Source organism: Mytilus californianus, unplaced genomic scaffold (genome assembly GCF_021869535.1).
Source record: "Mytilus californianus isolate M0D057914Y unplaced genomic scaffold, xbMytCali1.0.p SCAF_7, whole genome shotgun sequence".
Taxonomy (NCBI): Eukaryota; Metazoa; Mollusca; class Bivalvia; order Mytilida; family Mytilidae; genus Mytilus; species Mytilus californianus.
This window is the reverse complement of record NW_026262723.1, coordinates 9,390,353-9,462,441: the sequence shown is the minus strand read 5'-3', so window position 1 is coordinate 9,462,441 and position 72,089 is coordinate 9,390,353. Positions and strand designations below refer to the sequence as shown.

Sequence of the window (72,089 nt, the reverse complement as noted above, 5' to 3'; positions counted from 1 at the left end):
AAAAGGCAGGATCTTCAAAAAAGACATGGCCAATTCGACACATAGACCAAAACAATACATACATACTATCAATTCCTAGTTTACTATCCACAGCGGTCAATGATTATATATTTTTATATATATAATCAGTGACACCTGGTGGGGTTTGCGTTGCTCGAGATTTTATTTTTTTATGTATTGTTTTATAGAGTAATGTTTGCCTTTTTATCGTGTTTTAGGTTTGTGCCATGGTCGGTTTTTCTCCGAATTGTGATTTCTGATTGTCCCTTTGGTATTTTCTGTCTTACGTTTTCCCATTTGCTTCTTCTTTATGAAAGATTGAGAGATGTGGTATGATTGCCAATGCAACACTTATTAGGCCGTTAGTTTTCTCGTTTGGATTGTTTTACATTTGTCATTTCGGGGCCTTTTATAGCTGACTATGCGGTATGGGTTTTGCTCATTGTTGAAGGCCGTACGGTGAGCTATAGTTGTAAACCTCAAGACGTTCAATGTCATTTGGTCTCTGGTGGAGAGTTGTCTCATTGGCAATCATCTTTTTATTTGTATATATACCCTACAGAATATTTTCTGGTGACAGGGGAATTTCAGGTGGAATATGAAAAAAAATAGCTAACTTTACAACCAGCAGATATAAATAATCTTTCCAAAGGTAATTTGAAGATAGATATCCTCATACAAAATGTTGAAAAAAATTGTGCATGAATAATGAAAATGAATTTTTATACAGTGTTGTTTCAAAAATAAATAATCGTTCCTCGCAAGATTGAAATTAATTATTCCTCCCCCCTTTCCACTGCAGCAATATTAATCATAAATACCCCCCCCCCCCCCCTTGTAAGATTGAATAACATATTCCTCCTCCTCTATATGGTATTTTGCTATATTTCTTGTCACGGCCTCCCATATGTAATCTGTTTTCATAGTTACTTTTATAGCGAGCCTTATTTCTAATATTTACTAAATATTGTGTGTTTTTAAGTCTAGTTGCTTGAGATTGCAATGAGTCAAAACTCGTTTTCTCTCTCAATATAAGGTGGTATGGAAATATAATGAAACAAATATAGATTTTTTTTTTTATAATTTGCGTAAATATGGTATATTTAATGATATGTTCCAAACTATGTTGTGAATAAATGACACATTTTGTAAGGATTATACAGATAAAAAACACGTCACAATGTGAATAGAAGGTAAACTAAATGATAGAATGTTGGAATTTCAAAATATCAAAAGAAAAAATAGGACCACTGTGTGGTTTTTTTCTGCTATAACATAAAATTGAAGGATTTCATGAAGATTCCATTATAAATTGTACTATTTCTGAGTTACCTCCCCTTAATATGTTAAGTTGAACACAATTGAAATCAAGCACAAATGTTCTACCTTTGTCAAGCTTTAAGTTATTTTAACATAAAATAACATAAATTTGTTTATTTAAATGAAAATTCTTATTAGTAAATTGCATTACTGCATCATCAACATTTGCTGCTTTGAGTAAAAATCTAGACCTATTGTATTCTGCTATTTTACAATCCAAGATGGCGGAAGATTCCATACCACCTTAAACCCCGTGTCCATAACAATTAAGGTGCACAGGAACATACTGAAAGCCCTAAAAGCATCCATTATTATGCGTGTCAAAGAAGTGAAAATCATTACAAAATCGTTGCTATTAAAATCAATAATAATTAGCATGAAATACTCGAAAGTGTCTTCAATACGATTTTGGATTGCACAAACGATTTAGTGTTCAATTCATGTTTCCGTTATAGAAAAACCCAGTGACCTCGGTTTTTATCTTATCAACCTTAAGGTAGTTATCTGGTTTATGCATTGTCTTGAATATGTATAGTGTCTTTATTTTGCTTTTAGGAATATTGGCTGTGTTTGGAAGTCAGGACGCTGATAAAGATCAGTATCGCCGACTTCTTCTTAACGATCCTGATGTGATTGATCGCCGATTGGCGCATCTCGAGTCAACGTTACAAACTATAAGCCAGAATTTACAATCTGTTACAAGTTCACTGACCGAGTTGCAAACCAAATACACACACCAAGAGGGAGTGATTGCCACTGTACAAAACGAATTGGCTGCGGAAAAGGCACAACACATACGTGATATTCAAAATCTACAAAGTAAGTTTTTAATTAATTCATGGAAGGAAAATGTATGATGATATATTCAAGAAATAGCCCGGTAAACTCAAAAGATGCAAGAGCAATAAAAAAAAAATAAAAGAAATATACTGTATGCAGTCGACGTTGTATTGTTATTTTTTGAGGGAGGTAGGAGGTAAAAATGGTAATAAACATGAAGAACAGTTAGTCCTTTGTTAAATGTATTAAAGATTATTAAACTATAAAAAAAAAACAGAAATCTTGACAGTGGTCTTCACTCTGATCACTAGCTGTGGTACCGAAGCTCTTTGAAAATGTGCGGACCATAGAACTATGAATAATTCCTATGTTAAAACGTTCGGAATTGCAACCCAGATTCAGGTCGCATTAATTTCCATAAATGTTATCTAACGCTCGGTATAAAGATATTGACAAATATATATGATGCCAACACATGTTAAAATGATCATGGAGCATAGCATGAAATAATTATTTCTTAAATATTGACGACATCATTTACAGCGTGTAAGTTTTCCATATATATTAAAGCTTTACACAATAAGAAGATGGTTCATAAAAACATTGACACAATTACTCTACCAAGAATTATATCATACTTTTATTGTACTTTTCTACCCGCTTGTAAATCAGTACTGAACGGCTACATGATAAAATTGTAATGTTGTACTTTTGTTTAATTCAGTACTGCTGAATTTTATACTTAAAATTTGTACAGTGACTTATTTGTTATATTCAGTACACATTTGTTCAGTACTGTTACAGTACTGTTTTTTTTTTACAGTAATGTGACAGTATGTTTTTTCCAGTACTGTAACAGTACGGATTTTTACAGTACTGTAACAGTACTGTTTTTTTCTGTACTGTAACAGTACGGAGTTTTTCAGTACTGTTACAGTACGGATTTTTGCAGTACTATAACAGTACTATTTTTTTTCAATAATGTTTCACTACTGATTTTGTCAGTATTATTTCAGTACGATTTATAGTTATAGTTCAATGAGCTAAAGCTGTATGCAAATTTTTACCAAAATATGTGACAAAGCTCATTTACTGTACCTTGACCTTAAGAAAATGATGCAGTCCGTTATTTTAGTATCTTTTTTAAAGATGTTAGTTCACATTCAATCACTGTTTCCACAATAATGAACATTTGTATTTAAAAATACGCGTTGGTTAAATTTTTTTACTATTTTCATAGATTGGGTGTGGCTTGTATTCTAATTTTAATGCATTAAATATATGTATAATTCCTTAATACCACAAGATAAGGCCAGATATCATGCACGTGTAGCTTTTAAAATCATTCCATTTATGTGATCTTTATGGTCAGGTTCGTGAACCTTTCGCACCCCTCCTTCCCAAAGAACAACAACAACAACGACGAAGGGACATTTAAATATACTCGATGATTACTACAATGTATATATACAAAAGTACACGCATAGTATAATCGATCGAAGTGGAACTTCAATTTAATTGGTAATTGAAAAAATATGTATACATACATGTATAAATAAGAAGATGTGATATGAGTGCCAATGAGACAACTCTCCATCCAAGTCACAATGTATAAAAAGTTAACAATTATAGGTCAAAGTACGGCCTTCAACACGGCTCTCACCGAACAGCAAGCTAGAAAGGGCCCCAAAATGACTAGTGTAAAACAATTCGAACAGGAAAACCAACGGTCTAATCTATATAAAAAACGAGAAACGAGAAACACTTATGAACCACACCAACAAACGACAACCACTGAACAACAGGCTCCTGACTTAGACATCACTACACACACGGGCATAACGAACACGTTGGGATACATAAACACCGTATGATGGAGCCTAAAGAATATCGCCGTCTAAAAAAGGAAAATTAACAATAGGGAATGAAAAATCGTCTCTTTTGTCGTAAATTTTAGTATGGAGATTCCCTTTAGAAATTGAAATGTCTAAATCTAGAAAAGGACAACTACTGCTGTTAGATATATAAATTTAAAGTCAGTTCCTTTTGGGTAAATTATGTAGTATATTTAGGGAACTCGGGATTATTTAACGAAAATATATCATCAAGCTACCGGTAGGTATTGTTGAATGTGTCAACCAAATGAAACAATGACGTGTCTTTACTGAGTTTGGCCATAAACTGTGATTCATAGCAATACAGGAATAAATCTGCTATTAAAGGGGCACAATTAGTGTTCATAGGAATACCTACTACATTGTACCTGTCGATACACTTATCGGCGAAACGTACATATATGTTGTCCAGGAGAAAATTTACAGCTTCAATCATATCTTCACATTTCCAGTAAGTGTATCTAGCATACTTTCCTTTTTTGTTACAGAAAAAGGCTTTAAACGAGTTACAGCAAATGAATTTGCAATGAGATTTTTCAAAAGACCATTTAATTAAATATGAAAACTTTTTCTTGATAAGATTGTGTGGAAGTGTAGTGTAGAGAGTAGAAAAATCATAACTGTCAACAGAATTAAAAGGACCATCAAAAGCACGTATTTTATCTAAAACCTCTAAAGAATTTTTTAAAACACTCCAAAAATAATTAATACCATTATTTTCGTAAACTTTATTACAATAGTTAATAATAAGTTATTTGATAGTAGTAAGAGAGGTAGTTAGAAGCATTGACATATTAGTGGTAGAACACTTACTAGATGCGGAGATGAAACGAAATTTAAATGCTTGTTTGTGTAATTTAGGTAACCAGTACATGTATATTTAATATCAATCTTCCCGGAATAATTGGTGTTTGGTGTCATTCAATCTATGTGATCTTTATTGTCAGGTTCCATTCGTGAACATGCTCCCCCAGCCCCATGTAATGTATAAGAAAATAAAAATAAGAAGATATGGTATGATTGCCAATGAGACAACTCTCCACCAGAGACCAAATGACATAGAAGTTAACTATTATAGGCCCATGTACCTCCTTCAACAAAGGGCAAAACCCAAACCGTATAATAAGCTATAAAAAAAAACAGAAATAACAAATGTAAAACATACCAAAGAGAAAATTAACGGCCTGATTTATGAACAAAACAATTATGATATACGGCAACATATGACAACAACTTATATACAGGCCGCAGTCCTGACTTGGGACAGGCACATCAGTACAGAATGAGGCGGGGTTAAACATACTTGCAAGCGCCAAGCCCTCCCCCTAACCTGCGACAGTGGTAGACTAATGTCAAAGTTGGAGTATGACAGTTGTTTTCTCGTTGTTCTGTAGGTTTTATATATATAGTCGAGCATTTATTTTTATCAGGTTTTATGGACGATATCCCCTTTTTTATTTATCTTGGATGACATGCTTTTGGGGAGTGGGTTATAGGAGGCAAAACAGTGGGGATGTTGGATATAGGAGATACAAAAAATGGGGATATGGGATGTAGGGGATAAACAAAATTGATCGCAGAAGCAGGGAAAAAAGTGGGAAGCGGGGAAAAAAAATACTATGCGACAAAATAAGGATTTGGGAAAAGAGCACCCGTGTACCCACCCCCTTTTTTCCCAGTGATAAGTTCATACATATTCAAGTTGATCATTCCACAAAAGTATTAAAAGGATTTCATAAAGTTTGGTGGTCAAGTAGTATGTATGGAAAACGGATATTTGCGACATAAAATCAAGTTTTACAAAGGATTAGCTTTAAATACAATACAGTTATCTCAATTCTAATGTCACAAATCTAACCATTGAAAATATTTGTCAACGTCCAATTAGGAGATATCTGTGTTGTACTTTAAACTTGGCCTTCGTAAAACGTAAATTGAGTTTACCTAGCCCGCGTAACCAAATTTTTCCCACAAAAGGGTGGGGGGATGCTATAAATGAAAAAGTCTGCAAAAATGTTGCATCGTCTTTAGCATCTAAACAATGTGACGTCATATGTATACTCCGGATGTCTAGTGGTCACAAAAAAATCAAGAAGAAAATAAAAGAAAGTCGATTAACAACTATGTTATTATAATATTGAGAAGAGATGCTTCCCTACTCAGTTGGAAAGCAAGTCCTTGGAAACGTCCGTTGTCGTCAAGCTCTATCAGCAACAATAGCAGGGGGAATTAATTAGGTGGCGCTACAGTCGTCCGTGACGTCAAAAAGTCCGCCAAATCAATCGGCTAAAAGATTGACGTTTAAAGTATTTATTTCAACTTGTCATGCTTTTATTATAATTGAATTTTAAAATTTGTAGGTTTTGCGACCAATATAGATTAAATAAGTCATACAAACATTATCAAAAATAGCTTGTTATTGCTATTTCTTTATCCTGTCCGTTCTAAAAAATTTCAGCCATCTTTTTTGTTCGCCAAAAACATCGATTTTTCATAACTTGACGTTTGCGTATCCAAATATGGAAGAGAATGGTAATAATCTTAAATGAAACCGGATAAACTATTTCAAATTTCTACATAATTTTGAAGCCATCATTTTTTACTATTATACATCAATTTTGGTGACCACCAGTCATGTCAATTTGTACCTGGTTCTGGCTGCGTTTCTACTTCAAAACAGTAAAGTTCAACTTCTTTTCATTGTACCTGTTTTCAAAGTACTCTAAAATACTGATTTTATTATAGATATGAATGAAATTGTGATTAAAATTGTTGTTTTTCACAATTCCATACGATACCTCCATTTTAAAGTAATTAAAACCCTTTTTGATCCCCTACACAAATTGACGGTGACATTGTTTTCTTTTTCAACATACGTCATATAACGTTTACAAAATATGTGTCAGGGTCATGTGCATAGTAAAAATTTACACATTGGACAAGTGAAAAAACAAACAAAGTTCTTCTTTATGGCGTTTGAAACTATAGTATAGGTCTAAGAAAATTTCATTTATACTGGAAGCAAATATGACAAATTAATGATATCCTATGGATAAAAAAAAGCACAAAAATAGCAATAGAAAATGCATTGCAAAGAAAATTTCTGGAGGAAAAAACATATGAAAAAAGGAAATGAAGGTCAGTTAATTATATTTATATTTTATAAGTTAAAAACCTTGCTTATTAATTATCTCTTTACTAAGTAAGCTACATTAATAAGAGCAAACACTAGCTTTTCAAGTCAAACAAGAAATTAATTCATAGAGATGTGTTCTTACAAAATTGAATATATTCAAATGGCAAATTCTTGTCAAATTTAATCATCATTGATCATTATTAAAGTAAAATGCACAAGATTTGTCATACCAACTTTCATTTCTGAGATTAATATCCAATTATTCAGATAAAATATACAACACTTTGTTAATAAATATGTAAAGCAGCAGATACAGCAACCTGAAGAGAAGAAGCCCCATTTTTTTTCAAAGAGTTTACTTTCATAATCTATAAAATACCCTGAGAAATTGGACAAAGGCTACTGTGCTAGCTAATCTAATAGTTGAATTTTACAATAATATAATGTCACTTTCACTTATAATTTTAAGCATTTTTTTTTACAGAATTTTTGTCATTTTTTTGGTAAACTTTTCCTTTTTCTGTAGGATATTTTTTAGTTCTGTACTGTACTGTTCAACTAAGAAACATAGGCTTGAGTTAAAAGGCTTTTTTACTTTGAAGAAACTAAATTTTGACTCTTGGTCCCATTATATTAAAATATAAAATATATAAAATGGTCAGTACTATTTTTTTTCAGAAAGATTATTTAAATTGTATACAGTATGTTTTATTGCATTAAACATTGTCAGAAGTAGTTAAAAAAAATCCATTAGGGGTGATCCCATATCCCATTATAAAAATTGCAAACTGAAAGTAAATGTCATCAGCTAGAGCTAATTTATATCAGTTCAACTTCAGCTAGGTTTCTAGATCTTATTTTTACCATTTTTTTGTCTTTTAATTTTTACCTGTTATCCTTCTCTGAAAAGAAGGGAAGTATCTCTTCTTAATATTATAATAACATAGTTGTTAATCGACTTTCTTTTATTTTTTTCTTGATTTTTGTAAAATAAACTCCTTTTTATTCATTTTGGTGTTTTTTTTATTTTTGACTGGTGGTATCAAGGAGAGATAACCACTTGCACAAATCGGCAAAAAACCACCGCTTCGTGTTGAACATAACTTGACGTTTGCGTATCCAAAACTGTATTGCCTAGATATTCATATCGAGTGTTTGTCTTAATGAGATGCTTTATTAAATTTAAATTCAGCCCATCATTTTTAGTTTCCTCGAAAATATTTAGATTTTTCGATCAGGAACCTTGACAATTTTCACACAAACTTCAAGTTTGAAGATAAAATAAAGAATAAAGGACTTTGAGTTGATGTGTAAGTTTTGACGAGTTAAAACTATGTATATTCAAGATTATTTTGATCAATAAGTTTTTACCATGACAGTGGTATTTTAGTGAGTAAAAGTGAGGTTTGTCTCATCCGTAGTTTTACTGAATTTTCACGGTCACGTGACTCTATTGTTGCTGATAGACTTGGGGTCAAACCGTGACCTGCTTTCCAACTGTACTTTTCAGAGAAAGATTACAGATAAAAATTAAAAAGACAAAAAATTGGTAAAAATTAGATCTAGAAACCTAGCTGAATTGATATTAATTAGCTCTGGCTGATGAAATTTACTTTCAGTTTGTAATTTTTTATAATGGGATATGGGATCACTCCTAATGGATTTTTTTAACTACTTCTAACAATGTTTAATGCAATAAAACATACTGTATACAATTTAAATAATCTTTCTGAAAAAAAAATAGTACTGACCATTTATATTTTATATTTTTATAAAGTGGGACGAAGAGTCACAATTTAGTTTCTTCAAAGTAAAAAAGCCTTTAAACTCAAGCCTATGTTTCTTAGTTGAACAGTACAGTACTGCATAGAAATTATCATACAGAAAAAGGATAAGTTTACTAAAAAAACTCTGTAAAAAAATAATGCTTAAAATTATAAGTGAAAGTGACATAATTTTGAATTTTAAAATCATTATTATTGTAATATTCAACTATAAGATTATAGTAGCCCTTGTCCAATTTCTCAGGGTATTTTATAGATTATGAAAGTCAACATTTTGAAAAAAAAATGGGGCTTCTTCTCTTTAGGTTGCTGTATCTGCTGCTTTACATATTTATAAACAAAGTATTGTTTATTTTACCTGAATAATTGGATATTAAAATCAGAAATGAAAGTTGGTATGACAATTCTTGTGCATTTTACTTTAATAATGATCAATGATGATCAAATTTGACAAGAATCTGCCATTTGAATAAATTCAATTTTGTAAGAATCATGTAACATCTCTATGAATTAATTTCTTCTTTGATTTCAAAAGCTAGTGTTTGCTCATAATAATGTAGCTTACTTAGTAAAGAGATAATTAATAAGCAAGGTTTTTAACTTATAAAATATAAATATAATTAACTGACCTTCATTTACTTTTTCATATGTTTTTTCCTTCAGAAATTTTCTTTGCAATGCATTTTCTATTGCTATTTTTGTGCTTTTGTTTATCCATAGGCCATCATTAATTTGTCATATTTGCTTCCAGTATAAATGAAATTCTCTTAGACCTATAGTTTCAAAAGCCATAAAGAAAAACTTTGTTTGTTGTTTCACTTGTCCAATGTGTAAATTTTCACTATGCACATGACCCTGACACATATTTTGTAAACGTTATATATGACGTATGTTGAAAAAGAAAACAATGTCACCGTCAATTTGTGAAGGGGATAAAAAAGGGGTTTAATTACTTTAAAATGGAGATATCGTATGGAATTGTGAAAAACAACAATTTTTAATCACAATTTCATTCATATCTATAATAAAATCAGTATTTTAGAGTACTTTGGAAACAGGTACAATGAAAAGAAGTTGAACTTTACTGTTTTGAAGTAGAAACGCAGCCAGAACCAGTTACGAATTGACATGACTGGTGGTCACCAAAATTGATGTATAATAGTAAAAAATGAAATTAATTCCCCCAGCAACAATAGCAGGGGGAATTAATTAGGTGGATCTACAGTCGTCCGTGACGTCAAAAAGTCCGCCAAATCAATCGGCTAAAAGATTAATGTTTAAAGTATTTATTTCAACTTGTCATGCTAATATTATAATTGCATTTTAAAATTTGTAGGTTTTGCGACCAATATAGTTTCAATACGTCATACAAACATTATCAAAAATAGCTTGTTATTGCTATTTCTTTATCCTGTCCGTTCTTAAAAATTTCAGCCATCTTTTTTGTTCGCCAAAAACATCGATTTTTCATAACTTGACGTTTGCGTATCCAAATACGGAAAAGAACGGTAATAATCTTAAATGGAACCGGGTAAACTATTTCATATTTCTACACAATTTTGAAGCCATCATTTTTTACTTTTATACATCAATTTTGGTGACCACCAGTCATGTCAATTTGTAACTGGTTTTGGCTGCGTTTCTACTTCAAAACAGTAAAGTTCAACTTCTTTTCATTGTACCTGTTTCCAAATTACTCTAAAATACTTATTTTATTTTAGATATGAATGAAATCGTGATTAAAAATTGTGTTTTTTTTTCACAATTCCATACGATACCTCCATTTTAAAGTATTTAAAACCCTTTTTGATCCCCTACACAAATTGACGGTAACATTGTTTTCTTTTTCAACATATATGTCATATAACGTAAAATATGTGTCAGAGTCATGTGCATAATGAAAATTTACAAATTGGACAAGTGAAACAACATACAAAGTTCTTCTTTATGGCGTTTGAAACTATAGGTCTAAGAAAATTTCATTTATACGGGAAGCAAATATGTCAAATTAATGATGGCCTATGGATAAACAAAAGCATACAAATAACAAATTGAATAGAAAATGCATTGCAAGGAAAATTTCTGGAGGAAAAAACATATGAAAAAAGGAAATGAAGGTCAGTTAATTATATTGATATTTTATAAGTTAAAAACCTTGCTTATTAATTATCTCTTTACTAAGTAAGCTACATTAATAAGAGCAAACACTAGCTTTTCAAGTCAAACAAGACATTAATTCATAGAGATGTGTTCTTACAAAATTGAATTTATTCAAATGGCAAATTCTTGTCAAATTTAATCATCTTTGATCATTATTAAAGTAAAATGCACAAGATTTGTCATACCAACTTTCATTTCTGAGATTAATATCCAATTATTCAGGTAAAATATACAATACTTTGTTTATAAATATGTAAAGCAGCAGATATAGCAACCTGAAGAGAAGAAGCCCCATTTTTTTTTCAAAATGTTGACTTTCATAATCTATAAAATACCCTGAGAAATTGGACAAGGGCTACTGTGCTAGCTAATCTACTAACAGTTGAATTTTACATAATAATGATTTTAAAATACAAAATTATGTCACTTTCACTTATAATTTTAAGCATTATTTTTTTACAGATTTTTTTGTCATTTTTTGGGTAAACTTATCCTTTTTCTGTATGATTTTTTCTAGGCAGTACTGTAGTGTTCAACTAAAAAACATAGGCTTGAGTTAAAAGGCTTTTTTACTTTGAAGAAACTAAATTGTGACTCTTGGTCCCACTTTATTAAAATATAATTCTTATATGATTTGCATATTAGAGAATATATTGATATGATTGGTTGAGAGGACTTCCGGTAGTTGTTCTTGACGTTGTTTATTTTTCGATAGACGACGTTGACCGAACTTTTTTTAGTAACCAATGTTAACAAGATGGCGGCGATAATGACACAATCCGGATCGACGTAACGTTAACAAAATTTATTTTCAATTCGCGTTAATAGGTCTTAATAGTTAAATTAAATAATAAACACAAAACATTCGTTTGAATGATAATAAGAGTTTTTGTAGTTTATTTTTTATCAGATTGCAGATTTCATGGAGTACATATTTTTGCGCTAACCAACAAATATATCCATGCGCCAGGCCTATTCAATGACACAAATATACAATTTACGTGTGATAGAGGTTACGAGTGTGGAAAAATAAATTCCTTATCTCGAATTTTAAAAAAATTATAAGGATTAAACGCCTTTTTAAAGGCATTTATTGGTGTATAAACTGTACCAAGTCACTCACAAACATATCATTAAAGTCCTTCGGACTTTTATTTGTTTGTGAGTGACTTGGTAGAGTTTATACACCAATAAATTCCTTTGAAAAGGCGTTTAATCCTATAATAAAATATAAATGGTCAGTACTATTTTTTTTTTTCAGAAAGATTATTTTATTGTATACAGTATGTTTTATTGAATTAAACATTGTAAGAAGTAGTTACATTAGGAGTGATCCCATATCCCATTATAAAAATTACAAACTGAAAGTAAATTTCATCAGCAAGGGCTAATTTATTTCAATTCAGCTAGGTTTCTAGATCGAACTTTTACCAATTTTTTGTCTTTTAATTTTTACCTGTAATCCTTCTCTGAAAATTAGAGAAGTATCTCTTCTTAATATTATAATAACATAGTTGTTAGTCGACTTTCTTTTATTTTTTTCTTGATTTTTGTAAAATAAATTCCTTTTTATTCATTTTGGTGGGTTTTTAATTTTAACTGGTGATATCAAGGGGGATAACCACTTGCACAAATCGGCCAAAAAAAACACCGCTTCGTGTTGAACATAACTTGACGTTTTCGTATCCAAAACTGTATTGCCTAGATATTCATATCGAGTGTTTGTCTTAATGAGATGCTTTATTAAATTTAAATTCAGCCCATCATTTTTAGTTTCCGCGAAAATATTTAGATTTTTCGATCAGGAACCTTGACAATTTTCACACAAACTTCAAGTTTGAAGATAAAATAAAGAATAAAGGACTTTGAGTTGATGTGTAAGTTTTGACGAGTTAAAACTATGTATATTCAAGATTATTTTGATCAATAAGTTTTTACTATGACAGTGGTATTTTAGTGAGTAAAAGTGAGGTTTGTCTCATCCGTAGTTTTACTGAATTTTCACGGTCACGTGACTCTATTGTTGCTGATAGACTTGGGGTCAAACCGTGACCTGCTTTCCAACTGGTGTATCCAGATGAAGGGTTTTTACTAGATAAGAAAAGAAAAAAGAGAGAAACAAATAATTCCAATCCAGAACATTTTTGGTCGGTGCTGGAAGAGGTTTACTTGATTTGTAAAAAGAAATTTTAACAAAACACCTGGGTGCCGAAAAAATAAAGGAGGAACTAAATTTACAAATGGGAGAAACAAGTGTTTGAAAGTATTTAGTCAACTTCATGTATGATGACGATATTTGTTCATTGTACCACAGTAGGGAAAGGTGTATACCGTAAAAGAGATTGAAAACGGCAAGATACACCAAGTGTCAAAGTATTTGATTCGTCCAAATTTAATTTAGAAACTCCTTCTATGTTTGTAATGCCATGTCAAATACTTGCGTGAAATAAATTCTACTTTTTTACTTTCTTAGTGAATTATTCTATAAAACAATTGTTCAAATCTGTTAAAGAGATTGATATACTTCTACTAGACAGTAACCTAACGACCAGATGTGTAATATCATGATATGATTGCCAATGAGACAACTCTCCATCCAAGACCAAATATAATTAATGTAAGCAACTATAGGTTACATCCTTTAGCGTGGAGCCTTGGCTCACTGCTCATAGCAAGCTATATAGGGCCACACATTGGTCAGTGTAAAAAAATTAAAAAGAGAAAGACAACGGCCTGAGTTATAAACCAAAAATTAATCGAAAAACTAATAGGAACACGGCAACAAACGAAAACCATTGCCAGAACCACATTCCGGTTACACCATCGCACTTTAGCGTGTTATACATTCGCACTTTAGCGTGTTATGTACCATCGCACTTTAGCGTGTCATACCATCGCACTTTAGCGTGTCAGCTGATAGCAATTAAAAAACAAACAACCATCGCACTTTAGCGTCTGACACAATCGCACTTTAGCGTAGACAATCGCACTTTAGCGTGACCACCGCACTTTAGAGTAACATCGCACTTTAGAGTCCTACAAACATAAACAAAAATGTTTTCTTGTTTCTTGAACGCATGAGAAAACATTGACAAAAAGAACATTTTAGGTAAAAAATGCAAGTTTCTAGTTTAATATTGAAAAAAAAATATACATCTAGACTGTCAGAAATTTAAACTGTTCTCTTTCTTTTGTTACAGACACATCACACATCAGGTATCCCAATCTGCAATCCGTGGAGGGATCTGAATCCCCTCCACCTATTTTGAATCGGCTTACCAGGTGTGAGACAATCCAAGGTAGATTGAACCAATCAGAACCTTGCAAACAAACTAATTGCATTAGAATATTAACAAAAATTAATTTCTGCATTTTTTGCTTAATAAAATTTGGAAAAATTCCTTAAAATTAATAGTAAAAAAGTGTGGCCTAGATTTTTTGCCACATGCATATAAAGTGTAACAAATACATGTATCGTAATTCTAAATTTCAGAATGGTTAACCGATAGAGAGAAAGATGCAACCTTTGAAAATTATACAGTTGAAAGATTGGATTGTGCCTTAACTGAATTCTATGCAGATGTCCGTACGTAATACCGACGGAGAATATTATGCCAAGAGTACTTTAGTTGGTATACGTGCATCTATTAATAGACACCCTAGGGCACAACCTTTTAATAAGACATATTCCATCCTGTCTAATGATTCTGCCTTCCTAAAATCAAGCAAAATGTTCCTAGCCATGATAAAGAAGGTTCAGAGGGAAGGAACGGACAGGACCAAGCTTCACCCATCCATTTCTGAAGGCGACTTGCGACCAAAACATAATAAAACTAGGATGTATGAAACAAAAAAGCCCGACTGTCCTGTTGATGCCTTGGAAAAATATCTATCCAAAAGGAATCCTACAACAAATAATTTCTTTCAACAACCTCGAGTAAAAGTAAATGACGAAGACGAGATGTGGTATACATCAAGGCCTGTTGTGGAAAGACTTTTGAACAACATGATGGTCGACATATCAAAAAGTGCTGGACTAAGTCAGGTCTACATCAACCATTGTGTCAGAGCAACAACTGTGACTGTTTTGGCACAATCGGGTGTACCAAAGACAAATATAATGAAAATCACAGGACACAAGGCAGAGGCTAGTTTGGAATCATATTATCAGGACTCCTCCGAGAAACAGAAGAGGCAGTATTCAGCCATTCTTCTCGGCATTTCAGAAAATGGCAGAGATAAATCAGGCTCAACCGCACCTGTGCCAATTTGTACGCAGCCTAATGCAATGCCCTTACCGCCAAACCCAGCCCCTTCCTTCAACGCGCACTGTTTGAATTTGACCAACACAAATATTAACAATCAAATGTCGTTACCTGTTCTGTATAACAAACAGTTCGAGGTCCAAAGTTCAACGGTCCAAGTCTTCAATTACAACATTACAGGGAACGTTGCACAGCCAGAGACTTTGTCTCAACCTTTGCCTAAATTCGTGATTGGCCATGACACATGATAATTCTAAAAATATCCGAGGGGACTTGGAATTTACCTAGAAAACTTTTAACATTTCTTGTCTAATAAATTGTTAATATTCTTGAAAGTATAGTTTTTCATTCTTTGAAATAAAGATTATTTCACACAAGCTTAACTTTGACCAGCCTTGAAATGAACATTGTAAATAAAGGTAACAGTAGTATACCGCTGTTCGAAATTCATAAATCGATTGAGAAAAAAACAAATCCGGGTTACAGACTAAAACTGAGGGAAACACATCAAATATAAGAGGAGAACTACGACACAACAGAAACACAACATTAAAATGTAACACACACAGAAACGAACTATAATATAACAATGGCCATTTTTCTGACTTGGTACAGGACATTTTAAGAAAAAAATGGTGGGTTGAACCTGGTTTTGTGGCTAGCCAAACCTCGCACTTATATGGCAATGTTAAATATAACACTAAAATGACACCATTACATGACAAGAATACAGCACAACATTACGGACAGAGAATTACGCAAATAAACAATACAATATAGTACATTTGGACAACGAAACAACAGAAACACTGAAGTGAACAAACAACAATCGACAATGCAACACACACACAGAAACAAACTATACGATAACAATTGCCATTTTCCTGACTTGGTACAGGACATTTTTAAGAAACAAATGGTGGGTTGAACCTGGTTGTGTGGCTATCCAAACCTCCCGCTTTTATGGCAATGTTAAATATAACATTAAAATGACAACATTACATGACAGGACTACAATACAAATAAATGGGAGAAGATATAGGGCAGAGAAACATACGAATAATAGCTTACAAAAGGTACCAGGTTTAAAATTTAATACGCAAGACGCGCCTTTCGTCCACAAAAGACTAACCAGTGACACTCAGATCAAAAAAGTACGAAAGCCAAAACAAGTACAAAGTTGAAGAGCATTGAGGACCAAAAGTTCCGAAAAGTTGTGCCAAATACGGCTAAGGTTATATGTCTGGGATAAGAAAATCCTTAGTATTTAGAATAATTCATACTTTTGCAAACAGTAAATTTTTAAAATTACTATATAATAGATATACATAATAACACCGAAGTGATGACTAACTACAGAATAAAAACGGATACATAAAACAACATAAACCAGCACATAAAAATTCACAGCCGAGTTAGCCAAAGAGATCAACGCAAAAAAATTGACGTTACATTTGAATTTCTGAAATTTCCCCAAAATAGGATAGAATTAGGATAGAATTCAAGATTTGGTTTATAATACTCATATAACATTTATTAATAACAATGAAAATTACAATACTTATTAATATAAAATGTGGTAGTAATTAGATAATTAATAGTATTATCTAGCTATGTCGGTGTTTCTTCTGAATCAAACTGTAAACCAAATATATCGTATAAATTTAGTTGACCCAAACTAAAATCTAATTAATGAACTGGGTGATTAATTATCTTGACCATAACACACGAATACATCAGAAAAAAATAAGATTTACAAACGATAAGACATTTGACAAAATCCGATGAGAATAACAAATATAACATCAAAACTAAATACATTAATTTTGGATAGAAAAGTACCATGACACGTCTTATAGCAATGCGAATTCACACTCCGCAAAACAGTCACAATCGGGAATAAGTCACGTTCGGTAATTAAAAGATCAGACGACGTAATGCCAAACCACAATCTAACACGTGGTAAAAATGTCCTTAGTTAGTTTGGACAAAGACACATCGTATGGATCGACCAATTCGTGATGGTGTCCGTAAAATTTACGGAGTGTCATTTTTAATCTGTCCTCCTCATAACTTTGTTGGAGCAGTATCTGCGTTAGGAGCACACTCCTGTATATGAAGTCTGTATAGTGTGAACATGCACGAGCATAACGTATCAACTGAGATATGTAAACACCATACGAAGGGGCAGAGGGTATGTTAATGCTGAGAAATGGGAAATTGATAATTGGGAAGTTAAAATCGTCCCGTTTATCATAGATTTTCGTGTGAAGTCGTCCATCTATGTCAATATTGAGGAAAAGATCAAGGTATGAAGCAGTCATTCTAGTATCAGTAGTATCCTTAATTTCAAGTTCACTGGGAGTATTGGCTGAAATATGTTAACATTGAAATTGGATCAATGAAACTAGGTTAGGAGAACATGTATTGGAATAGAGATAACTGTATTGTATTTGAAGCTTTGCGGACGTCCATTGGTAGTTTTACTGTCGCAAATATCCGTTTACCTGTCTCCGCTCCGCGTCGCCAGGTAAACTCAATGTGCGACAGTAAATCTACCGATGGACGTCCGCAAAGCTTCAAATACAATACAATTATCTCTTAAATATCAACATTTTAATGGACTATCTCTTGGATAGTTGTCTCATTGGTCTCCTTATTTTCATTAATCATTACGGAAAGAGTTGTTGAATTTTAACTAACAAAAAAAAAACTTCACAGAAAGAGTGACTTCAACAGGATGAAATATCAAAACGGAGAAGCAATCAAAAGTAAGCATTGAATCACTTCTGAAATGAATCAGTCTAGAAACAGAACAGTACTGAAATAATACTGACAAAATCAGAAGTGAAACAAAAAATTAGCACTGTTACAGTACTGCAAAAATCAGTACTGTTACAGTACTGAAAAAATCAGTACTGTTACAGTACTGCAAAAATCAGTACTGTTACAGTACTGCAAAAATCAATACTGTTACAGTACTGCAAAAATCAGTACTGTAACAGTACTGGAAAAAAACCAGTACTGTCGCATTATTGAAAAAAGAGTACTGTTACAATACTGAACAAATGTTTACTGAATATAACAAATAAGTCACTGTACAAATATAAGTATAAAATTCAGCAGTACTGAATTAAACAAAAGTACAGCATTACAATTTTATCATATAGCCGTTCAGTACTGATTTACAAGAGGGTAGAAAAGTACAATAAAAGTGTGATATAATTCTTGGTAGTGTAGAAGATAGTTCATAAAAAAAACATGCGTATGCCTGCACGGTATAAAAAACTGCGTTAAAAAAGGAATTTATAGCAGTCAGTACGTTGAAACTGAAACATGAAAAAAAAAATACCCATGTTTTTCTCCATAGATCATGGATCAACATACATACGATGGGGACGAGATGATTGTTCAACACAAAATACAGAGCTAATATATAAAGGTAATGTTAACGCTGTTTGTGTATTTCCTTGTCATCAATTTTTAGTATAATATGTTGTTTCTCTTAAACGACCAATATCAAACTATTTTAAAACCGATACAATGAATTTAAAAATACCATTAAAGTTCACTATTTGATTCAATTTAATAAACTGTACTTATATTTGTATAATCTTGGTGGCGAGACGATCACTAGTTAGTAAATATACTCATATATAATAACTTTTTATTCGTATTTATATGAGCCATTGGCAGTGGATTAAAGTCATATGAAACGGGTTTCTTGTAATTATATTGTTATCGAAATTATTGAACCAATGCATGCATATATACTAAACTAAGTCCTGTATGCATGTTTTGTTTTACATTAATTACGAATCTATAAAGTATTTTCGACAAATAAAATATTATTCAGTGATTGTTGATCGCATTCGCCAAGCTAATTAACTTTCGAGTTTGTTACCGAAGTTTACCGGATCGTGACATTGATAAACAATCAACACAGAGCACGTGAAGCACATGCAAAATAAGTGATTTGATAGGGCCATGATGTGTGATTTTTAAAATTTTACATGCGTTCCCATTTGTTAATGTAAACTTTTCCTTAAATGATTTGGTGTATCTTATTTGTCTTTGAAGAATCATATATTACTATTCTTTCATCACGGTTTTCCCTCGCACTTGCGCTGTGCGGTGGCCGAAGTTCTAACGAGAGGTCTCGTAGTAAAGGTCACTGCATACGGAAAATATCGACGAATTAATGTACGGGAAGACAATATTTCAATAACTGTACATTTATGAAGATTTTGATAATATAAAGGATTTTCTTTCACAAGAAAGTTCACGTACACATGTTTTATAGTAAAACTTAGCCAATTAAGTATATAAAACATAACCAACCGGGTTTTTTTTTATTTGAAGTTTCATATGAGTTTAATTAAAACTATAAGTGAAGATTTGTAGTGTTTTTTTTTTTTTGTATTACAAAATAGTTGTTCCAAACAGATATATCATGTCTCTGTACATGTGCAGTTAAGAAAGACAACATATGACGTTATTATAGCTGCGGCACAAATATACGGAAGTACGGTTGAGGGAAAATAACCTTTCCAAATTTTAATAGTTGTGGATATCATTTTTTGATGAAGGCCATAATTGTATTATTATACTGAACTAAATATAAGTTTATTCTACTTTTGTTGTGTGTTTTGGGTTTTAAAAGCTTTTTGTTAACGAATATGTGCTTGTCTTTATAAGAACCACAACCGAATCTTGTGTCTGCCGCCATTTTCACCAAACGACAACTAGTTTATTCTTCAACGTGCAAGACCGAGCCAGTAAGGGTTATTTTTACTACGCGCACATTCTCAAACGGTTATTTTCCCTACGCGCAGTTACACACAGAATAAAATGATATGATTGGTGATTATTTTATCAGTGGTTATCATAGTAATAAAAGAACAATTATAATACTAGATATTAACCATAAAATCGATATATTTTGTTCAGTTTAATTCAATTATAAAATGCATATATTCGTATATTAAGGTTATGCTGTAGGAGAAAAGTATTACTACAGTTCAGCTTATAGAGGTGGTGCATCAAATATGCTGTGCCTCCCTGATAACCCTGAACTCAGTAATAAAACAACAGGAGGTAGTAGTCATATTTATGGAACCGAATTTGAAGAAAATTACCTGATAACTGGTGCATTTAATGAAGACGTATCATGTGCCTTATGTAGGAGTACAAACACGTCCACCTCAACGATGTTTCCAGGACGAAAAACATGTTATGATGGTTGGAAAGAAGAGTACAACGGAATTTTAATGTCAAGTGCTTATTCTCACAACCCTTCACCTTATATTTGCGTTGATACTCATCCAACCTATGTGAATGGAGGTCAGAGAAGTAACGACGAACATTACCTGTACGTCTCGACATTGAAGTGTGGATCGATACCATGCCCACCTTACACAGACAATGTTCAGGTGTACTGTGTTGTCTGTTCTAAATAAATGGTGTTTCATATCAAGGAGTTTCTTGAGTTCTTGTAAGGTATAGATCGGTAGGGTATGCGTTAAACTTTCCTGTTTTGCATGAATCAGCCGCCATGCAAATACTCACTAAGTTAAATGTCACAACTGGTAAATACAGATTAAAATACTAATCTGATAACTAAAGATCTAAAACTGTTGCTAGTGAATTCAGACACCGATTTATCGTATTGGTCAACAAATTAACGTAAAAGTTGTGTAGTTAAGATTTCAGTCGTTCATCTTTATATACTTTGTTGGAGCAGTTTTTGAGTAATAATCTTACATCTTCTTTTTTATATTTACCCCTGTTAATTAAATTCGTATAATATGCACATGCACGGGCGAAACATATCAACTGAGAGTCGCCCTTCGTATTCAATATCGAGGAAAAGACCAGATATGCAGCACTCCTTATTAAATTAGTAGTATCATCAGTGTTAATTTCACTAGGATATATGAGATGTAAGCACTCATTGAAAAATGGGTAATTGAGTTACTGGACATCATCAATATAGCTAAAAGATAAATTAAAGGGTTTTTTTTTCTTCCAAATTCAACAAATATGGTGTCGATCATTAGATACTGCATTTTGATGATTCATTTTCGGCGTATATATTGTTGGAATGTGTGTGGTTCTTCGCAAAGTCAGGTTTTTCATGACCGAAAGCAAGGAATTTTATCTACGATTCTAGCTTTTGTAGAAAAAGCTCTGTTGCATGAGACGATGTAGTCGATCTTTCAATTGTACATAGGGAATAGTAGTATAAAGCATAGAAAAATCAAAAGCTTGAAATATGTACTTGAAATAGCGAACAGTCCTCCTGTTGGTATCTGCACTGTGCAGATTTGTATTGTTTTACGGCATATGGTTTATTTTTTTACTTGATCCAGTTTGGGGTTCCAGTTTTGAAAATATCATTTTCATGCAGGAAAATCCGGTTTGCTGTCACTCTGACAGCCTCTTGTTTTAATATAAATTATGACATGAAGATTATCCTTTAGAAATCATGATATTAGGAGGAATTGTACAAAAAGGGTGTAACAAATCTACTACTTTTAAAAACTGGCAGCTTTTGAGAGCTTGACATATTGTACAAACAACTTTCTATTGTTGAAGGCATTTTAAAACATGGTACATGTAACAACACATCTACGTATCTAACATTATCTACAATAGAGTTAAAGCAATAGCCATTGACAGAGTCAAATATAAATAAATATATTCCCATTGGCGGAATAATTTGTTATGTTTTCCTATTCTCTGTGACGCCAGAAGTTGCAGATCTTTAAAACATTTATTGTATCACAACTACAGATAGATATAAGAAGATGTGGTATGAGTGCCAATGAGACAACTCTCCATCCAAGTCACAATTTGTAAAAGTAAACCATTATAGGTCAAAGTACGGCCTTCAACACGGAGTCTTGGCTCACAACGAACATCAAGCTATAAAGGGCCCCAAAAATGACTAGTGTAAAACAATTCAAACAGGAAAACCAACGTATTTATACCTGTCGTCGCTTGAAGAAATCAAAGTACTGAAGTACTGAACATCGGATGACCGCAAGCTCTGGTGGATGGTCACAAGCACTTGTCTCAGAAAAGAAATCACATCTCTTTACCTGAAAGTTAGGTTAAGGAACATAGATTAGTTTTCTGAGACAAGTTCCTGTGTGGATGATGAATAAATGACTTGGAATTTAACCTCACCGTTATAACTATTATATTGTAGTGATATAATCATTTGTTATCAGTATACTCTGGTTTGTTTTTATATATTATATTAAAATTTGTATAACAGTTATATATAATTTTCATCCATTTGTATATCATTCTATTCTGCTATTCTAATGATAGTGCAGTGCATGTCCATGGTGGACACTCTTCTGTAATAATTCGTTTTACTAATAGTTTGGATTTGAGTACCCAAACAAAAAATAATTGAGGAACAAATCATGGAAACAAATGATAACCAAATCGTATGATTTCTTTATGATTTGAAAGTGATAAAATTTCACATGCAAATAAGCTAACAAATCACAACAACAAATCACAAACAAATTGCTTCCAATTCATAAGCAAATCATAAACAAATTGTCAAGAAATTGTTTTGAAATCATTAACAAATCAGAGGTAATTGCTTTCCTACTTCAAGCAAATTACAAACAAATCTGTTTCAAATTTTTAAGAAATTATAAACAAATTGTTATCAAATCTTTAACGAATCGGAATGAAATCATATTCCTACCTCCAGCAAATCACAAACAAATTGTTTTCAAATCATGAAGAAATTATAAACAAATTGTTGTAAAATCTTTAACAAATCAGAAGTAAATCATATTCCTACCTCAAGCAAATCACAAGCAAATCGTCAATAAATTGACCTTAATCATCGATTAACAGATTTAATCATTTACATCTGGATCAAAAATCTGTTCTGCCCCTGAGACCCCCAAACTTTGAAGTGCACTTGTCTTCATTTTACCTTAGCTACTCCTCTGATCGTTAAGGGATTACTATTTCTAGTTGCCATGATGGACGAATTGTTCCCTCTGTGAAAGTTTTCTCTCACTTCTCCCGAATTTGACTCTAACTAGATTTGACAACCACATGAGCAACCACGTTTACTAGATGGATGTCGAATAGGTGATTGGTCTTAGTTTGGATCCAAATCTGCTAATGTAGCTTTGCCCCTACTGCCCTAGACCTGGACAGTGAACATCATGAAAAATTAAAACATAAAACTTGCCAGTGAATTTTGCTGACTCGGGAAGCTAGTTTTTAATTGCATGCCTCCATCTGTTTACACGTCTTTTACACATTTTTAGTTTGAAAATTTATCCTGACAGTACAGAATTACTACGAGATATTGAAATGCACAGTTTCCGCATTTAAAAGGTTAAAACCTTTGACATGTTTGAATAGTATTAATTGAATGTGTGAAATAATAATTTAATGACTAAGATATTTACCACTGTCATCATTGATAGTATATCTTACTCTTCAACTTGCAACCTTCTTTGTTCAGTTAATATAGAACAGTATTTGAAATTTGAATTTGATCTCAACCGGAAGTCAGAAATATAGACAAACCCAGAAAATCCGAATGCAACAACATTGTTTTCATTGTAGCAAATCATTAATGAATCACACCATGATAGCTAACAAAATTAACAAATCATTTTCAAATCATTTCCTATGATATTCCAATTGTTTATAATTTCTTAAATGAATCGCAAAAAATGGTACTAACAAATCGCAGAATCACGATTTGAAAGCAATTTGTTCACTTATTTTCTGTTTGGTCAGGCATTCATATTTTCCCGCGTTTGTTACAAAACGTTTTTGAGATATTCTTCCGCATGCGTTAACACAAATTTTCGGTATTCTTGATTTGTTATTGATAGATATATTTCTCACAACAAAACATTTTCATATCATATATCTATCATGTCTATGTTCTTAAAAAATTTTTTTCATGAATATTTATTGATGAAATTAATATATAATAAGCGATAAGGACTGTTATATTGCACTCGATAATATCCGCGTAATTATACGAAATACGTTCGGTTATCAGTCAAAAACGCAAGTCACGTGGGTCTGCGGCAACATAACACCGCAATGCCCTAACGGTCATCCGCAGTAAAAATCAAAGGCTTGAATCACTTTGACTGCACGAGATGTAAACGTGCTTCATGTTTGTTATAATAGGAAATTGTGATAGATCTAGATGGCTCGCCAATCAACATTTAAATGATGCAAACAAATGCAGAAATTATAACATAAAAAATCGTCAATTGATATAGACAGGATCGTCAACCAATATAATTTTATTTTTGTGATTTCAAATAATTTTTACCAGACGATACAAGCTAACTTACGCCAAGATGTCGTTAAATGAAATTTGATACCCTGCATTTATCATGCTTTTCAATAATATATGGTCATATTGCCTTCTTAATTATAGTAAACTATCATTCTGCATTGACAGTAAAATCAAGGTGTAAATAAGATACACCCAATCGGGCTAACGTCCTCATAGATGTAGCTAATACATATTACGTATGTTTTATAACAAATTGCTATGGTATTGATAACGAGGAAATTTGCAGATGACAAAAGATGTAAAATATGTATAATTGTACAGGTCATTTTTTGTATTGCTTCAAACTAAAGATAAGTGAATTGATGTCACAGCACAATCGAGTAAGTATTATATGTAAGCTTCTCATGTCTGAGGGGCGTTGGCCCCGAAGATATGAGCCGATTACATCTGATTTACATAGAAATAATAAATACATATTTAATCTTTTTTCTTGTTCTAAAAAGAGCAATTAGTTTTGATAAAACAGGAAAAGTGTCATTATCTCTAATTTTCCAGATGCAGTAACACTTTCAGAAGATGTTTTGTAGTTGGAATGAAATCTTAATTGCGTCTATTTTTCTGTCATCAAATTGATGCCTCATCACTACTTTTGTATGACAATATGAATCGCTGTACTATCTTGTCTTTTTCTGGTTTAATTGCCAAAATCTGAACTTTTTGCTGATAAATTATAACACTTCTATGTAAGTATGTATAAGTAAAAACGTTATCGATAAGCCAATTAAGGCTAAAAGAAAAAATATATAAGATAGTGAAGTGAGGTATACGCCAATGAGACAGCAACACAACGACAGTTATAAGAAAAAGACCAACATACAATCATCAACAATAGACAGACAATCCTTAAACTTGTTAGTTTTATAACTTATCTTACCGTGAACAGATGAATGCGATATTATACCACGTTTATCAATGTCCTGTCTCCAATTTATATTATACTTCCAGAATAAATCTCTAAGTTTGTGAAAAAAAAAAAAGTGTAAACCAAGGTATGATATTAATATCTTTGAAGTATTTTTTTGTATTATTAATGGAAGGTTTTCGTTCAATGAAATCTGAATCAACACTGCAATAGGCTTATATCAATTGACTGAGAAATGTAGTGTACAACACCATAACGGAAATGTAATCCGCGTCAGTGGTTGTTTTATGTAATTTCTTGAAAAAATTTCTGTACTTTTTTTTTTTTTTTATTTTTGTGAATGTGGTGTTGATGGCTGATCTTTGATAGTAATCTTTTAAAAATATTGTTACTGATCTCTAAAGATTCATTCCTTTTTTAAAATTGTATCAAAACTACAGTTGAATTAAAGATATCTTTTATCGCTTTGAAGAAAAAAGGCAGTAAGTAGTTATAAAGGGCCCCAGCATGATTATTTTATGCTAGAAACAATAAACTAAAATCAAATACGGCAGACAGAAACCAACCATGTTTAGTGACATTCGTTGTAGATTCAAATTGTGCAAAACTGAGATAAAAAAAGTCTGAAGATAAATCTTTTTTGACAAAGTTGACATATTTCTAGATAAATTCTGTGTCACCTTATATCTAATCCAATTGTTTTGATTCGAGCGCGTGTAGCAAATTATAAGCCTGGTACCTTTAATGAAATAGAGGCGAAAAATACCAAAGGGATATGTAAACTCACAAGTCGAAAACAAACTGACAATGTTATGGCAAAAAAACGAAAAACGACGAAAAGACAAACAACAATACACAAACCACAACATCTAAAGAATGAGCAACAAGAACCCGATCAAAAAATGGGGGTGATCTCAGGTGCTCCGGAAGGGTAAGCAGATCCTGGTTTTGAGTTTGAAACCGATGATATAGAAATGATTTTTTTTCCTAAACTGTTGCTTATTGTGCGCTATTCTCTGTACCTTTTGGTCAAATGCTCGAGATAAATGGGAACGGTACGAGACTAAAAAATATATTTAATAACTTCTTTCAAGTCAAAAACCCTACCAATGATTTTCCTTTTCTTTAGACTATACTGTGTCCCTTTTTCATTTTCTTTGTTTAGTGTTTTCATGTACTATATAATTTAACTTCTCGTTTTAATAAAGACGTTGTCGTATATTTATACATCCCACACAACCAATCGCACACCTTTTAGGCACGAGTTTTAATGCTGCAGGGACGACCACAGTCCAACCCAATTATATAAAAACTAGTTTGGTATACATAAATAAGATTTATGACCGTGTAGCAACCAGATAACACAATAAAATCAGAAAAGGTTAAGCTTCTATATTCAACAACAAACAAGTTTCTATTATCATAGTTATATCAAGCTTTAAGCTACTAAATCAACAATCCTTAGAGAAATAAGCAATCGGCAAACCTCGAGTGGATCTCAATGTAGTAACGAAATCAACCAAAGAGTGAAGGAACAAAGTTACTAAGATATAAACAGTCAAAATCGGTCAAATCTCAGGTGAAAGTCACCTCAAACGAGCTTAAACGTGAAACTCACGTGAACTGATTTCATGTAAATCTTATGTGAAACTCACGGGAATGTCACCTGAAAATCACATGAAATTTTTTATCTTTTGAATTTTCAAAATAAAGTTATTCAAATAGCATCCAAATTGATTAAGATCATGAAAAATACCAACTTTTTTTTGTAAAGTTCACGTGAAAAATTTCAAGTGAGATTCATGTAAATCTCACTTCACATCAAAATTACGCGAGTTTCACGAATAAGCTCGTTTGATGTGAATTTTACGTAAGATTCATGTGTAATTCACGCGAGCAAAAATTTGCCTGTGTAGTTAAACACTTTCGTAATAATATCCTTGCGCATAAGTGTTTCTTCAGGTACGCTCGAGTCCATTAGTTTCGAAAGCAAAAAAATATAAATGGCAGAAGCACAAAAACAAAATGTGCCTAAAATTAACAGCTAAAGCGACCCAAGTTATTTGTCCTGAGGATATGGTAACCTTAGCTTTACATAAATTAAATATAATTTTACTTACTCGAAATTTACAAACGCGCGATTTCATTTAATCAATGCAAATACCATAAAGTCATCTATAAACGGCAATTTGACATGATAATGTTTGCATATTTCAGATCACATATTTGGGCATTATCTATTTGTGTTTTAGGTGCATGTTGAGCTCACGATCTGATGTTCAGACCGAGGATGCAAGGTTGTAGCTATATAGGAGCGACTGGACAACATGGAGAATGAAATGACGAAAGTAACGTCATTTTCACAACGTGGTAGCATTTCACGGTCAACAAAACATGACAAGAAGGACGAAGAAACGACACCGTTTTCTAAACAGGACGTCATAATGGACAGCGGCGAAAGTAGTAAGCTAACAAACAATAAAAACCATGCTGCTTAGAATATAATGAAAAATTGTATATTCGATAAAATTGAGAATGGAAATGGGGAATATGTCAAAGAGATAACAACCCGACCAAAGAGTAGACAACAGCCGAAGGCCACCAATGGGTCTTCAACGCAGCGAGAAAATCCCGCACCCGGAGGTGGTCCTCAGCTGGCCCCTAAATAAGATTGTGTACTAGTTCAGTGAAAATGGACGTCTTACTAAACTCCAAAACATATAAATGAACTAAAATTAAAAAACATACAAGACTAACAAAGGCCAGAGGCTCCTGACTTGGGACAGGCGCAAAAATGCGGCGGGGTTAAACATGTTTTGTGAGATCTCAACCCTCCCCCTATACCTCTAGCCAATGTAGAATAAAGAAACACATAGCAATACGCACATTAAAACTCAGTTTAAAAGAAGTCCGAGTCCGATGTCAGAATAGGTAACAAAAGAAACTAAGCAAAATGACAATGATACATAAATGAACAAATGACTACTAGCAGTTACTGACATGCCAGCTCCAGACCTCAATTACACTGATTAAAAGATTATGTCTTCATCATATGAAAATCAAGTACAATCCCTCCCGTTATGGGTTTACTATCATACCATCATAAAATATATGAGAACATAACCCGTATCATCGAGAATGGAAAAATCTATATATATATATATATATATAAAAATAAGCAGATGTGGTATGATTGCCAATGAGACAACTATCCACCAAAGTTCAAATGAAGTGGATGTAAGCAATTATAGGCAACCGTACAGCCTTCAACAATATGAAGAAAAAACCCATACCGCATATAGTAAGCTATAAAAGACCCCGAAATGACAAAACAATAAACGGAAAACAAATATGATATACAGCAACAAACGACAACCACTGAATTACTGACAGGCTCCTGTAGCTTAGAACATAATGAAAAACCTAACTACATTTTAGAGAAAAGAAAAAAAAAACAATAATACCTCCTTTTTTCCCATAGAAACAAACAAAATGTTTACAAAATTTAAAGAACGCCTTTTCAGTCAATAGCAATACTAGTATATATCACATAACAATAAGGTAGAATTTAGCATGTTTTTGGTTCACTTGTGCTGTTGATTTACTGACTCATTGACGTATACCACTATAATCTATTTTATTCGTGCTTATAAAAACGAGGAAGATAATGAGAAAAAAACCAAGAAGGTCGAGGAAGGTGAAATAACATCATTGTCATTGGACAACAAGTCAAAATGAAAAACGATACTACACAGAAAATACCACAGAAAACATAAACTGAGCAAAATTAACACATAGAATCCAAGTGTTCCGGAAGGGTAGGAGTGAACTGCTATAACTGTAATGCTAGATATGATTATTGACATAGGCTTCATCTCAAGTGGGTTTAAGCATCCAAAAATCAGGAAAGAATTAGGGTGAAGGTTTGGTACCATTAAAACGTTTAAACCCGCTGCATTTGTTTGCACCTGTCCTAAGTCAGGAATCTGATGTTCAGAAGTTGTCGTTTGTTGATGTGGTTCATAAGTGTTTCTCGTTTCTCGTTTTTTATATAGATTAGACCGTTGGTTTTCCCGTTTGAATGGTTTTACACTAGTACTTTTTTGGGGCCCTTTATAGCTTACTGTTCGGTGTGAGCCAAGGCTCCGTGTTGAAGACCGTACTGTGACCTATAATGGTTTACTTTTATAAATTTTTACTTGGATGGAGAGTTGTCTCATTGGCACTTATACTACATCTTCTTATATCTATTATATGCTCCATAAGTACCTGCTCCACTATTGACACCTGTCTCGTTGCTCAAAATTAGGAAATAGTCTTGGTTAGCATGTGAAAATCCGAGAAAGAATCAACGTGCTTCATAAGAGTATGTTGTTACTGCTCCAATTTTGACACCCACCTTACTCATGACTTCGCAGTATCCAGTTTTAAACCGAATTTATTAATATCATCGATGGTTACATCTGTTGCTATATTGTGAGAGAGAATGATTGCAGAAGCCTTATGTTATTTACTTTGCAAAATTAAACACCCGGTCGTATTTGCCGGTAATGTTTAAAAGGCCTAACGACTCATTGATATATTAGAAAGAAACAACAATTTTATCAAAGTCAACAACCTTTCAGCAAATTAAAGATGAACACTAGAAATGTTAAAACTTATAAAGCTCGATTGCCGTTCTTATTACAAAAGGTTCATTGCCAACATTTCCTAGCATATCACTACCTGATGGGAGAAGAACATTGTAAGTATGGGATTTGAATAGGGTCTTCAATTCGTCTTCTTTTTAAATACACTACATTTTAAAATCCCATGTATGTAAGAGGGTTGAAAAACGATGGAATAACATGCATATTTACCTCATTTAATACATTTCAGGTTTAAGGAAAATTTAAGAAAAATATTAAGTAATGTCTACAAATCAATCATAATTGCAAGTATAAGTGTTTAAGAGGCATTTTCCCTACTTTTTGAAAGGTTTGAATATAAAACAGCAAGAAGGCAGAAATTTAATACTAAGCATACCCTACTCGTGTGTCGAAAAGTTGTAAGTTCATTCAACATATAAAAAAAGATTTTTAGAAAAGTATCCACAAAAAGGGAGTTTACGATTAAAACAGTCTTACACTATGTAAAACTTTAGACAATGAATAAGAATGTGTTTTAATATCCTGGATCCCGTTTCTCTGGCTAAAGACTAATTTCCTGTTGTACTCTTGATTTTTTTTTCAAACAACGAATTCAACATCCTTATACCGCGCGTAGAATTATTGTGTTTCGCAATTAAAATTGGATTTTTTGTAACAATATATTTATAATCTTTTATCTTCTCCTGCAGTTAATACACTGCAAAATATGAAAAATGAAAATATTTGTTCGGTGTAACGGCGTATCGACATCGCAAAGCAAAGCTTCCGAAGTTGATCGTTAAAAAGCTTATTAATAGTCACAAGGATAACCTTATGTTCAGAGACCGCTCTTACGTAGGTTGGTGACAACTAATATAGAGCTAGGTATACACATTAGGCCGTTAGTTTTCTCAATTGAATTGTTTCATGTCGGGACCTTTCATTGCCGACTTTGCGGTATGGGTTTTTTCTCATTTTTGAAGGCCGTACGGTTGCCTATGATTGCCTAAATCCACTGTATTTGAACTTTCGTGGATAGTTGTCTACTAGGCAATTGACCACATCTCCTTATTTTTATAAAAGTTGACATTATTAAAATTATGCAACATTCATCATCTTCCGTAAAGTAAAGAAGATATCATTGATACTATATGAATCTTATATAACAGTTACCTGAATGTATTGTCACTGACTATGTTAAAGCTGGTAAAAGAATTTTTGAAAAAACATGACGAAATGATTTATTCCAGAGCAGTCCATATTTTGTTTTGTTATAATTTATCATGAGTTATGAAACATTGAATGGTAATGAATATGATGATATGCTTTAAATACATTACTATACAAAATTTAAACTGTACGTATATGTAGAACAACTACATTTTCTCCCTTGGTGTAAAAGTCATCTTGACCTTGTCGATAGGTGTTGTAAATAGCTGAACTGTTGTTTTCATTTCTTGTGTGTCCGTTGGTATCGATATACTTTAAAGTGCTGAATAACCTGTCAAAATTCAAAACATGTATTTGTGTACGACTTTGATCCCAGCAGAGCTATAGAAATATAGGTTAGTCTATGAAAAGGTATATACTATTAAATTTAGAGCGAGGGGCTTGCCCCGAGCACTTAATTTCATAGTATATACCTTTTCATAGACTATCCAATTTAGCACATATTTACAACTCAAGTAATCTTTTAATTGGTCTATTCATAGTTTATTGTATCACAGGTGTTTGTAAAACGGAGTTCATTAACGAAGTTTTATGTTTTGTAAATCTACTCACTAGTATCATTGTAAAATATGTGATTTCAAGAGGCCCTTGACTCCAGAATGAAAATATGGTAGCTGCCGGTGTAAGTATTTATATTGATATAAAGCGGTGTTAATACTATACATGTACTTCTTTACGTGGTAAGAGGACAAAATAAATCGACTAAAAGCAGGCAATAATTAAATTGCAGTGGAAGCTTTACCAGTTTTGAGAAAAAAATTTAATTCAAGAAAAAACTACAGCTATAATATATTTAAAACACATAGATAGTATGGCCCCATAGATAGTCTAGTGGATTGGCATTAAATGGCAACAACCATTAAAAGATCAAAGATAATAGGTTTTGCGTTTTCTTTATTTCAAAGTGAAAACTAAAAGATTTATCAGAATATATATATATATATATTAAGGTGGCACATTCCCTTCAGACATTATCAAGGCTTTTCAATTCATGACATCGTCCTGAACATGCATAAAATATTTGCCACTGGACATTAAGCAACCAACAATCAATCAATTCATGACAAAATAGAACAATTTCCTTAGAAAATTAAATAAAAAATCATCAAGTTGGCTTAATTTCCCTTCACAAGTTTTCAAAGTACACACTTAGTTTGTGTATAAAGTAATTGCATGGATGATAAATTATCATAATTTTAAGATAGCGTTGTATTCTAGTCAAGATGTAAAAAAAAATTTCTTAGTTTGGTTTTGATTGTTTGTTCGTACGTATTATGCTTTTATTCTTGGTGTGGAGGGGTTTATATAAATGAAGGGACGTAGGAGCCGGTAAAGGGGACACATACCCGCATTATAAACTATTAGCCCCCCCCCCCCACCCCCCGCCAACCCCCCAACCCCTCCCCCCTCCTTATTTCGGCAATTTATTTTCTATCATTATATAAAATGGCTACGAAAGAGGGCATTAACTTATTTCTAGACTCTTAGACTATTATAAATTAAAAGCTTGTCACTTTAAGAAGTTCCCTCTCCCAACGTTTTAATCAACTTCTACTACACTGAAATGAATCAAAGAAATAAGAAATAACTTTACTCACCCACAGCTTATAGAATTGAAAAGCGCTAGTGTTAACGCAGAATCCCTAATTCATTTAAGACTAAATATCTGCAAACATCTTAGTATGCACATTTTTTTTGTGTTCAATCTTTTTAATTATGCAATTGTCTTTTAAAGGCAAAATGTATTACTTTTTAATCAAAAACGTCGTACAAGTCAGATACAAAACAAAAGTAACAAAAAGAAACGGGATGGTAACAACCAGTCGAAAAGTTTTTTTTTCTGCACTTGTAGTCGGATCAAGGACTGGTCTGACTACTCGTGCAGAAAAACTATACGGCAACGGTTGTTACAAGCCTGTTTTTTTTTTTGTTACCTTTGTTCTGTATCTAATACATAATACTATATTACTAAGTGTCCAAAAGGGACTTAACAGTGACTAATTAGTACGGAAATGAATGCAACAGAAATCAATATCTTTGGAAACTATTTTTGAAATATCTTTAACTATAAATGCATGAGGTCTTTCTTGCATTATATCAAACTGGTTGAGTGGTTCTTATGATGACTTTTCAAAGTAGTTCAACCGCCTGGGTGAACTCGGGTAGCGTTTTCGCCTAGAGTACAGCGGATCGTCGATTCAATCCTCGGTCGGGTCAAACCAGAGACCTGAAAATTGGAATTTACTGCTTTTTCGCTAAGCATGTGGAGCTTAGGAGTAAAAACAAAGACTGTCGGCTCGGAGCCAGAATAACGTGTACGGGTAGGGGGTCAAGTCTACATGCAACTTAAAGCTTGCGAACTATCAATCTGTACGTCTAGTACAAAGCAATGTTCATATCAAATTAACACGTTTTTGTCTGATATGAATGTAATACTTGCCACAGGACGTTAAACACATCATTATTACGATCATCAAAGTAATTATTAAAGGGTCATGTGCTCTTCAACCGGGTTTTTTTATTTCGCCTTTTTAACTGTTCGAGCGTCAGTGACAAGTCTTTTGTAGACGAAACGCGCGTCTGGCGAACAACATGTTAAGCTTGATATTTTGATGAGTTTATTATTATGAATATCAAGTACAAACAAATGTACTTAAAAACGCAAAAAGACGCACGACATTTTACTATATATAGTAGGTTTACAATTTTTGTTTTGTAACAAGTTTGTAGAAATCTTATATAGTTTAAGCCTATCAAACTTGAAATTACTGCAGAGTTTAAGAAAAAAGATCGTTATAGTGGCGTGTATAGAGATGTAAAAAAATCAAAAGTCTATTTCAATGTGGTCATTAGACAAGAATTCGTTTTAGAACTGAAAATCAGTAATTATCGTTGTGTTCATGTAAAAAAAAAAAGATACTCACTACGTAAGTTTACACCTATTTGGTTAAAAATATGTTGGGTTTTTTTTTTCAGATGCTGAAAATTTAAAATTAGAAAAAATCTCAGCTTCACAGACTTTTTTGTCAATAACTCCAGAAACGTTGTATGACAATCTTGACTCAATTCAAACCCTTTTGAACCATTTATATGCAAAAAGTAAAATACAAACTCCAAGGGAAATTCAAAAGCGCAAACACGTCAAACGAGTGGAAAACAACTGTCATATTCCTGACTTGGTACTTGGTAATGACATGCTTAATTCAAAAGCAGTACATCTGCACATTGTGTTGCTGTAGTTCGATTCTACTGTGTGTAAGCAGATTAACTATCATCATCATTTTTAACTATTTACTTAATGGTATGATATAGATTTAATCAATTCTTTGGCGTCTTGTTGATTATTAGCAAGCACCGAAAACGCAATATCAAAATGATAATAAACCTTACAATATAAGGCTTGTGGTATCACTATGACCATCAAAACAGACCACTCTTGTCAACGGGCTCAGCGCAGTTATAAGAAGTCACGTTATGGCAGAACCTCATAGTGTGCGGCATCAATAGAGTAAAAGAGCAAACTTGTAAATAGAAAAGATAAATACGATCAAAGCGTACCTTTGTTAGACAAATAAAAATTTCATTCTCGGCAAACCGTTGACCAATACACGATCTTGGACCAAAACCAAATGGTGTGTGTGCAAATGGAAATTCTTAGCTCCTTGCTAGTTCATCAGTTGTATTCCGCAGCCATCTTTCTGGAAGGAACTCGGTCGGTTGTGAGAAAAACCGATCGTCTGCTGTCATAGAACTCATATTGATGATCACCAGTGTCTGCAAAAAAAATACGAGGATATGCTTATATCTACAAAGAATGTGACGCAACAAAATAGCGTCATGTTTATGCGATCTAATATCATTTGATACCAGATTAATCGAGTGAGAATTCCTCATTTTATGATGTACATGGTAGGTAATGAATGCATAGTAGGAAACGCTTACCTCGTCTCCCTCCCTTGGTAGTTCCTGCGATTCCCTTAGATTTTACTTTTTAACCTTAATTTGTATCTTCTTAACGTATATGTGATTTGAACATAATCAAACTACTGCTGCCTTTAATTTATCATAGATAAGAATGCCTCATTTTGTTTGTGACTTCTCTTATTTGCAAGTAAAGACAATATAGTGCTTACAACTGTCTTGTTTATTAATTTATCTGTTGTACAACAAGTCAATTTTAAAAGTATCCAAAAAAGGAATTACTAGGGGTAGTGTGCAGAAATATATTCGTAAACGTAATTCGAAGTTTAATTCCAGGTCAACAATGAAAGTCCGATCGAACATGATTGCATCATTTGAAAAGCAATCAATCCAGTGTGTCACCATTCCATCAAGAGTCTTTCGTTTGGAATGAAGCAATCCAAGTACATACGTTCAACAAAAGATGATATTTACTTGTAGCCAAACAAAACAAAACATTTGACCATGAGAAATGCAACCACAAGAACTACAAATTTGATTCAAAATTTATCTGCTCAGAATTTCTAAACATTTTGATAGTGGTAAGAGTGGAGGTTAGGCAGGGTAGGTTGGCTTGTTTTTGTTAAGAAATCTATGAGACTACCCAATATTTCCTAATTAATGTGAGGATGTAAAACAATGAAAAATGCTCACCAGATCTTTTAATCTACATGTACTTCCTTGTATTCACCAATGGATTGATTTTTTAAAATACCTATCACAGTCCTCAGTCATGACCAAGTGGCATGTACGGCAATCGGTAAAATCAGATTCAACCTTGGGAATTGATCGGATTAGTGTCCGCAGCAATTAAAGAATATGACATTCAAATTCCAATGATAATCTTTTGAACGCAATTTTTCATCCCTCGCCAATATATTTTAAATATACAATGAAATATATGTTCCACATGTCGTAGCCACAGTCACGTGCTCGGCGACATATCTTCAATTTTTACTTGCCATGATCAACACAACGGATGCCACTAATGAAAAAAATTAGGAGATGTGTTATGATTGCCAATCAAAGAACTATCCAACATAGTTCAAATGAAGTTGATGTAAGCAATTCGCCGTTTCAGAATCAAATGAATTCTGGGTAATATGTTCACAAGTGTTGTAATTGCCTTTCAACGTCCCAAACAATGTGAATTTAACCAATGACGTGAAGTAATTTTCATTTTGAGGAACGAACAATGAAATTACCCACAATCCTTTGGATTCTGAAACGGCGAATTATAGGCAATCGTACCACCTTCAACAATGAGAAAAACCCATACCGTACAGTCGGCTTTAATAGACCCGACATGAAACATATGAAAAAATTCAATTGAGAAAACTAACGGCTGAATTCATTACAAAACAATTTACGAAAAACAAATATGACAGACAGGAACCAACGACAACCACTGAAATACAGGCTCCTGACTTTGGAACATACGACATAGAAATAAACCAACTAACATATAAGCAATAAAGAAAATGTACCGATACAGAACAAATTATAAAAATCTAAATATAAAAACTAGTTTAGCTGGAAATGCTCCCTACCTTTCCGAAGCAATTTAGTTCGTGCCCGGTTTTTCTTGAGAGGTTGCTGCTAAATCATTAACTTTCTGTAATGTGAATTGAGGACTTGTGTATGGTTTTTTGATTGCCCCTTTGTATTTCCCCCTTTTCATGTGCAATCTCTTTTCTGAGATCTAGCTAAAAAGAAGAGGCTATGGTATACGTCAATAAAACAGAACGGAATGACCCAAAAAGACATGTAGTGCTCAATATACATGTACCTGCAGGATTTTTAACAATAGACACAACAGGATGCTACTTACAACTGTCAAACATTTAATCGTACGTAAACTAATCTATCAAGCACTTGTTGTGATGTTAAATATTCAATTACGTCCTTAGGTAACCGATATCCTCCAATGACTAAATCAGATTCTACAACACGTGCTAATCCTGCTGAGGTTGGAAAGATTACCCTGTAGAATAATGTAACATTCATAAAAAAACAATAGGGAAAAGTTGATATAATATTTAACTGTAAAATAATCCTTCGCGATAATTTCATATTGCTGTTGTTATGGTGTGAATGCCAGAAAATTGCTTGACATCAAGAGGATATAAAATATATTTCGAAAATCAACCGTTGAAAGCGTAAATTATAATGCATTTTAAAATCTCAGAACCAAATTGCGAAAAAAACAAGAAGCAAAACTTTCCCGATCCTGGTTTGCACTCAACAGACACAATTATCTGTTGTTTTACATTCTATGCAACTGTCATAAAAGTGAGAGGTTTAGCTAGCTACAAAACAAGGTTTAATCCACCATTTTGAACATGAGGAAATGCCTGTACCAAGTCAGGAATATTACAGTTGTTTTTCATTCGTTTGATGATTTTGAGCTTTTGATTTTGCCATTTAATAAAGTACTATCCGTTATTAATTTTCCTTGGAGTTCGGTATTTTTTTTTTTTTTTTTTTTTTTGCTATTTTACTTTTTACAGATGTATTAGTAGAACTCATTTTACAATTGTTAACTTTCACCCCCAGTCATAAATGTCTTAGCCAGATTTGGTACACTTTTTTCGGTCTTCAAATGCACTTCAACCTCTTATTAATTCAGCGTTTCAACTGTTTTGATTTGAGCGTCAATGATGAGTTATATGTCTAGAAGAAAGGTGTGTATGACGTACTAACTTGTAAGCATGGTATCTTTAATGAATTTTTTTAAGCCGTTTTGAACGTTCCATTTTCTCATTACACCAATTCACACAGTAGTTTAATATTTTTCTATACTTAGACAAATACCATTCGTATACCTATGAGATTCCTTTAGACAAGCTTTCATGTACGACATGTTAGCAAGGTGTTCCTTTGTCAATTTTAGACTATTACCAACAATTTTTTTAATTTCGTCAAACAGTTTAGCTTGCTTGTCCTGGTTGACAGCTAATTGATACAATAAAAACACCAGTGTATTGGCACTCTGCAATTGAACGAAGTAGAACGATAAAAAGATCTTTCAAACAGAAAAATTTGCTAAAGGACTTATAAAAGACTTTCCGTTTTGAATTTCCCTTGGAGTTCGGTATTTTTGTTATTTTGCTTTTTGCTAAAGACTTTAGATGGCTATTCTTTTTATGTTCTTTTTTGTCATATAGCTCCTCGCGTATTCACCCCAAGTTTTTGGACATGTGGAGCAGGACCTGCTAACCCTTCCGGAGCACCTGAGACCATGACTAAAAAAGAAAGAGACAAACAGACAAACAACAGTACAAAACACAACATAATAAACTAAAGACTGAGCAACACGAACCCCCACAAAAACTGGGGATGATCTCAGGTGCTCCGAAGGGTTAGGCAGATCCTGCTCCACATGTGGCACCCGTCGTGTTGCTATGAATCTAACCATGATTTCTTATCATTTTCAAACATAATGATCTGTTCATGGCCAACATTAATTTTATTGTTTTGTGTTGTTTTTTTTTTTTTGTTTTTTTTTTAAATAATTTATGATGTCATTGAATAAAAAGTGATGAAATGTATCAAAATTTCAAATCTTGAATATGACCTTATCTTTTTTTTTTAATATGATCTTCATACTATAAATGTTTACTGTTCATTTGTGATAATGATCGCAATCAGTACTGTGATTGTAACGTCAAACTTTGTAAATACAGGTTGAACTTGCGACATCTATGATTTCGACCGCATTTGGATCATGACAACTCACTTTTTAAGTCACACGATTCATATATATTAGATCGCCGAGGGTATACGACAGTACATTCTTAAAATAATTATTTGGAGTTATCCTTGGAATATATTAAAGTTATAGTAAATCCTAAATCACTCAAATATTGACTAATCATTCTATTTAATTGGTGTGTGTCCGTAGCTATAAATTGCAGAGGAAATCCGCTTTTCACCGAAATGGTTAAATAAGTTTTGCATTCATATCCTGGCTTAACTTACCGAGTCAATACCAACACCAAACAAGTCCATAACAATACTATTTACTTGATCGTCTGTTACTCTGCTATCAGAAAGTAAAGAGTACATAAAGTTCGGTTTTTTTTCAAGATATTCATCCAGTTTACCTTCATGTTGTAATTTTGTCAGGAAGTCCTTTTGTGCTGCTAGTTCTGCATTTATTATTCTGTAAATACAATGTTTGTATTAAACATTAATGACAACTTCTCGCAAATTGATTATTGTTAATGCGTATTGTGTACTTTGCATTTATATATATATATATATATCAATATAAAGTACTTAAATACTAGTATTTGTTTTGTCCACATCGGTTGTAATATTATCCCAATGCACGATGTGAAATATTTGAGCCTCGGCATGATACAGGAGTCATTATTGAAAACGATGTTTAGTGTTAGTGCTCTTTATCTTTTTAATCGATTCGACCTTCCAATTGTTTGGTTCGAGTGACACTGACGATTATTTTGTTATCAAAACGTGCGCCTCGAGTTCGAAATTATACGCCTCGTATCTTTGATGAGTTTTTTGTTTCTATAATCTAAATATATATAATGTAATAAAACACTTACTCGCCAAATTTTAGCATATTTTCCTCGAATCGTTTATAAAATGGTGTTCTAAAATACAAGTAAGATTTAAATGGCATAAACATTGCTTCTTGGAACATATCCAGTACATTTCTGATAATTGATGCAACAACAGCAGGATTGTTCTTTTCTGTATATAAACAGCCTAGTCTTTTATTAAAGGTCAACATACCTACACCTGAAAAATATCAATTCTTTTTGTTACTAGAAGAATTGTTTCATTGTTATCTATATATAATATACTTATGTTCGGCACTGGAAAGAACATAAAGATAAGAGATTTCCTAAACTAATTTGTTTTGGCTTTTTCTTAAATGTCTCAAAGCTGTTCAACTTACTTAATACAAGATGTGTTCCGTAACAGTAAACGAAGTGCAACAGCTTATAAAATATAATTCCTTCACACTGCGTTTTGAAAGTCGATGTTGAGTATGAAAAAAGGGATGTAGGATATATGTCAGCAACCCAACGCCAATTACCAATAGACATTTAGAAGGCAACAAATAGTATCAACAGCAGAAAGGCGTCTAATCAATATTTCAAGCTTTTAATTGTCTATGATATTGGTGAATGTATTAAGCAATAACAATTAAAGATCGGTCACCAACACCATATAATTTCAAATTACAAACCAAACAACAAAAAAACACATTAATATGAAATTAAACAATGATAGACCAGGTTCCTAACTTGAGACAGGTACATGGATATGTGGAGGAGTTAAACTTTAACCTTTACCTGAAAGAGTTTCTAGTATTTGTTTCTTATTGAACAAAAATACATGACTTTGTATTTATAGTATTTTACACTAAATCACGAATAAAACAAACAATTCAATTATAATAACAACAACAACAACAACACAAAAATTTAAACAAATCACACTGTACTGTATAAAAATAAGGAGATGTGGTATGATCGCCAACGAGATAGCTATCCATCAGTGTTCAAATGACGAAGATAAAAACATTTATTTGTCACCGTACCGCCTTCAACAATGAGAAACACCAGGGGCGGATCAAGCCATTTATAAAGGGGGAGGGGGTTCCTAACCGAGGATAAAGGGGGGTTCCAACTTTATGTCCCCATTCAAATGCATTGATCGTCCAAAACAAAGGAGGGGTTCCGACCCCCCGACCCCCCCCCCCCCCCCCCCCACACACACACACACACCTGGATCCGCCACTGAACACCAATGCCGTATAGTCAGTTATAAAAAGTCTCAACATTAACAATGTGAACAGTTCAAACGAGAAAACTAACGGCCTAATTTATACACTCCTATTTACGAAAAACAAATTTGACAGACACGACCCAACGACAACCACTGAATTACAGGCTCCTAAATTGGTACAGGAATATAAAGAAAATATATTTGTGAGCCGTCAACCCTCCTCCTAACCTGGTACAGTGGTGTTACAGCACAAAATGAGAACAAACTGTAAAATCAAATTGCAAATGGCTTAACTCAATGGTCATTATTTGTATTCTTGTCTTTCATTTTTGCTTGTGAGCGTTGTCTAAATGCCATTTAGTTTTTCTTTGTTGACATATTCGTTTGTTTTTATAGTATTTAAGATTATAACACAATGTTGACTGCTGTATCCCTAATTTTGACATGTTTACCTATTATGTCTGTTTGTTTTGTTCACACATTGTTGTTATATAATTGAATTTAATGCGACTGTCATACAAGTGAAGGTTTAGCTACATTGTAGCTATTAAACCAGGTTTAATCCACCATTTTCTACATAAGGAAATGCCTGTACCAAGTTAGGAATATGACAGTTGTTTTCCATTCGTTTGATGTGTTGGAGCTTTTGGTTTTGACATTTGATAAGGGACTTTCCGTTTTGATTTTTCCTAGGAGTTCGGTATTTTTGTTATTTTACTTTTCAGTGCGAAGTACAATTAAACCAACTAACATAAAAGCAATAAAGAAAATGTTCCGAAATAAGAATACTCGCATTTACTGAAATCTAGTTCAAAACCAGTTTTAATTAATAAATAAATCATGTTTTCCCAGACTAAAGTATCAATCAGTACACATGTGTCCATATTACTTACTTTCAGTTGTGTAGTTAAGAAGTTCCCACAGAAGATCATTAACTTCTGTTTTCTTCCGTAATACATTTATGAAATCGTCTGTTACCGATTCGATCAAGGGGACATAACTAGCTACAACGGCTGGGCGTAACATTTTTTCCTGAGCTGGTTTTCTTCGTTCTGCCCATTCTTGTCCAATTCTATGAAATGATGCGGAAACATTATTCATTGCTGCTAACTGAATATCAAGTGGCAAATAATGTATGTTTATTCAGGACGCCAATCAATAACCAAGGGAAATGAATATGCTGGCCCGTAAGAACTGAAAACGAATAGTCATGCCTAAGAAAGGATAATAATGAATATATTCTGCACCTCATAATGCAGTCATATGCAGGAAATATTTGTGAACAAAACCGTGAAACAGAAAAGCCAGTCTAGTAACAGGTGAAAATAAATATACCGTCCGCGTAAAAGTATCATGGCCTGGTCAGGCCAAAGATTTGAAGTTGGTAATTGTCAGTTTCTCAGGAGCAAGACCGAAAACTGAACAGTTTGGATTCAAAACAACACTGTGTCCGGGTATATGGTGACCTTAGAGAATTGCTCTCATAACTTTCTGTTTACATTTCTATTTTCAATTTTGATCGTCACATAATATCCGATGGTACTGTATTTTGCGCATTTGTAGGTGCTGTTTTGATTTTAATTTTTAGATAATGATCCGCTGGTTCATGTTTTTAGAGTTTATGTAGGTGCCACAACAATAATACAACAGTTACTTTAGTATAAACAATTATCAAATCAATATCTTCAAGAATGACAAAAAAAATTCGGAAAACTGATTATTTTAGTGAATTTTTTAAGTCAAAGGACCATTACTCTGCACAAAATCATCAGACCGGAACAAAGTTCAAACTTGTTCTGTTACTTTTCATGATAAAACAATACACCAAATATCAAATCAATATCTTCAAGCATGAAGAAAAAAATTGTGGAAAACTGATTTGCCGGACTGACAGATGGACATACAGACAGACAGACAGACGGACGGAGTGCAAACCTAAAGTCCCCTTCGACTCCGTCGGTAGGGAACTAAAAACAACGCAGGAATTGTTACATATGAATCTCAACATTGACGGTCATACTTACAGTAAAACCATTCCTTTTGTGGTTTTAGTTCTTTCATGAAAAATAGTACTAATATCAAAATCAATCTTTTTATGCTGTTCATAGTTTGCTTGAAGAACTGTTTTAGCATAGTCTGGATGACTAACGATTACCATGTTATTTGGTCCAAATTTTATCTTATATATATCCCCGTATTTTTGTTTGAAGTTGTCCAGTACTATATTGACATCACCTGGTTGATATTTACCTATAAAAGATTACAAGTTATTTTTTTATGAAGCAAATCATATTTTTTTTTATGGTTTACTCATTTAAATACATCTTAACGGTTAGTCTACGATGATGTTGGTTTAGCAGATAAAAAGAAGAGATCATATTTTTTCTGTTCTTCATATGACACCTACTATCATACATAGATAAAGTTCTTTTGTTACCTTCTTTAGCATATGATCTTTATTAAATCGCGACTCAAAATGCCGATGACATTTAATTATCTAAACAAGATAAACTTACAGTTGACTGCTTATATTTAACCAATGTGATATCAAATCAACTTCGATACAAATTCGACAAGCAATTGTGGAAGACAAATCTTCACATGTTCCTAAGTGCTTATTGATATATAGCTGAATTTGACGTGTACAGACTTTGAGGCATCACATGGTTTCCCCACTGGCAGTAACGAGTATCATAGCAACGCCGATATGCTTTTCTTTCTGGTGCACCTAATATTACCTTCGGTTGTATTTGTAATTATCTTGTCTTTAGTTCGATGGTTTTGTTTTTTGTTTTATTGGTTGTTTGAGACCTGCCTCGTATAATTTCACTCATGTATTGTTCTTACTTGGTTTTTATGTCTTTCTTAAATTATTTGTTTAGTATCGGTTCTGTTGTTAAAAGATATAGGGTTCTTGATGTATATAATCATATTTTTATATTTCAAAATGAGTTTTCATACTTAAAAATGTTCAGTTAAAATTAATGATGAATATTTGCAATTTTGGTATTTATAGATCAGAGTTTATTTTTAAGTTACAAACGCAAAAATTAATTGTGTTTTCCGTATTGCCACGCAATGAAATTTGCTTTAATTAAAAAAAAAAATTCTGACGTAAAAATCTCTTAAAATTTAAATAAGATTACAACAATTTAAAGATATCGTTTCACGATTTTTAGCTAGAGGTATTTCCTTTTGTCGTTATTTTGGAGGTGAACGTTCACAAATTTCCAAATTGAACTAAGCATACGGACATCAAGACTTTAGAAACGAGTTGTTTTTCTGAACAATTTTAATTTGTTTTTAGCCTTGCATTATTTATCATTACGAACTAGTAAGGATCTCTTCTTAAACTTGCTTTTTACCACATATTTTAATTTGGTTAGTCAAATAAGTTCACCTCCAACATGGCGACCAAGGGTAATAACTTAAAATCAAATAATGTCGTATCAAAACCTATCTGTCTTTCAATACAATTAAAAAAAACATGTGCAAAGATACTACACTGCATAGTATACTTACTAAAAGGTTTAAAATGCAAAGCCGCGCCAATGTAAGGTATGTTGTAAAGCCCTCGAGGTCCAGGGACTTTATTGAATGGTTTTACATCCGCAGTATTATTTAGCGGTGGTTCGTTTCTGGCATCTGCAATTGTTGTGGAAGTACGACAAGAATAGTACTAGACTTTAAAATCATTGACTTTTTTTTACTTGGCTGAAGGATTCTGGTTACTTTCATCATATCTACAATTTCATTAATTTCAAATAGCCGTTCAGAGACCTGATTGACCTTTTGCATACACTGCTCTAGTATACACAACGTGATTATAAATATATTAAGTTACTGACCATTCATCTTTAGGGGGTGGGGAGGGGGCGCATGATTCTAAATTCCTTTTTTTTGTCTCGGAATGGATTTGAAAATAAAATAGTGTATTTCCGTCGAAAATGAGGGGGGTTCAACATTGAATTTAAAATAAAAAATCTTTTTCATGTATGTTATTGAAAAAAATCATTTATAAAATGTTTGTCCCAAGAATAATATTTGTGACTCCCCCCCCCTTTTCCACCCACAAAAAAGATGAATAATCGTTCATAAAATTACTTTGTTGTACATTATACATGTAATGTATACAGCATAGCTTGTTACGGCTATCCACCATATGTATTATGATTGTTTACCTCTTGCTACTGTTTTTGCTCTTGGAGAGTACATAAAATGTTGAAATATATTTGTGCATGTAAAAACAATCTTCTTGCGGTCACTTCTTTCGGCTGTTTGGTAACGTGTTATGAATTTGTACTGTTTACTAGTGTCATATACCAACTGGCGATTTGGGAATGGACACTTTTTTCTTTTGTCACATATATTTTGCAATACATTTCTGTATTTCCTATTTGCCATTACTAACACAATCCTCCTTTTATTAATATCTGTAAAATGGGTCCATGCATCAAAATACCTGTGAATATTCCGTATAGAACGTAGTGAAATTGAGCATGCGCAATCGAGAAAGTGGTGGCGTTGGTAGTAACACTTCAACCGTTTTAAAAACAAGGTGGTTCAGTGATCAAGTTTAGTTTGGTTTCCAAATGAAACATACAATATTCAAAAGAATTATGCATAAAAATGAATGGTAAGTTGGCATAGTACAACGGTGATTCCATTGACCTAATAAATACATGCTGTATAATTTTCAACCCTTCATCAGCACTAGCTCTCCTAAAGTTTTGGTTGGTAGAATAGTAACTTACAGTGTAACGTCCAAACGCTCCCTTTTTTGATCCCCTGTGCCATAGTCACTGTCAGGTAAAAAAAACAATTTTAAAACCACCACGCTATACTTTTACAGAACTAAATATTCTTTGAAAAGTTAGGGAAATCCAGTATTATTAAAAACTGGTTGCAAAGAAGTTTTAAATAAAATACAAAGTTTGTATTGATGAACGAACACAACAATAACTATATATATGAAAGTCTCCCTTTCCTAGACCGATACGGTATAACATTATAGAATATTCATATCCTAAATGTTTAACTCTAATAAAACGATAGTAAATGATATTTATAGAATATGATACATAATATCTGTGTTATACATTTAAGATCCTTATTTCGAACTTATTGACTTTATACAATAACCTAACTATTGACAAAAATTATATAAATATTGTAACTGTATAAGTATGATCAATATATATAAATGTAAATGACTGAGTAAAATACTTACTAAATAACGATGATAATATTTGTTTACATCTGAAGTTTAGTTCCGGTTAACGCACATTTTTTTTAACTTTTTCGCGGGATTTTATGAATTAATGAAATATAAACACTTTTTAACTTTTTCGCGGGATTCTATGAATTAATGAAATATATAAACACTTTATCAATTTCGTGCGTCCGATATATTGATTTTATGGAATTGCCTTCATCAGGAACGCTTAAACCTAAACATTAGAAAGCCAGAATGCATAAATACGTTGCAACGGACAAAAGGTCCTAATTATAAATAATTTCTTGATTTTTGAGCGGTGAATTTCAAATAAGTATATAAATGTTATAATTCATGCCACATATCAATGTGAAGAATAATAATTATGGAGATTGGAATGACTTTTTCGTCCAAGTAGTCTTTTTCTACTTTATTCTCTCACAAAGACGCGGGGAGAACGATCTTCGTTTGTCCATAATATGTTTGAAAAACTGTACTAGGAAGTTGGTAAACAAACTAAATATGATTACGAATTGGAAAGACATGACATCCAAATCTACAATTAACATATGTAAAAAACCTGAGAAAATGAAAATAAATTTGAAATTAATTGTTTTAACATCATTACAACGTCTAAGTTTTCAATAATTCGTTAAGTCTCATAGAAGACCAAGAATAGACATGATGTTCATGTTTACGTCTCCGATTGTATTATTTCTTATTTACATTTTTCATAGACTTACACATTTCTGATTGTATATGGCGCCAATTTCAGAAAAGATTTATATATTATGTCCTATGTCGAACACAGTGTTTACATGTATTTGAAATAGACCAAAAATCAAGCTGCCGTGAGCCGGTGTTATGATAGGATTATACACTTGGTGTTATTATAAGTTTGTAAACTTCTCCTTTTAATAATTCTGTTAGAACTCCAAGGAAGAGCCTGTGAGATGGTGATTGTCGTTTGTTGCTGTATATCATATTTGATTTTCGTTTATTGCTTTGTACATAAATCAGGCCGTTAGTCTTCTCGTTTGAATTGTTTTACATTTGTCATGTCGTGGCCTTTTACATGTATAAGTTGCTCAATGCAGCATATGTTATGCTCATTTTTTAAGTCCTAGCGGTGACCTATAGTTGATAACATCTTCGTCATTTGGTCTATAATGGATAGTTGTCTCTATGGCAATCATACCACATCTATTTATTTTATATTGACAGACCATGCTTGCTTGCTTGCTAATATGATTTCTCATATCTGTTTGTATTTTTATATTCATCCTGAAGTCAGACATTTTGCAAACAGATGCGTAAAAACTATCCGATTGGTTAGTAATTTATACTTATATGCTTTCTGTTTCTATAAAAAAAAAATTTTGTAATATTCAAACTACTGTTTACGTCATTATGCGTATTTAGATTGGTGTCCACTTCGCAGTCCGCGTTCCAGCAAACTTTATTTCTGTACGAAAATGACTGGCATTTATAAAAACTAACCCGATTCAATGAGTTTTTATAATAACAAATGACAACAGAATGTATCTCCTTAGCCGAGTCAATGATTTACTATATTTCATCATGACAGTCTTAATTTGTTTCTTGTTGAAATACGGTGGGTTTTTTGTTTCTGTTTTCTGTTTATTGTAATGTGTTAAATTAATTTGTTTGCAATAAGTCATGCGTAATCCTTTAGGGGACCACCATTTGATTTTCCGGGGGCTAGAAGGATTTCGAAAATAAATGACTTGGCCTGGTACATGTAAGAACGGAAAATAAGTTACCTTGCACAAGACAGGATGAAAACTAATATTCTGCAACGTGAAATGCAGGATAGTTGAGGATACAAATGTGTACAAAAGTGAAAATAGATTTCCGCGGAAAAAAATAAACATGTGTAGCAACAGATGAAAAAAAAGGATCAATCCGGAAAAAAATCCCCCCCCCCCCCAATAATATCAAATGGTCGTCCCCTTAGATTCTATCCCCCCCCCCCCTCAAAAAAAAGCTCGACAGTATGGTTGAGATGGGCAAACACATCTAATATAATCTTCATATTGAATAGTTTAATTTTTCATTCGTAGTAATTTAGAGCTTGACTTCTGTCTGTTGTTGCAGACAGTATGTTTGCTTGTAGATGTCTTTTTTTGTTGTTGTATGTGTCGTCAGGCTGTGTCTTATTTGCATATACTCCTCTATCTCATTTAGTTCATATGTGTCACGTGTCGGTGCATTATATAGAAGTTACATATATATCAAAGACAAACTGCGAGTATGCCTGTACAGTGGCGTAGCTAAGCCATTTTTAAGTGTACGCCCGAACTTCGGCGAGGGGTTTGAGGGTCCCCAGCGGGTACAGGGCAAGGGACCTCCCAGCAGGGGTCCGACGGAAGCAAACGATTTATTGAGAGCTACTATTTCTGTCACTAAAACTCATCAATAGCAACATAAATGTACTTTAAAGTCTAATTTCTTGATTTTTTTCATGTTTAATTTATTTAGTGTGTTGATTTGGAATCTAATGGCTAATAGTTGTTACTATGAAATATGTTTAAAAGAAGATTTGGGGTAAAACAATCAATCGACCAAATGTTCCTATGAAATATGTTTAAAAGAAGATTTGAGGTAAAACAATCAATCGACCAAAGATCCAAACCTTTCGAAATATAAAAAAAGCAAGTCTACATTTTCAATGGTGTCGTTCTTTTGATTATTATGACTTAATCTAGTTTTCTCCGCTTTTATGCGCAAATTTCGTTAATGGACAAGTACATGCAATAATAAATTTTCATAGATGGTCAGGTGTGATATAAACATACTCAAAGGGTTCCGAGGAATCCTGAGTTTCGCCTGGGATTGCTGCTGTCGGTTAAACTATAAAAAGTGAAACCATTTATCAGTCAAATACAGGATTTAAAAGAAATCAAACTTTTCTTTAAATGTTTTTCTTGATCTTGGAAGATAAGCTTCTGTCCAAGCTTCATAACAATCTATGAAAGTTTACAAATGTAGCAGGTGAAAAATATCAAATTCAAGACCATCTGTTAATTGCCCCCAAAAAATGGTAAAATACTGAAAAATGAAAAAAAATATAATTTTTAGACTGAAATAAAAGTTTTGAAATCATTTAAAAATAAAGGAATATATCTCCCCCATGCAAAGCTCTGATTCTTTGTCCGGAATTGGCTATACTTTAGGTACGTTTTATTTTGATCAGCTCTTCCAATGTTTTTATTAGGTTTTGGATTTTCAAATATTTCGGCCTCCAGCATCCCTGATGAGACATTAATTGTCGAAATGCGCATCTGGTGCAAAAAAAAAATCGTACAGTTGGTGTTAACATTTTAACATAAAATTCGATGAAGTTTTGACAAAGTAATTGATGCGTAACAAACAGTATCTACTTGTTAACTAATAAAAACAATGTTCTTTTGAGTAAAATGCGGAAAAATTAAAAGTAAATTTTCATAATTATGCTCTGGATACTCTTTTGATCATAAAAAAGTGTTTGTCTATATTCTGTAAAATTTCATAAAGGTTTTACAAATTTATTGATGTTTAAAAAAAAAATTAACCACAGACTGAACATAAATATTGACGACGCCAACGCCGATTACGGAATGTCTCGCAGGCTCGACAAAACTGCATATCGTATCTCAGCAGAAAATGAATTGCTTTAAACTATGGGAAAGGGAGGATAATTCACAGTAGATTCATATTTTGACAGAAAACGAACTTGCAAATAAATAATATGATACCATTTTTTATTAAAAAGTAAATTTCTTCCGACTGTTTTCTTCAATTACAAGTCAGTGGAGAAAGAACTACAAGGCTCATGTGCTTTTAGCCAGATTTTTTAATTTATTTAGATTAAAATATTTTTCTCCAAAATTCGTGTGTACGCCCGGGCGTTTTGACGTAAACGTAGCTACGCGTATGCTGTATGATGCATTTCAGCGAATATTCAATTATTCAGACGTGGTTACAAATACAATGAATTATTTATTCATGACATAACAGGCAGTTTTTATTTTTCATTTCTATACTCATATTATGTTTAAATTTTGATGCATTCGGTTCGGAAGATGCTATTCCGAATGACATTTTAGAACTGGATACAATCATGACAATGTCTATATTTAAACATAACATGTCTGGTAACATCATTTAGTAAGCAATTATATTCAACGAATTATGTATATATGTCAATGTCTAATTAAAAATGGATGATTTATCGCCAAATTGTGAAGATTTTAAGTCCTTGCTGAGATGTTCAAGCTGTGCTAATGGTTCGTTCAGACATTCTAAATGATAAGGCATTAGATTTGTCTATTTTGAAAATCAATCGGTTTATAATCTATTATGGCCATTTTATGCAAAGCTTTAAAAAGAATAAGACTGTACTAAAGTGCTCGTCCTTGAAATTACAAAAACAATTTGACTATAAATCACTAGAATATATGAGGGTCTTGTTGAGCCGGGGTCCTTAAATTCTTAATTCTTTAATTGTCAAGCCAATTTTCTCTATTCTATATCAATTGTTCCCATTTTTCTCTATATTATATTTTTGTTGCTTATTTTTTAAATCTATTCACTGTCAATACGATTTTAACTATGATTTATGGAACGCCGTAGCTGTCTTATGTGTTAAATTTTATGCTATGATGATACTGTATCATTATATGCTGATACTTTGTTATTATATACTGATACTTTGTCATTATATGCTGATACTTTATCATTATATGCTGATACTTTGTCATTATATGCTGATACTTAGTCATTATATCCTGATACTGTATCATTATATGCTGATACTTTGTTATTATATGCTGATACTTTGTTATTATATGCTGATACTTTGTTAATATATGCTGTATGCTGATACTTTGTCATTATATGCTTGTCATTATGTGCTGATACTTTGTTATTATATGCTGATACTTTGTCATTATATGCTGATACTTTGTCATTATGTGCTGATACTTTATCATTATATGCTGATACTTTGTCATTATATGCTTGTCATTATGTGCTGATACTTTGTTATTATATGCTGATACTTTGTTATTATATGCTGATACTTTGTTATCATATGCTGATACTTTATCTTTATATGCTGATACTTTGTCATTATATGCTGATAATTTGTCATTATGTGCTGATACTTTATCATTATATGCTGATACTTTGTCATTATATGCTTGTCATTATGTGCTGATACTTTGTTATTATATGCTGATACTTTGTTATTATATGCTGATACTTTGTTATTATATGCTGATACTTTATCTTTATATGCTGATACTTTGTCATTATATGCTGATACTCTGTCATTATGATACTTTGTTATTATATGCTGATACTTTGTCATTATATGCTGATACTTAGTCATTATATGCTGATACTGTATCATTATATGCTGATACTTTGTTATTATATGCTGATACTTTGTTATTATATGCTGATACTTTGTCATTATATGCTGATACTCTGTCATTATGATACTTTGTTATTATATGCTGATACTTTGTCATTATATGCTGATACTTTGTTATTATATGCTGATACTTTATCATTATATGCTGATACTTTGTCATTATATGCTGATACTTTGTTATTATATGCTGATACTTTGTCATTATATGCTGATACTTTGTCATAATGATACTTTATCATTATGATAATTTGTTATTATATGCTAATATATTGTTGTTATTGATGGTTTGAGTAGACTGGTAATGTTTCTAAAATGTGCCGACAACAACACATCCAAGATTTTTTTAAACTGTAACTTGTCTGGTGTTGCTTATTACGTCATTCCTCTTACTCTTAGAGTAAGATCTGAGTAAGGACTAGAAAACGTGTCTGTTGCAAACTATATGTTTTACAAAATGGACGAAGGAGGCAAAAGTACCCACAATCAAAGGATAGAAAGACTTTGGAGAGTTATTTTTGATAGCGTTCTGTGTTATTTTTGCAATCTGTTTTATCATATGGAAGATGAAGGTATTAGATACCCATTAAATTGAAATACTTAGCAGCCCTACATTACATTTATTTGGACGAAATAAACAGGAGGCTACAATTTTGGGCAGTAGCGTGGTCTAGTCACATAATCCGAACAGTAAACTCATCTCCTCTGAACTTGTGGACATCTAGGCAATTGCAAAACAATTTAGAAATTTCCCTCAATCAAACAGATTTGCAAGATCATGGTGTATAAGGATATGTTTACACCACCGCTGAAGATGGAGAAAGACCACTATATATATTGGAGCCCATTACATTAATGTTTGAGAACAATGCAGTAAAATATTATTGGAGAATTAATTAGAACTAATACTTATTTTGGAATTAATGATTATCAAAGGTGTTTAGAGATCATAATAGAACCTAGGTTTTCTTTTTATTAGTAGTATTAAAAATGGCGAAACTGCAGTTATGATTTCAGCTGCCACTTACAGTCATTTCTTAATGAAACTTGTGTAGGGGCCTCGGTGGCCGCGTGGTCTAAGTAGTCGAACTACTGTATCACTTGCCTGTCAACACTGAAGTTGTGAGTTCGAATCCCGCACTAGGCAGGTGCACTCGACTACAATCTTAATTGACTAAGATTGTCATTTTTCCTACCGAAGGTCGGTGGTCCACTCCGGCTTCTTCCACAAATATTAACTGAACGCCACGAAATGGTATAATAGTGTTGAAAGTGGCGTTAAAACATCAATCAATCAGAAACTTGTGTATAGTTTGGGCAAAATGTTATGGCAAGATTCTCTTTTTAAAATACATTTTATACCCTACACAATAACGTTAAAGGGTACAGATTTTGTGTTTGAACCAATCAGTTTTATCATTTTGGCCTTCACTATAAGGGAAACAAATGTGAATCTAACATGTCATGTGGGGGCAAGCAGACGTTTCCAATCTCCAATGACTAGTTCTAATTTTTTTTCTGAATCTTAGTAAATGTCAATGAAGTGTGTTGGTCATGCACAAGTTCAGAGGAGATGAGTTTACTGTTCGGATTATGTGACTAGACCACGCTACTGCCCAAAATTTTAGCCTCCTGTTTATTTCGTCCAAATAAATGTAATGTAGTGCTGCTAAGTATTTTCAATTTAATTGGTATCTAATACCTTCATCTTCCATATGATAAAACGGACTCCTTACTCAGATCTTACTCTAAGAGGAATACCGTAATCAGCAACACCAGACAAGTTACAGTCTAAAACTATCTTGGATGTATTGTTGTCGGCACATTTTAGAAACATTACCAGTCTACTCAAACCATCAATACCAACAATGTATCAGCATATAATAACAAAGGATCATAATGACAAAGTATCAGCATATAATAACAAAGTATCAGCATATAATGACAAAGTATCAGCATATAATAACAAAGAATCAGCATATAATGACTAAGTATCAGCATATAATGACTAAGTATCAGCATATAATGATAAAGTATCAGCATATAATAACAAAGTATCAGCATATAATGATAAAGTATCAGCATATAATGACAAAGTATCAGCATATAATAACAAAGTATCAGCATATAATGACTAAGTATCAGCATATAATGACTAAGTATCAGCATATAAAGATAAAGTATCAGCATATAATGACAAAGTATCAGCATATAAAGATAAAGTATCAGCATATAATAACAAAGTATCAGCATATAATGATAAAGTATCAGCATATAATGACAAAGTATCAGCATATAATAACAAAGTATCAGCATATAATGACAAGCATATAATGACAAAGTATCAGCATATGATAACAAAGTATCAGCATATAATGACTTAGTATCAGCATTTAATGACAAGGTATCAGCATATAATAACTAAGTATCAGCATATAATGACTAAGTATCAGCATATAATGACTTAGTATCAGTATATAATGATAAACTATCAGCATATAATAACAAAGTATCATCATAGCATAAAATTTAGTTAAATGAGAAGACCTCATTTTGTGTGTCGCTTCTCTTCCTTCCACAATAAATTAATCATCATGCCTCTGTGTCCTATAGGTACCATGCATGCATATTCGCATTTGTCATCTATTCTAATGATTATTCAGTTTGGGTTATTTTGGGAGAAAAACGAAAATAAAGGCGTCCGGATATTGTTTCCGTCATCGGACGGACTTTTAAGTCATAGACAAGACTTCCGTTTAGGACTGTTAAAAATTACACATAATTTTCATAAGTACTCGGGGACAGGACAATTATTTTCGCTTTTATCTGCATGTGTATTATAATCATACTACTATGAAATATAGAGACTCTCTTTATAATATATCAGTGATCGCTGTGGATGATAAAGTTGGAATTGATAGTAAATAGCAAATACATTTTATTTATGATAAACAATATGCATGTTCATAGTATACAGAAAACGCGAAAATAATTGAAATTAACTGAAAACAAAAAAATAACGGACTTTGGAAAAAAGGGAGCGGGCTAGAAAATATTGTCTTGTCGCAGTACCTATGACTTTTGATACCTTTCCTGAAATTCTCCAGTCATAAAATCTTTTACAAAAATTCATTCTACTACAGTTTACATATTTTTAACCACGCTCTAAATGCCCTCGATTTCGCGGGTGTTATCTAGTAAAATTTAACACATAAGACAGCTACGGCGTTCCATAATTATTTATTGCAGATAATTCACCATTCAATATATGACAGTATATAGTTTAAAAGTTCAAGTATGAAAATAAGAAGATGTGGTATGTTTGCCTATGAGACTTGTATAAAAAATGTACATTACAAACTCATCAGAGATACCATGGTAATGATGGTGTACGCCAGACGCGCGTTTCGTCTTAAAAAGACTCATCAGTGGCGCTCGAATCAAAACAGTTAAAGTCCAAATCAAATACGAAGCTGAACAGCATATTTAAACCCACAATTTCAAAAAGTTATGGAAAATACGACTAAGGCTGCCTTTGCCTAGGGATGGAAACACCTTAGTATTTCAAATAATTAAACATTTCACAAACAGTACATTTACATAACATGAATGTATCAGAGATATTTCATGTCTACACACAAAATTGCTAACTACTTTGCTGGTGATATCTTCTGGGACGAAACATCGAACAGCAGTGGCTTCGACCCAGTGGTTGTAAGCCTACACTCTTCAAAGATATCAGGCTTATAACATTGTACGTCAGACGTGTTTAAATGTACATTTGCAGCCAACACGTCTCACTTAACTGAACAGTGAGCCGTAACCACAGTTTCAACATAAATGAAAAAAAAATAAATTCTATTTGTTTCAATCCAAATATTTGTTTTAAAAAGATGGAACAAGGGGATATTTAAAATTTTAAAAATAAGTCGAAGAAAACTGACAACACTATGGCAAAAAAACAAAGAAAACGACGAAAAGACGAATGTTGAAATCCACAAAACACTATTCAGAAAACTAAATACTAAGCATCACGAACCCCACCAAAAAACAGGGGGGATCTTAGGTGCTGTTGTTGGATTGTTGTTATAGCCAAGATCTCCATAATGATTAAACAGTAATCTGTTTAATCCAGTTTCACATTTTTGTAAGACTTGACATGATTTAAAGATGTTCACTGCTTTTGTTTTTGACTTTTTGTCAGATATTCGGAATCCTCTTTTTTTATTCATGTAGTGCCATTAAAAATTTTGCCCGCTAACGCCTACTTTTCTTTTCATCATTTTATTACATATAGTTTGAAAATCCATTTTTAAAAATTTTATATAACGCTTGTTCTTTTTTCATAGTTTTTGAAAGAAAAAAGGCACCAATGTTAAATGTATGAAAACTCTAGAGAGAAACCTTTTCCTCCAAATTTTTCAATTGCTTGTATCTCAAAAACAAGGACACGGACCTCTCATTTTTTCCTGTTTTTTTAGTTCAGTTTGTATACTATCAATTTAAAACAGTCTTTTTTAAAGCTTGTTTTTTTAAAATAAAGGAGCGAACATCCTTAAAATTTATAGAATTCAAAGCCGATTCTACAATAAATGTAATCTGTGTTAACATGCAATAAAAAAATCTGTGATTCTTGGAATTTCAATAAATAGATCTAAAGACGTTTTGAAGATGACCTTGATGTACATGTGAATTATAAAGTTAAACTTGACTGACAGAAAGTTCATATAGAATTCAATTATCTCTGCATGACAAGAACTTATTTGTATTCTTAAGGTGGTACCTAACACTACAGGGAGATAACTCTGTAAAAATCAGCTAAACGTTTTAATTACGTTGTATTGTTAAGGAAATATTAAGCTTCTCAATGATCAAAATTAGTGTTTGTCAAACTGCTATATAACCAATGAAATTTTTCTGATAAAGTGGTTGGTTCAAATTTTTTGAAATTTTTATATTTTTGTCAAAGGGTCAAAGTAAACATTTGGTCAAAATTTTATGAAAATTAAACGAGCCAAATTAATATTAGTCAAGGTGTTGGGTACCACCTTAAGTACAATGTAGAAAAATGTAATTTCTTTTCTGTAAAATTAAATTTTGATATGTTTCATGACTATATTTATCTGTTAACCTGAATCACTCCAAAGGGAGACAACCCGTCTGTCATCATTTTGTTATATATGTCACGAAATAAATGCTTTGCACTTGGAATCAATACATTTATGGCTTCTTTTGTAATCACTTAAGAGTACCAATGTCATTATTAATTGAAATTACTGCTGAAACTATTACTTTTTAAATTATTTGTCAACATTATTCAATCTGAAAGTCAAGCAGATGTTTTGAAAGACCAATTCTGTCAGTTTCCAAATTAATTTTTGCCTTTTAGACTTTAACATACAATGTAACATGTATAATTACTCTACTACTATTTAAAATGTTGAAAATATTTTGTTAAACGTCCAGTGGCAAATTGAATGCGTATTTAGAAGAGAACATGTTAATACGATATGAGTATAAAACCTGCTTTGTACTAGACCGACACACTTTGTCGGATTTTTAACGTGCTAGTTCACAAGGTGATGATTGCAAGAAGACATGTAACTATGTCACCGTACTCGAACGCCTTATTCTGGCTCCAATCCAACGCCGCATGCTTAGCGGAGACGCAGCAAATACCAATTTTAAAGTCTATGGATTGACCCAGTCGAGGCTACCAAGAAACCACCGAGGTGGTTGATTGATTGGTTGATTCATAATGAAATGTAGCATAATTATATGGCTTTATCGTATGATATCATTTAAATGAAAACAAATCAGCATAAAGGTCCTCTTTTACATTTAAGTAAATATTTATAAAAAGGAGGTGAAAAGCTAAACCTCAACGAGAAAGCAAACCAACAACACAAAATAAACATCTATGATAACCAAAATAAACATATATGAGTTTGCATGGGTTATCTTGGCTTTCGTACATTTATCAATTACCGACTTTTGTTTCCGATTGAAGAATCGTTTGCAGAAGGAAATAACACTTAGGTAGGATGAACTGTATCTTTGTCTATACAATGTAAGAGGCGTGAGCATAGCGTGTTGTGTGAGATCTGGCAAAATGTTTGCCTTGAAGTTCGTAACTCCATTACACATTTACGGTACAAAGGGATGGTAAAATATATGATTACATAATGGAAATACATTAAAGTTAACGAACATCAACAGCATTGTGAAAGGCGGGGATGGTTGTTGCTTACATCCGTTTTAATTGACTCTGGTGGATAGTTGTCTCATTGGCAACGATACCCCATCTTATTTTTATATCATACGTTATCAGCGTTGTTGGTGGACTCCCATTCCCCGAAGATACCATCCATGCAAAACAGTTTTCTACAAATTATATAATATGGAAAATAGTCATATTTGCACTATACTTTTACGTCAAAGAGTATGTTTTTGTCTCAGACTGTTGTTGAAACCTCCTCAGAAAAACTTTAAGCATTGACGGCTAATGATATTCTAAAAGTATAGTTAAATGTGAAAGTAGAATAAATGCATGCCAAAGTCATATTCAAATTTTATATAGCCAGTTCTTATAAAAATTCACCGGGGGTGAAACTAATTATGGCCCTGCATTAAAGATGCGGTAGCCCTTTAGTTTCCTTATTGTTCGACCGTTTTTCCGTCTTTGCGTCAACAGTTTTTGTAAATTAACGCAAAAAATCCAAAAGTATGGACAGGACGTTACGCCGAAGAAACTTTGCACAGTTCTCCTGCATAATTTGTATACTCATTTGTACATATATTTTTTTTGGTAAAAGTAAAACCTTCAACAGTATGGATAGAACTCCAAAGATATTTTGCACAGTTGTTGTGCATGATATGTACAGAACATGTTATAATTTAAGAAAATTGGCAAATAAATTTTGTGAAAAAGTTACTTTTTGTATAAAAATAATACAATTTTAAAAGTCATCATTATGTGGTAGGATTTACCTTCATTCGGTACTCTCAAAGTCGAATATTTGAAAGCCAAGCTTAAGGATGTATAAAAACCGAAACATCCGAGGAGCTATATGATCAAACAAGACCTAAATATATAGGTCAAATCTATCTAAGGTCAACTTAGCTAGAAGGAGTTGAAATCTTAGTTTCTTAATAATTTCTAAATTCATCACAAAGATCACTTCATAAATTGCATGAGTCCGAAGCGCTTTTCTGGATTTACTTTCATCAAGTAAGACATTTTTTTATTACTCGGGTGCTCCGGAAAGGTCGTTAGATCTTTCTCCTATAATGGTATCGGTTACAAGAATACAAGAACTGTGTTGGCTTTGCTGGCGCTTTTTTGCAAATATGGACAAAACTAAGAGTATATGTCGCATTATTCTGTGTTGGTGCATACACATAACATGTAACATGTTATACGGTAGTGGTACGAGTGCCACGTGGCACTTATGTGATAATCTTGTACCTATTTACATCCTAAATTATGTTCTGAATATGCATTTTTATTTTCCTTGTCTGACATGTACCAAAACATCCCGTAAAAATCAATTTTGACACGAGGAGTTCGAAAAACTCAGATTAAGTCGAACACAACATGACCTAGAAAAAAATATTTGAGTCAAAATGTTTTTGTCTTTAAACTAAACTCTTGACAAACTATACAAAAAGTGACGTATAGGTGTTTTCGTTCAAAGAAAGACAACTCATTATTGGTTCAGAATGAAAATAAGACTGCATAAAAATGTGCAATTAGTCAGCTTAGAAGAATATATCAATTTCGAAAAGACTGCCCGGAGTATTGCAATAGTTCGCTAGATCAGACTAAAAACTTCTTACTACACAAGGAAAGATCATAATGAGCGTTAATGACAATGTGCATCAAACAGTGATTGGTGTAAAAATCTAATAAGATATTGCATTTACGGAGAAATAAACAAACGATCACAAGTTAATAAATTAAATATATCAAATATGCAAGTTCAATAATACAAATATACAAAATAACATCTTTGTACACATATCAAAATATTAAATGAAAATAAAATCGACTAAAAAAACATCACAAAAGTAAATGCAGAACCAATATATTGCTTTCAATATGCTAGTCATCGTAATGTTAATACTCATGTTACTGACATACTCTCAAAATGACTTTTTTTATGTAAGACATACATGTACTAAAAGTTCACATTGAAATCTAAATAATTTTTCCTACTTTTGGTATGTAATTGGCAAGATGGCAGATTAAAAATTAATGAGGCATTTCATTTAATAGCAATATACAAAACTTTCTTTTTCTTTTTTTTCTTTCTTTTTATTTTTGGACTTTGTTTTTTTTTTTTGGGGGGGGGGGGTGGGGGGGGAGGGTATTAAAAGGAGTGATTCCCATACAAAGTGAATGAATATCAACATCTCATGAGCATTTATTTTTTAAATTTGTAAACTCCGCGTCAGCACACATCAACATTTGGTATTGTCGGGGCGATAGCTAATTTGTATAAAAACAGTATACAAAATGTTCTGATAAATTACTCGTAACATTTAGTAAAATTGTTGTTTGAAACAAACTAATTCTATGTATACGTTTTGTAGAACTTTCACACTTATCAAATGTACTTTCAAAATTAAATGGAAACTAACTGAACTTTTCAACAAGGCCTTAACCAACCATCGAATGTAAAGATGTCTAATATCAATGCATCAATTTCAATTCCATATTTGTCAGTGTTTGACGCCACAACCTGCAGTTCATATTCCCCTTCATTAAGGAATAGCACGCTGTTTATTTTTTTACTTTCAATATCATTCCAGGCTGTTCCGTTTTTAGAATTTACAGTTGTCAATAAAGTTGCCATGGGAATGGACTGAAATTTTATAGAAATCTGATCAGCGGGTCCATCATTAGAAAATAAAACTGTTGTCATAGAAACTTTTACTCGACCAGTTACACATACCGAACGTTTTATGATGTCTCCTTGTTTCATATAAACAGTTCTGTTAGATGATGCATTTGATCTGAATCGAAGCCCCCGAGTACTTTCCAAAGGAAATTGTTCAGCTTCCATCAAAACACTTTGATGTTGTAGACATTCTATTCCTTGCAATATGTTGTTTCCAAAGTTAAAAGTAAATGACATAAAATCTAAATTGACTCCAGAAACGTCGGAATTTTCAACTACCACTGTCATAGTGTGTAGCCCTTTTGATAATTCGATGTTATTCTCTGGAAAAATGAATGTTGTCAAATTAGTCTTTTTAACTGAACCATTGCTTGTAAAACCAGGCGGTAACGTTGCAACAGTAGAAGGACCATTTATAGAAAATGTACCAGAAATGGATGTATCGGATTGTTCGTCGTGTGAATACGCAAGAGTACCAGTTGTGAAAGTAACTATTTTTGTTGCGTCTGCATAAACAGATAACTTATTAGATGTGCCACTGTCAGAATGAACAATTTTATCGATGCTTACATCAGTGTGCACGCGCAGACAAATATTCTTCTGAAGAAATTCTCCATTTTTAAGATTTATTGCATATTCTTTCGACGCTTCCCGTAGACGCATTCTTTCGCCACCTTTAAACGATTCTGCTTCGATCTGTTTGCTTGATACACACTTAAACGGGTCTTTATCAGGCAATAAGGTTTCAACACTAAAAGACATGTAATCCAACTCAACGCCGAAGCTATCGGCTGAAACAACAGAAATTTCCACGTCATGCATGCCCGAATCAAGTCTTATTCCTTTCCCTATTATACCACTGGTTCTGAAGTTGTTCCATTCGAGTCCATGACCAGAAACGGGCATAGTACTGAAAGAACCAATAATTTTGTCATCAATTTTGATAACTATTAAATCAGATTTTCCGTCATTTGAATAAAGCAATTCCTGGATATCAATAGTTATTGCGGTATCAATGCATATTTTGTATTTTACTGTTTGGCCTTGAAAAAGTAGTACAGACCTAGTAGTTGAAGCAGCAGACCGTCGCATGATATAACTAACATTAAAGTCTGAAAAGTCTTCAATTTCTATATGAACTTGTTTTCGATTTGGCAGACAGATCAAGTCTTCGGGTTTAGTGGTTTCGTGGCTTGAGAGTTCCAGATAATCAAGTTCAAATACAGCTTCCTCTGTTGTTTCGACCACAACAGTTAGAACATAACGGCCTTCGAACAGCAATATAGGGTGATCGATTGAATCGCTTGTTACAAATGAAAACGAATGGCTTGTTGTGGATGCGTTCAGTGACCATGCATGTTGACCATCAATTAATACTTTGACATTCGTACTGTTCCCAGTGTTAGAATATCTTAAGCTGATAAATAATTGCATCGGATTTTTGATACATATTTCGTATTGCAGGGCATCTTGATTGGTCATTTCAAGTGTTTTTCCATTCGATGCTGACGATCTTTCCTTTATTGCGATTGTTTTGGCCAGTGTGAAAAGTTCAGCTTCAATTTGCATCGTCAAAATGGATTTAAGCAAGTTCAATAACAAAATTACTACAACGTTCTTTTGAATCGACATGATACTGTGTTTTACCCTGTAATGACATAATGAATAAATTAAAACAAAATGAAAAAGTACGTTGACCCCAACCTCTTAAGTCCGTTGAGAGTAGAATGATTATTTAAATTTTGTGTCAATCTGATTAAAATACAAATACTGTGTCCAAGCTTCGCATGATCGGTATTTCAACCAGATTTAGTTTGTGTTCACTTTAAACAAGTCATGCTCAGTTATATTATGAGGTTAATTCGAAAGTTCATATCAAATATACACTGCGTAAATTAAACGTCATACTAAAAATAAAATTTTTAAGATATTAATTTCTTCCATTTTTATAATTAATTTTATAATTCTTTGGAATGCTTAAATTTATAACGTATAAAGGTTCATCAATTTGAAATTGAAGTATATTCCAAAAAACCAATTCAGTTTTTACAATAGAGATTTTGGAACATAGAAAATGATAATTATATTATGCCTTATACAAGTGAGAGGTCAGCTAGCTATAAAACCAGGTTTAATCCACCATTTTCTACATAAGGAACATTTAATGCCTGTACTAAGTCATGAATATGACAGTTGATTTCCAATCGTTTAATGTGTTAGAGCTTTTGATTTTGCCATTTGAAAAGGGATTTTCCGTTTTGAATTTTCCTTGGAGTTCGGTATATTTGTTAATTTTATTTTTTAGACTCGACGTGGTGATGATAGATCTGATAATTTAATATTATACAATAAATGAATAAACAATATTACAAGATGATGAAAAAAACACTTTATAAATCATCTCATCACAGTCCCAGTATGTTTATCCCTTCGCATTTTCAGTAGACCAGTTGATGAAATAAGAAACCTACTGTTTAATACAATTATGTGGAAATGTAGTGTAGAGAGTAGAACTGGCATGATTGCCAACATGACAGACCAATAATTTCCCTATATTGTTAACACCTTCTTCGTTAAACTTTGGGTTGGAAAGCAAAATATTGGGATTTGTGACCTAAGTTAAAAAAAAATCACTTATATGACAAATAAAAATCAATAAATTATAATTTAAAATAAAATGTTAAAGTAACTGATGTATCTTAAATCATTTTTGATTTACGATCATACTAAATTATAATTTTAAAATGATGTATCCGCTTTGTTTTTATATCAATGACAAATTGCTAGAATATCACTAAATGAGAAAGACATAATATTTGAATATGACACTTAACATAATAACTATAAATCATTTTTAAAATGTATCGGAATCTATTACACTTTTGTGTTGAGTAAAAAAATATGGCCACAAATTAAAAATAAGCTTTCATTTTGTAATATATTATACCAAAGAATTTGTACAATGTAAATGACATTTGGGAGAAAGACATTAAAATAAACATGTATTTTTCATTAAACAAATACCGTAATACATATTGTACACATAAATATATAATTAATTTCAAATCATGATGCATTCTCTTGAATCCGACTCATCTACATCCTCTTTATAGTCAAGGGATTATCAGAGGAGGGAGGACAAGAGGTTGTAGTGTCGTTACCCTTTTCTTGTGAAGGTGACGAATCTAAAGATTAAATGAATAAGTACAACGGCACCGAAAGGTAATTCCTCTCTGTTAAGAATGAATATGAACCACGAAAATTTAGGGCAATATGAACATGATGAATGTAACGTAGTCTCATGCCAATTTAATGTTCACTAATTTATTCTGGTAGATTCTAACAATCACATATTGCAGTTTTGTGTGGTCAAAAAGATTTGTTGACCTAGAGTTATCAACTACGTCTCAAAATGTTTTGGTCGCCATTGAAAATTTTAACAAAACTATGTATTGATCAAGAAAGTGACATAAATACAATAAGAGGACGACAATTTGATTGGGGGCTTGGGAAAAAGAATAACATGCATGATCCGGTTATAAATAGATGAATAAAAAAAATAGTTTTGTCCAAAATAGGATGGACATGAATATTGTGCTCTACGAATGCAGTAAATGATTGTGCACAAACCGGAATAAACAGGCCAACCTAGAAAAGGTGAACAATTATAAATATTAAGTCCTCGAAAATGTCTCCTGGACGATTCTCCGCATCCGCTGCACTGTTCAAATTGCGACTCTTACATTAATTTTAAGATACCGCTGAACTAAAAGTCCATTAACCTCTGATTTTTATTTTTTTTTTTTTTATTTTTTCATGTTTCAGAGTTTTCGAGTGTCTACCGTGTTCTCCGTGCCATTAATGATTTTATTTAAAAAAAACATGTTAACGTGTAGGTCAATGAGACATAAACCTATAGCTAACAACAATTAAAAAAAAGGCACCTACAAGGTCAACAAAGATATCGAGATTTAGGAAACACATATTTGTCAACAAGAAAACAACCCAACTACAATAAACTGAAAGGACATTTAACGGTCAACATATAGTCTTAAAAATTTGTTTAACCCCGCCACACATTTATGTGCCTGTATCTAGACAGGGACCCACTCAGTGGTTGACTTTTGACCTATCGTGAGTAATGTTGGTATTGATGATTGATATTTGATACATTAGATCTAGCCTTTCTTAAAATCTGTCAAGAGAACTGTTAGAACTGTCAGTAGAACTGTCGGAAGTTATTGTCAGGAGAAATGTCAGAAAACCTTTCAGGGGAATTGTCAGAAAAACTGTCAGAAAAACTGTCAGAAAAACTGTCAGGAGAACTGTCAGGAGAACTGTTCTTGAACAGCCTGATTACACATTTAGACCAGTTTTTGTCATTAGTTGTTAAAAACGTATTGTTAAATAAAAGGAAATAGCCAATATAAAAATATTTTTTGTTTGCTTTGAAAAATTCGGAATTGGAAAAAAGGGAGGGGCAGAAACCTATTTTTTGTAATAATATAAAGGTGCCAGGGATGACACATGGTAGCGTTTACCATCAATTAATGCAGATCCACTAATGGTAGTTGTGAATAAAAGGATTGTCAAACCGCTATAGTTATTTATAAATTAATGATGATTACATTGTACGAAGACAAAAATAAAGTGTTGAACTGTGAAAAGGGCGTAGCATCCTAATAATGCATACGTACATTGAACAAGTTATATCGGTCATTCAACTATGGTCGTAACTGCGGTTAGTTGTTTTTATTGTGCATGTCAATATATTGAATATTGGTCTGTTATAAAAGTTAAATGTCTATGTTTGTATTTGTTGTATTGCTTGTGAAGAGATCTAACGTGCAGTGGCGTAGCTAAGCCATTTTTAAGTGTACGCCCGAACTTCGGCGAGGGGTTTGAGGGTCCCCAGCGGGTACAGGGCAAGGGACCTCCCAGCAGGGGTCCGACGGAAGCAAACGATTTATTGAGAGCTACTATTTCTGTCACTAAAACTCATCAATAGCAACATAAATGTACTTTAAAGTCTAATTTCTTGATTTTTTTCATGTTTAATTTATTTAGTGTGTTGATTTGGAATCTAATGGCTAATAGTTGTTACTATGAAATATGTTTAAAAGAAGATTTGGGGTAAAACAATCAATCGACCAAATGTTCCTATGAAATATGTTTAAAAGAAGATTTGAGGTAAAACAATCAATCGACCAAAGATCCAAACCTTTCGAAATATAAAAAAAGCAAGTCTACATTTTCAATGGTGTCGTTCTTTTGATTATTATGACTTAATCTAGTTTTCTCCGCTTTTATGCGCAAATTTCGTTAATGGACAAGTACATGCAATAATAAATTTTCATAGATGGTCAGGTGTGATATAAACATACTCAAAGGGTTCCGAGGAATCCTGAGTTTCGCCTGGGATTGCTGCTGTCGGTTAAACTATAAAAAGTGAAACCATTTATCAGTCAAATACAGGATTTAAAAGAAATCAAACTTTTCTTTAAATGTTTTTCTTGATCTTGGAAGATAAGCTTCTGTCCAAGCTTCATAACAATCTATGAAAGTTTACAAATGTAGCAGGTGAAAAATATCAAATTCAAGACCATCTGTTAATTGCCCCCAAAAAATGGTAAAATACTGAAAAATGAAAAAAAATATAATTTTTAGACTGAAATAAAAGTTTTGAAATCATTTAAAAATAAAGGAATATATCTCCCCCATGCAAAGCTCTGATTCTTTGTCCGGAATTGGCTATACTTTAGGTACGTTTTATTTTGATCAGCTCTTCCAATGTTTTTATTAGGTTTTGGATTTTCAAATATTTCGGCCTCCAGCATCCCTGATGAGACATTAATTGTCGAAATGCGCATCTGGTGCAAAAAAAAAATCGTACAGTTGGTGTTAACATTTTAACATAAAATTCGATGAAGTTTTGACAAAGTAATTGATGCGTAACAAACAGTATCTACTTGTTAACTAATAAAAACAATGTTCTTTTGAGTAAAATGCGGAAAAATTAAAAGTAAATTTTCATAATTATGCTCTGGATACTCTTTTGATCATAAAAAAGTGTTTGTCTATATTCTGTAAAATTTCATAAAGGTTTTACAAATTTATTGATGTTTAAAAAAAAAATTAACCACAGACTGAACATAAATATTGACGACGCCAACGCCGATTACGGAATGTCTCGCAGGCTCGACAAAACTGCATATCGTATCTCAGCAGAAAATGAATTGCTTTAAACTATGGGAAAGGGAGGATAATTCACAGTAGATTCATATTTTGACAGAAAACGAACTTGCAAATAAATAATATGATACCATTTTTTATTAAAAAGTAAATTTCTTCCGACTGTTTTCTTCAATTACAAGTCAGTGGAGAAAGAACTACAAGGCTCATGTGCTTTTAGCCAGATTTTTTAATTTATTTAGATTAAAATATTTTTCTCCAAAATTCGTGTGTACGCCCGGGCGTTTTGACGTAAACGTAGCTACGCGTATGACGTGTATACGTATTTATACACCCCTGGCATTAGAGATCTAACGTGTATACGTATTTATACATCCCTGGCATTCATTTCATTAGTTTTAAGCGTTTCTGTTGCTTTTTTTTTCTCTCCTTTTCTATAATTATTTCATGTACGTTTCGGCAATAACCTGTATGAACCGATTGTAGATACTTCTTTGGGCACAATTGTACTCCTTTAATAGCAGACTCGATTCTGTGTGTATTGTTATGAATCCCAGTTTGGGGCCACACTCAGTGATATGTTTGCTTTAGATAATGATAATAATTTTCTAACTATACTTTTAACTATACTTAAGAAATGTACGCAAGGGAACTGACTTAAAATAAATTTAATAAAAACAACAACAATTGTTCTTTTCTAGATTTCGATATATAAAATCAGTTTCAAACCGGAACTTTATACCAAAATTTACGACAGAAGAGACGATTTTCGTTCTTTATTGTTATTTTTACGGTAATGCTCCTTGGGCTTTTCTTATGGTGTGTATATAGTGACGTAATAAATTCCAATGAACGTAATCTATGTATATGATGGATAAATCATGAAGTCATGGGTTACCACCAGCTACTTAACACCTCTACTAAATTCTTTCATTAATAAAAAGATTTGGTACGAAAGTTTGGCTGTACCTGAAGAAACCTATTACAAGCGGAGTATCACATCCTAATTTTTATTTTCTTTAAAAAAAAAACTGTCAATTTTGATACGATCCATGTAAACTTATTGGTCCTTCGAATAAACTTTTCTTAATGATTATATATATAAATCTAAAAATGTAGTAAGATCTTTGAATATCGTCTTTATCGGTACTACATGTAACATAAATTTTGTTGAAGTGAATTATAACGTAACTAAATATGTATTGTTATACACTTATGGACATTTATGGTCATACATTGCAGAAGGTCTAGCTTTTCTCAGACTTTTTATAACGTCTTTACACTTAACCCAATGGCTGTGTACTAAATGACATGTTAGTCTATTTAGTAGTTGATATTAACGGCTTTAAACTAGCTTTCAGTAACTGCAATATAAAAATAAGGAGATGTGGTATGATTGCCAATAAGACAACTATCCACAAAAGTTCAAATGAAGTGGATGTAAGCAATTATAATATAGGCAACCGTACGGCCTTCAACAATGAAAAAAACACCATACCGTATAGTCGGCTATAAAAGGCCCCGACATTAAAAATATGAAACTATTCAATTGAGAAAATTATCGGCCTAATTTATTACAAAACAATTTACGAAAAACAATATGACAGAAATGAACCAACGACAACCACTGAACTACAGGCTCCTGACTTGGGACAGGCACATCAAGAATGTGGTGGGGTTAAACATTTTTTTGAGCACTCAACCCTCCCCTAACCAGTTATGCAACAACACAACATATTAAGAACAAACTATAAAAATCAGTTGAAAAGGGGTTAACTCATCAGATCGATACAAAGCAGGAAAAAAATCTAACAAAAATACAGACTGGAAGTAGCAGGGTATTTATACATTCCCAACAACAAAAGAGACACAAAATACAGATCTGAAAGTACTTGCAGTTACTGACAGCTAGTTTAAAGCCAATAACAACTAATAAAAGAAATCATGTATGTTAGACTAAAAATATCAATCAGCACACATCCAACATCCTATGGATTTAGTGTACAGAAGTCATTAACAGTCAGAGAAAACACGACCTTGTGCATATGCCAAAATATATAGGTTTCGACAGATTGTAGTACCGTGAAAGTGGATATGTGTATATAACAATAATATTAAGTATGGTTCTAATTTACTGATAACAAAATCAATATTTATAGCAATAAACACAATATTTAAAGATCTAAGTGTAGTGTTGAATTGGTAACCTTTTAGAATGAATTTGTTAAAAGGATTGATAAGTTTACCAGGTTTACTATTAAATCGGTACTTCGTTTTTTTTTGGTAGGCTTCGTACCGATTTAATGAGCCCTGGTTATGTTGTGCTGTGTACCACTATCCAACGTTAAGGCCAGAAAGGGGGAATTTTGGGAGAGGACTGACCGCTCATAAACATGTAAACTCCTTCACATTTGTGATTGGCCTTTCTCAAATCAAGTCAGGAGCAAGTAATTCAGTATTTGTCGTTGATTGCTGTCTCTGATATTAGTTTTCGTTCACAATTTTTTAAAAATAAATCAGACCGTTAGTTTTCTTATTGAACTGTTTTGCATTTTGTCACGCCGGAGCCTCTTATAGCTAACTACGGCATCGGTTTTACTCATTGTTGAAAGCAGTACGTTGATCTATAATTGTTTCATTGGCAATCGTGCCACATCTCTTTATTTAACAAACCTTTAATAAGTTGTCCTTTTAATAATTGTAAAAATTATCGAGAAACTAAGGTTTCAACTACCTCAGTCCAAGTTGACCTTAGAAGGATTCCGCTATTGTATTGTGTTATCCTTTTGGGCCATATAGCTCTCAACTGTTTCATTTCTTATTCGTCCTAGGTTTTCAAATATCCAGCCTAGAGTGTTCCTGATAAAGATAAATCCACAAAAAACGCCTCGGACGAATGAAATTTATAAAGTTTTGTTTTCATTTTCATGTAGAACTCAGCAAGGCAATACAATTCTTAAAATTACAAACTACCAATGAAGTGAGGTCAAACATTTTGCATAAAAATATATCAAAATCGTGACGCAAAAATTCTTAATATAAAATTTCTGTAGATCAAACCTACCTTACAACGTCTCTCGTTACAATTTGTTTACTGGTAATTAACGACAATACTTATACACTTATTTCCTGTTCATAACATTAATTGATGACCATTAATAAAGTGTTCCGTGTAATGATGCATCGATTAGAAACTAAATGTCAAATTATTTTTCATTCGTCATTTCAATTCTTTAATTGTTTTACAGGATAAATCTTGTCATATTTTTTTTTTCTCCTTCTGTTGCCACACCTAACACAGTCAATACAAAACAACGTAAGTATATATACAACGTTTAAATATACCACTGTAATGTTGTTTTCTGAGGTGTGGTTGCACTTTGTTGATAAAGTACATTCGAACGAGTAATACAATTTTAAGATTTATTGATCGATATTCTAACGAGCACGATAGTTACATATATGAATAAGGAGATGTGGTATGAATAAAAATGAGAACATCGCCCATCAGAGACCGACGGGCGAGAATATAAACGACTATAGGTCATCGCACTGTCTTTATTCAACAATAATAAAAACTCAAACCGTATTGTAAACTATAAAAGGCCCAGGCATATCAAAATATGTGAAAAAAATTAATACAGAAAACTAGAAGCATGATTTAAACTAAAACAATAAACGAAAAACAAATTTAATATGGAAAACAGCAATCAACGATAACAAAACTGAATAACTAGTCCTTGACATGGAAAAGGCACATACAATCGGGAGGGGTTAACTTTTTTTTAAGCGCTAAACCACCATTTCCATCCCCTAATCTGTTGAAGTAGTGTAACAGCTCAACATTAGAACAAACTGTAAAACTCATTTGAAAAGTGTTCGACTCATCAGATCCTCCAGTATGAGGAAGATTAAGCGTTACTACCTTTTTTCATTCAAAAGATCATAGTAAGATCGATGTATTTTAATATTTCAGCACAGACGAATAACATTTAATTACCTATATATGGATTAAATTGGCTAAAACAAAATTATTCTAAGATTTTATTTTGCTATGCAAATAATAGATATAAGAGGATGTGGTATGAGTGCCAATGAGACAACTCTCCATCCAAGTCAAAATTTATAAAAGTAAACCATTATAGGTCAAAGTACGGTCTTCAACACAAAGCCTTGGCTCACACCGAACAGCAAGCTATAAAGGGCTCCAAAAATTACTAGTGTAAAACCATTCAAACGGGAAAACCAACGGTCTAATCTATATAAAAAACGAGAAACGAGAAACACTTATCACGGAACCACATCAACAAACGACATAAGCATTGTTTGCATGCGCAAAACAGTAAAAATAAAACACAGGAAACTGAAAAATACCTAAAAAAAAACTCTAGTGATCAAAGGCGGTAAAAATATTGTGATTTGTGTCAAAGAGTGAGATTTTGACATCCCTCGGAGTATACAGATCCAAAGGGGGATTTCAAATTTTATAAATGACAAATCGGAAGTCTCCCTACTAAATCTAGTACGTTGGCTGACATGATGTTAAAATGTAAGATTGAACAAGTTTTAATGTTTTCCTGAGATAAAAACTCGTTCAATCTTTAAAGTTACATCGAAAAAGAGTTTGCTGGAGTACACTATCATAATCATTATTAAGGTTCAATAGAATTTTCAAACGCATTTTAAATGACATCACATGTTGAAACGATGTGGGCATACAACAAATATTAGATAACGTAATATAAAAACCACTAAATTTTTGAAGAAAAAACAACGATATTTTTCTTTTAACTGTTGATGTGGGAGTGTAAAGTACAGCTTCATTTCATTAAATATTGTGGCTAATAGCTATTTTCCAAGAATTAGATATATCGTCAATTTGGTAGAAAATAGGTAAATCGTTTTCGGTTTCAAAGTGATAAATGAAATATTTAAAATGTCAGAGACAGTTACGAGGAAAATTAATGAGTTTATATCGTTTCAGGAGAAGGGTTTAGAGAGTGTACTGAAATTTTTTCATCAAAAATAGAAATTTTATTTTCAATTTTTTATTAGCATTGAATTTCATTTGACACTTTTATTAGTGATTTTCTCTTCTTCCCTTTGGATATGATCAAACTAAGTTACCATTCCTGAATTATACAATGTATTCTATTATAAACACTGGACACTTTTAATTTGCAAAACAC

General features: G+C 32.6%; 2 protein-coding genes across 2 annotated transcripts; both read right to left on the bottom strand.

The window, feature by feature from the left end:
- Positions 1-32,974: 32,974 nt before the first annotated feature.
- Positions 32,975-46,423, bottom strand: LOC127708213 (probable cytochrome P450 12a5, mitochondrial). Its single transcript, XM_052213057.1, is given in 10 exon segments — positions 32,975-32,989; positions 34,989-35,204; positions 37,293-37,374; positions 38,216-38,382; positions 39,372-39,555; positions 39,962-40,157; positions 42,047-42,225; positions 43,178-43,403; positions 44,676-44,896; positions 46,384-46,423. Coding segments are annotated over 8 exon segments (1,173 nt in total). The 5' UTR covers positions 43,312-43,403; positions 44,676-44,896; positions 46,384-46,423.
- A 13,737-nt stretch (positions 46,424-60,160) lies between these two features.
- On the bottom strand, positions 60,161-70,048 carry LOC127708886 (uncharacterized). Its single transcript, XM_052214046.1, has 2 exons — positions 69,965-70,048; positions 60,161-62,356 (listed from the first exon to the last, which is right to left on the bottom strand). The coding sequence occupies exon 2, from the start codon at positions 62,338-62,340 to the stop codon at positions 60,457-60,459; it is 1,884 nt and encodes a 627-aa protein (XP_052070006.1). The 5' UTR covers positions 62,341-62,356; positions 69,965-70,048; the 3' UTR covers positions 60,161-60,456.
- Positions 70,049-72,089: the final 2,041 nt, after the last annotated feature.

Coding starts and splice junctions, on each gene's coding strand:
- LOC127708886 (XM_052214046.1), bottom strand. CDS start 62,340: ATGTCGATTCAAAAGAACGTTGTAGTAATTTTGTTATTGAACTTGCTT.